Source organism: Gastrolobium bilobum, unplaced genomic scaffold (assembly GCF_033153095.1).
Source record: "Gastrolobium bilobum isolate Gb01-03AN ecotype WA unplaced genomic scaffold, APGP_CSIRO_Gbil_v1 utg29265, whole genome shotgun sequence".
NCBI classification, from domain to species: domain Eukaryota; kingdom Viridiplantae; phylum Streptophyta; class Magnoliopsida; order Fabales; family Fabaceae; genus Gastrolobium; species Gastrolobium bilobum.
This window is the reverse complement of record NW_026895141.1, coordinates 31,516-103,604: the sequence shown is the minus strand read 5'-3', so window position 1 is coordinate 103,604 and position 72,089 is coordinate 31,516. Positions and strand designations below refer to the sequence as shown.

The 72,089-nt window shown below is 34.3% G+C and overlaps 3 protein-coding genes across 3 annotated transcripts; all 3 read left to right on the top strand.

Moving 5' to 3' along the window:
- Window positions 1-37,092: 37,092 nt before the first annotated feature.
- LOC133294125 (uncharacterized) lies at window positions 37,093-39,643 on the top strand. Its single transcript, XM_061492804.1, has 4 exons — window positions 37,093-37,220; window positions 37,326-37,782; window positions 37,843-38,820; window positions 38,891-39,643. Exons 1-4 carry the CDS (start codon window positions 37,093-37,095, stop codon window positions 39,641-39,643), a joined length of 2,316 nt encoding a protein of 771 aa, XP_061348788.1.
- Window positions 39,644-42,987, top strand: LOC133294051 (uncharacterized). The gene is made up of 6 exons (XM_061492731.1): window positions 39,644-39,754; window positions 39,844-41,344; window positions 41,439-41,734; window positions 41,821-41,947; window positions 42,545-42,666; window positions 42,721-42,987. The coding sequence occupies exons 1-6, from the start codon at window positions 39,644-39,646 to the stop codon at window positions 42,985-42,987; spliced, it is 2,424 nt and encodes an 807-aa protein (XP_061348715.1).
- A 3,296-nt stretch (window positions 42,988-46,283) lies between these two features.
- On the top strand, window positions 46,284-49,911 carry LOC133293892 (naringenin,2-oxoglutarate 3-dioxygenase-like). Its single transcript, XM_061492543.1, has 3 exons — window positions 46,284-46,646; window positions 47,206-47,634; window positions 49,609-49,911. Exons 1-3 carry the CDS (start codon window positions 46,284-46,286, stop codon window positions 49,909-49,911), a joined length of 1,095 nt encoding a protein of 364 aa, XP_061348527.1.
- Window positions 49,912-72,089: the final 22,178 nt, after the last annotated feature.

Here is a 72,089-nt window from a genome sequence, read left to right as displayed (position 1 = left end):
TAATCTTTAGGTACCATATTGTTCTAGATTAGTCATCTATTATTATATCATAGTGAATTTTATTTGTTATGCACATGTATCTCATATATTAAGTGAGAATATTTGTCGCACACATAGTAGAACTCACAAGGGCAAAACAATTATATCTCTCCTCTCATTTATTATTGGAGAATTTTCTCCACTTTTGTATACTCTCTTCTGTCGTTGAAGGGCCCTATTGCATATTTATTCACCTTATTAATATTGAGTTTAAATGTAACTTCAAGAGTCACCATGCCCAATACTTTTCCTTGATTCCCAGTCTTCACTTGAGACCCACCTACAATCACTCTCATGTTGAGTTTAGATACATACATGTGCCACATTAAGTCATTGTTATATTGACATACTACATTCCTAGAGCCTAAAGGTAGACAAATCCATTTGCACCACCCAAACAATTCACATATAAAAAATAATATTTTGACAATATACCATTAAATAATAATGTTACAAATTACACTAAAAGAAAAATTAAATCCATAAAATTATCTTATTAGAATAAAAAATAACAAAAAAAATAAAATAATAAGGAACATATATTATGAAAAGAAGCAAATTAAATACCTGGCACTAATTTGGCTCACGCGATTTGAGAAATTAAATCATTTCTAGAAGTAGTGTTATGTTCCTTGAACAGAGATGTCCAATCAATGACTGGTGAGTTGATTTTGGATCATAATGCCCTCTTTCAGGCATTTATAAAGGAGATACTGAAGAGATCAACATATCATTGTGCACTATAGTAGACGACATAGCCAAGGTGTGGGGTGTGTGTACAGTGACAATTAAGAGAGAAAATGTTTAGAGTGTATGTTGGCTTAACTATTTATTTATAGATGGATTACTTGCCAAGAGTGGACTTCTGAACCTCCTAAGAATATTGAGAGTCCAGTTCTTGATCCGTTATTGTTGTATTAGGATTAATACAATTAAGGAATATTTTCCTAATTTTTCTCTTTAGCTGTTAGCCCTTCTTAGGCTTTCTAGAATGTGGGCCTTTATGTTAGGTCTATAACAGTTGCCCCTAGCCCGATAGTTTGGATGTCCGGGCTGTCGGGGTGTAATATTTGTTTTTCTCCATGTTGATGAACTTGTCCTTTTTTTCCCGACAATTTTCCTCTAAGTGGAAACCCTTCTTGCCCGACTTAATTGGGTTAGCGACGGTAGTTATTGTCTTCGACTATGTTCAAGATCAAACTCGTCCACATTCACTAATGGGATCCAATAGTTAATTATTAATCAAATTTGATTAAAAAGATAAAATCAAATCTCAAACCATGTCAACATATCCTGGCTGACTTACCAATTCAACTAAGTGTTCTGGTTGGCAGATAATGGTCTCGGAAGAGATGCGGCAATAAGAGCTATTCGTATAAGTGGTATAGTCTTAATTTTATACGGGGCCTAAATGCCACATAATAGATGTAGATCTCCAAAAAAAAGACGTGTAAAACTAAAAATAAATGCCTATTATGGCTTACATAACCTATGCTCAACTGTAGAGCAACCCATCAATTTCCTTGCTCATTTCTCCTCTTGGTGGTTGTAGAATATCCATTACATTTAAAATATCTCTACTCCGTCTGTCCATCCTTCGATATATCACGAGGAATGCCATCATTTACTGGTTCACGTTGTCCGCACACCAAGATCATCTAATGAGTTCCACTTCAAACAATGTCCACCTGAGACTTCCAAGAGTTATACCTCTTAGGATCCAATCCCCAAAGGAAAGCCCAGGACAATTTCACGGTCACGACTTCTAAGTACAGGAACTTCGGCCAACTCAAGGTATATATATATATATATATATTGGCACTTAGGCCATCACAGGATCATTATCCATTTATTCATTCATGATGTAGACGGGAAATCAGTCCATTACATATATTCCATTTATCCTTTATGGATATCCACTATCATTTAAGTCTGTCCAATTAGTCACTTAAGTGGGAGTAGGCCCCACAAGTGCCACCTCACTTAAACTTACTTAAATTCACCATTAATCTTCCATTAGTTCATGAACTATTCATTAAATTCAAAATTTAATATTCACCAAAATCCATTAATTTTCTTTGGACAATCCGGAGTTTTTCGGTCATTCGGTGAAATCACAATTTTAACCCGACATATGCACTGTTGACACGTTTCCCAAAAAATCCTAATTTTCATCAAATTTCATAATTCTTAGTCCTATATACCTTTTTCAACTCATTTTCAAAAATCTAGAGCTCAAATTTCATTTGGCACGCTTTTCAGTGCAACTGTATCGCTATATTTTTACCTGGTAAAAATGTTATTCATCAAATTTACAAAAACTTGCCTAACCACTCAATTTTTCGTCCTGAATTCATTTTCAGGGTTAGTTTTTCCATTTGAGACCTTCTACTCAAATTTCATGTTCTAGGGTTACGTGTTTGGCAATTTACCGTTTTACCCTTTTTACGTATTTTAACCCATAACTCAGAATTTTCACTAATTTTACCATTTAATCCTTATTTAAATTATAATTACATGTTTTAAAATGACGAGGTGTTATAATACATTTTCTATTTAACAAATAAATATTAGAAAAATTGTTTTTCATTTTAAATAACATAAAATTATGTCATTTTAAGAGAGAAAGACACAAAATAATTTTTTTTATTTAAAATTTAAATTAAAAAAATCACCCACTTTCTCTCTCCCATGATTTTTATTTTTTGTGTCTATCTCTCTCTTAAAATGACATAGCTTATATCATTTAAAATAACAAACACCAAATCCATAAATATTTAATATAAGTTTAAATAACGTGGTCAACGCCGTATTGAAGGGAGAGACATTTGTTTAGTATTAACGAAAACTTGACGGCAATTTTTTTTTTTTTTTTGGAAATATTTCAATCGGTTCTTTACTTTGCAACTAATCTGATTAGGGGCGGGTATAAGATTAAGGCTTTAAACCCCTCTCAAAGGTAGTACTGAGGAGATTTGAACACATGCTCTCACCCTCACCTGTTTAGCTCCAATGCGCCAACTGAGCTACCACCATTTGATTAAATAGATAGAAAATTAAAGCGAAATAAGAAACGAACTTGAGGGAAAACAACGAACCAATAATGGAAATAATAATTTAGTGATTTAAAATGAGAGATCAACAGGTGGCAACTGAGGCCGCTGCTTATTAAAATATAATTAAATGATTGATTAAAATAAAGATTAATAATTCTTACAGATATTTTATGGTATTGGAAAAATATTAAAAGGGGCAGATATATTTACTATCAAAAAAAAATTTATCACTCTTACAATCAATTTAATTATTATTAATTTTCGTCAATTTAAATATTATAATTTATTGAGAATTAATAATTAATTAATAAATATAACACAATAAATATTATTAATTTTCAATAAATTATAACTATTAGAGTAACGAAAATCAACGGTAATTAAGTTAGTTGTAAGAATGATAAATTTTTTTGGTGGTAAGTGGATCCGTTCCCAATATTAATATTAAATTCATATTTTATTATTACAATAAACTTCTAGTAAAATCACCTTTACCGTACCATTTGTTCTGCCCTAATACATGGATGAATCTAGAACTCTTTTAAGTTAGTAGGGATGAGTTACTGACGAGGGACTTAAGTAATTAATGAGATAATTGATTCAAATTTTAGTGTCATTATTATATATAAAAGTAAAAATAAAAACTCGAATAGGATGTGGAGTTTCCTTGTATGTGTTGGTTTTTCTGGTTTAGGAGACATGCTAGTATCTATTTTATATTGGCCCCAATAATTACATACACAATCACAAAATAAAAGAAGAGAAGGAAAGAAAGAATAAAGACAATAATTTAATTAGCTTGATATTAATGTTTCACTATATTAGCTTCACCCCTTGTTCGCTTCTGCGTCCGTCCGACCAACAAAAATTATCATCTAAATGGGAAATATGAACCACACCCAACACTCTAGTTATTAGAGCTTATACGTTGAGAGAAAATTTGTTGAAAAAACTTTGATTTTGAGCGGGACAGAAGGTTGCTACTTGCTAGCACTCTCATGGCGTCATGCAGTGCTCATTGCTACATGCATTAGTTAGTGAATCGGTTTAATATACCGATCGATCTCTAGAGTTGTGCAATCGTTCAGAATACCATTTTAAAAAGAGAAAAAAAAAAAAAGGAGTAAAGTATTATCCAATATATAGAAAAGTTTGTGAGACACTCACGGGAGAAAAAAATATTGTTTTCCCCTTTGTTGGAAATTTCCATCATAAACTTAAAAATAAATATTTACTAAAGAATTTTTTTCTATATTTATGTCCAGCCCCAACAAATAAGATTTATTTAAAAAGTCAAAATCCATTTTTCATTAGTTAATTCTCATTAGGTAATGAAAAGGTATGCGTGAATCAAATTTATTGTTGGGAAGACTAAATACACATTTGACCAGCTTTTTCTTTAAGCTTATCTTCTTTTTTAAAGGGACAAATCAGGCCAAGCATTTTTTTACGGAAAAATATAAATAAAAAAAAGAAGTAAACTCTTAACCAAAAAAATAAGTAATTTGTTTTTAGAAGCTCATGGCGCTTCCGGATTTCACTTTAAAATAAAAAATAAAAAATAAAAAATCCATCTTTTCAGAAAATTTAATATTTTAATTCTATTTATACTCTTAATTTAAATTTAAATTTTAACTCTTGATTACTTTCAAATCTCTATCTCGACACTTCTCTTGTCTCCTCCTTTCCCAGCAATAAAAAGCTCGAGTTTCGTCCATCATAAGTAGATTTCACACCTTACTCAAACTTAATTTCGAAACTAAGGTAGGAAGTTTAAGTGCAAAACCTGGCTGTGTATCTTTTTTATCTCACATCTCTTAAAATTGTTGGCAAAAATATTAAAATAATAAGAAACATCATTGATATGAATTACAATCAGATTATTAAATTTTAGTACGTTGATCAACGAGATATCTCATATTAAAAAAGAGATTAACGTTTCTCTTGCAAAAGATAAATATCTCTTGCACATATATAAAAGTGGATAGGATCCCATGAGGAGAAGAGAGAGTATTAAAAAAAGTGGGCTCCATCCACTCCGATATGCCCAGAAATACTAAATCCATCATATTTGGGAGCTCTTATTTTGAGCTTATCTTTTTTTTTTTTTTTATAAACGGAAGCTTAACAAAACATAATTTTACAAATGCTTATATCATAAAAAAAAGTTTTTTTTTATAATAAAGAAAAAAGAAAAAGATAAAAGCTCCTAGGCGAAGCTTTTTTTAAAATATATATCAATTTTTTTTTGGATTTTTATATTTACCCTTATTCTAAATTTTTATTTATAAATTTTATCATTTACCCTAATATCAAATCATTTCATCTTTCCTCTTCAAAATCCTACGAACAACTTTATATAATTATCAAACAAATTTTAACTTTATTTTTTAAGTTTTTTTATTAAATTTAGCTTAAAAAAAGCTTTTCAATTAAAAAAATGTGTCAAACAGGCTCTAAAAAATATTTAATCGCAAATAATTTTAGTCTTTATTGATTAGGCGTTTAATTTTAATTTTAACTTTTAAATAATTTTTCAGCTGTAAAAAACTAAAGGAAACATATTCTAGGAGTGCTAAAGAATTAGGTTACCTACAACAACAACAAAAAAATAGGAAAGAAAAAGTAGTTAGGTGTTTAACGAAGAGTTTGTAAGTATCATTTTCATAAACATATTACTTGCAAAACGTCACTTCAAGCAAAAAGTCAATGATTTAAAATAGGCAGCTTCGAGGTTTGTTTTAGTGGTCCCGTTACACATGATCCTATTCCAAAACTAATAAAGGATAGTACTTGGACATTCAATTTTTAAGTGATGAAAATTTTGAAATATGCACTCTACTGGGTCAAGCTCGAGTCCTTCAGTTAGCTCTCATGGATGACAAATATGCAGAAAATATGGTTCGGGCATTCTATTGCACAGTGACCTTTGTGAATGATACCTTGAAGGCTGACCTTAAGGGAACATCTATTTCTGTACACCTAGTGAATGGCCTAGTTTGTTTGGCCATGTTTATGCAGGACACAAGTATACCGATGATTTTCCTGAATATGACAAGTATGCATTTATGCAGTCCATTGTGGAACCAGGGATCATTGTTGCTCAGTTTAAGTTCAGCGTCTCTCTCTTGACTATAGATAATTGGATCCTTCATTATGTAGTCACTCACATGCTATCTCCACGGGCTTCAAATTATTCTAGGGTGCTTGACAATGATTTATTTTTTATGTGGATTATCTGCCATGTCATTGACTTTGACTGGCCTTACTATATTTTCTCTCTGATGCTTAAATCCAAGACCTCTGGTGCTCTTCCATATGCCACTTTTGTTAGCAACATTTTGTGATTTCAGCAGGTTGATATTTTTGATGAAGTTATGTCAGATAACTGTTTTGGGGATCATCTGCTAGCACAAATGCAAATCAAGAAGATCAATGGTGTATGGCGTAAACTGACTACTCTTCCTGGAGCCGGAGCAGCTCCTGCTGATGACATTCAAGAGGACCATCCTCCCCATGAGACCCCAGCTGCTGATCTATCTGCTGACTCTTCTTCCTCCACAGATCACACTCTGGCTTCCATTTTGACTTCTCTTAATCAATTAAACACTACTGTGGAATCAGGATTTGCTTCTGTGAATTCTCAATTCTCTACAGTTCACTCCAGGCATGCAAATATAGAGTTATTATGCAGCGCATTGAGGATTATCTTCACATTCCTCCTCTTCCAGCCCTACCACCACCTCCACCTAGCTCTGATGACATCTAGTTCATGATCTATATTTTATGCTTTTAGACTTCTCTTATGCTTATATTTTGGATATGTTAGTTTGGATATTTTGCATCTCTAGGACTTTGACTTTATTATGGACTATGGTTGATTAGGTTGGATTATTATGCACTATTATTTCTCTCTATAGATTGTCATAAATTATTATGCTTTAACCTTTACTTATGACTTCTTGGATGGATCTCTTTTTTATGTTGCCAAAGGGAAAGAAGATCTGTAAATTAAGAAAACCGAAGGCACATATAAAGGTAAAGAGGGGGAGAATGAACTTGAAAAATAAAAGGGAGTTACATGAAACCTATATCTTCATGTTTTACATTACTCATAGATTAAGGGGGAGTTTCAACACTATACTTGTCTAAAATAAATGTGATACTAATCATTTTCTCAATTTGAGTTTGTCGTCATCAAAAAGGGGGAGATTGTGAAATCAATGCATTCAATGTAAAGAATATGAAGGTACAAGAATTTTGATGATAACAAACAAGCATGGAAAGAAAGCTTCAAAGTACAACAATCAAAAAGAAGTTTAAAGAAGATCAAGACTCAAGCTTCAAGAGAAGACTCTAAGTCCAAGCAACCTCAAAGTAATATATCTTAGGACTTAGGACTATTTGAAAGGAAAATTGATTTCTTACGTGAACAAAGCTCAAAGCATTTTTCAAATACATGCATTAAATCATCGTTTGAGATTTAAGTTCATTCCTAGCATGAAAATCTATTTTTAAATGTTTATCAAATGATTAAAAGTATTTGAAACTGATTTAAATCAAGAGAAAACCATTTTGGGAAGAAATCCAACCTTCTAACAGGTCGGTAATCAATTACCCAAGCAATGATAACCGATTACCCTTCATGGTAATCGATTACCCACCTTATGGTAATCCATTACCCACTGTGCAGAAGACAAAAATAACGGCTATAAAATAGCTAGTTTGCAAAAATGAGTGGATAAACACCTATGGAGGCCCTCTATAAATAGGAATCTCTATTCCATTGATTGGACACTTTCTCTTGATCATTATTCTTCATTTAAATCATATTACTTGTTTTATTCTTGTCTTCTTGATCATACTTTCTCTTTGAGCTTTATTCTTGTGAGAGTGTCAACACCCATAGTTCTTCAACTTGTATAATCTGTACTTTGAGAGTACTTAGCCATTGTTAAACACCTCTATTAGATTTCTTGAATAGTTAGGGGAGTGAACCCTTTACACTTGAGAGGCCACCAAATTCCTAAGAAAATTTGGAGTGAAAAATTGTAAGGCATCAAGAGCCTGAAGTCTTGAAAGGTTGTAGTGGTTTGTCAAGCACCCTCAAGCTTGATAGCTAGTGAAAAATTTTGATCGAGCGACTTCAGTCTGGATATAACACCTCGTATTTTTATAAATGTATTATTGTATATGAAATGGGATTAAAAGGGGTAGGATTAGTGAAAATCCTGAGATTAGGGTCAAATTGCATAAGAAGGGTAAAATGGTAAATTACCAAACACGTAAACCGAGACATGAAAAATTGAGTAGGAGACCTCAAATGGTAAAAATAATTCCCGAAATGGATTTAGAACGAAAAATCAAGTGGATAGGCAAGTTTCAGAAATTTTGGTGAATAGTGATTTTTCCGGTATAAAATACTGCGGTGTAATTATATCGATAAACGTGAAAATATTATCAGCATTTTAGAGAAATAAAAATATGACGTAAACGAGAAAAATACGTAGGTTATGAATTTGTGGGTTAAAATGGTTGATTTAAGAAGGTTAAATGATTTGTGGGACCCACTTTAAGTGGTTTAAGTGACTTAAAGTCACAAAAATAGATTTCCTCCCATTTCTCTCTCCTTTCTTTCTTCTTCCTCCGTCGACCAAGCCATTAGAGTAGGGCATTAGAGCTTTTGATTTTCCAACTTATTTTCTAGTCACTTTTGAGACAAACTCCCAACTACAAAGTTGTTCCCCTTGAGATTGTGAGTGACTTTCATGTAGAATGTACCTTGTGGGGATCATTGTGTGAAAAGTTATGCCCCATTTTCAGCCACGAAAATATATGAATTTTGGGGAATTTTTGGGAGTTTTTGGGTTGAACCATTGGTTGGAGATCATTCCCTTGGACCATTGGAAGCTATTGGTGGTAAGTTTTCCCATTCTCATTGAGTTTTTCATAAGATCATAAAATTGGTGAGGGTTTTGATTATGTGTTTTGAGTTGTGATAGTTAGGATCATTAAATTGTATGTCTCCTTTGGAATTAAATGCTTAGAATGATATGATGATGATTGATGCAATAAAAATTATTGTGATTTGGAAAATTGTAACTTAGTGAAAATTGAGTGGAATTTCAATACTTTGTGAGATGACATGATGATAGGATTGTGAAATTGAGTTATGGAGTAATTGTGTGAGTGAATTATAAGATTGTATGATGTGTAGAAGTGTTGGATTGAATTGAAAACCTTGGAGTGTTATTCCATGGGTGATTCGACCAATAAGGGAAGAATAAGGAAAAATGATATGGAAATTGTGGTATGATCAATGGTTGATGCCTCGGTGCATGAATGTTTAAAGGGTGAGATAGTTCAAGGATTGAAGTGATTGAGATAGTTGAAGAAATGAAAATTAGCCTTTAGGCTTAAGTGGTTATGTTGGTAAGTATTATTGTGAAGTTAATTGATTTTATGCAATTGGTTGTTGATCATTGTTGTTTGATCAATATAGGTTACCTCGCACGGACGCAATAGAAGCAGATTAAGCTTGGAGCTTACGTTAAGGAACATTGGCTTCGGAGTGGAGGTAAACCTTTGGAACTTGGGTTTTAATCCCTTGTGTGCTCCACCACACCTAGTGGAAGGTTGTGGTTGGATTTTGTGCCTTTGGACATTGTGTGAATATGTATGTTCATGCATTATTGCTTGATTGTGTGACATGCTTGGAGCATGTTGTGTGTGAATTGTTTGATCTCTGGCCAGTAGATGTGTGTGGTTTGGACTTCCGCTGGAGATATCCTTTGGGGATTCCAGTCGGGTTTTGCCATGGGGCCGACTCTGGGAACGGCACTAGGATGATCCAAACGTGGGACTTCCACTGGATAGGGCTCATGAGGAGTTCCAGTTGGGTTTTGCCATGGGGTCGTCTCATCCATGGGAGAGGCACTATGAAGCTTCCCGGTAGTTATATGATGGGGTTCTTGAACGAAATCCTGATGTGGATGTTCTTGGATTTGTGCCTAGTTGTTGTGATTTTGTATGTTATGCATTTTACATGATGTTATTTGTTGCACATTGAGTGAGCCATGGGGTGGAGTGATCCTCTAGTACCATTGGTTTACTGAGATATATTTGTATATCTCAGCCCGCGTTTGGGGACACCATTTCAGGTTATGTTGAGCATGGAAGAGTTGAGCATGAGGTGCATATGGAGGGCATAGCATGTTGGAGGATTCCATTTGATACACATAGCATAGTGTTTAATATTTTGGACTTAGGTTATGAACTTGTTACATGTTGATATTGCCATGCTTTTGGATGTTCATGACTATATGTTAAGTCCTTTAGAATTGATGTATAGTTATGCCTTTGGTTTATATTGGTATTTTGGTGAGCATGGGACTTGTCTATGGCTACACATTATGTTTAAAGGCATTTAGTGACTTGTGATGTAAAATGAGCCATATGATGTGTAAATGGAAAAACGAATGGGAAATATTGTAATTGATGCATTACATAATGATTATGCATGATGAAAGGGCCTAGAGCCTACATTAGTAATGGTACATGGGTTATAGTAAGTATTAAAGTGATAGGAATAAAATCATGGATCCCTTTTGAAGTGAAAAAGCTGTCAAAACTGATTTTTCACAGTAGGGAATCGATTCCTTGCTGTTGGGAATCGATTCCCTGAAATAGAGCACGTGAATTTCAGCCACTGTGAAGGCTGGGAATCGATTCCTTAAAACAGGGGAGTAAAAATTAAGCTTTTGTGTGTTACTGTAGCTGCTCGGAATCGATTCCCACAGTGCAAAAATTGAAAAAAATGTCATTTTATCACTTAGAGTTAATGGTATTGCTTGGAGGGTTTATAATTAATAACTTTTATGCTTCCGCAAGTTTTGCATTTACAATTACGGTGTTGTTTTTAATTGATTACGGAAATGGTTATTGTTTAAAGAAAAGAATGTAATAAAATAAAAAGTTTACTCGTAATTTAATTAACTCAATTATTGTGATTGTAACTGCGCTTAATACCATATGCAATGATAATATTTCTGATACGTAACGGGCTGTTACACTGAACGTAGGTCACGATAGTGGTGACCGAACCAGGATACATCTAGTTTGCAATTTCTCTAACCTTAAACTCCTTACCTTAGTATTGAAATTGTATTTTTAGATTGTGTCAATTTATTTGCTTGCTTACTTTATAGATATTCTGTAAGGACCTGCACCGTTAAATTAGGAATTTAATTAATTAATTTTGATATTAATGAGATAATTCTATAATTGACCCTAATAATTATGAGAAGACTTAAATAATTATGTTAAGTGATTAATAATATTGAAAGTCGCTTTTCTGACGAAAAGTGCGAATACTGATTCTGCTTCATGTATAAATGCGTACCGATGAAGTATCCCAGAATATTATAATAAGTGTGAGAATATTCCTAGAATAACGTATAGGACTTGTATGTCAAGTTTCAAGTCAAAATAATGAGAACGGGTGCTAGAACTGATACAGGCTATGTAAAAGCGCGTACCAAAAAGGTGCTGCGAAAAATAAAATAAAAATATGACTGATCAACCCTTGGTTCATAAGGTTTTTAAGCATGAATTAATATCAATTTGTGTGATTAAATGGATGGAAAAGAGATTAATGTCCTGGAAATCTCTCAAATACAAGTTCTGAAGCTTATGTTGAAAATTTACATTGTTTTTGTAGGGAAATGAAGCTCAAGAAGCAAAAGAGAGAAGGAGGAAGATTCTGAAGAATGGGAAAATTCTAAGTGTTGAGCGCTAAAACGCCCAAAGTCAAGAGTTTTAGCGCCCAGCTGCAAAATGAAGTCAAAAAGTGCTGGTGCTGAGCGCTAAAACGGCCAAGTCAAGCGTTTTAGCACTCTGATGTGCAAAAAGGTTCTGGTCGTGAGCGCTAAAACGCCCAAATCGAATGTTTTAGCGCTCAAGATAGTTAGAAGTGGTTGCTCATCCGTCCAAGTTGAGCGCTAAAACGTCCAAGAATGAGAGTTTTAGCGCCCATGTCAGTTTTTCAGTTGTAATTTGTAAACTATAAAAGGACAAGGGGCCTTCATACTCTGAGATACTATCCAATCCTATCATATCTCATTCTGACTTTTTCCATCACACTAGGAGAAGGGAGATCAGATCAGGTCTTTCATAGATCTGATCTGACTCCTCATTTTCTCTGAATTTCCAAATTCTTAGGATTAGTTCTTGTAATAGTTAGTATTTCCTATGTAATTGCACTTGGAGATTGAAGACTCAACTATCATGTCAATGGAGTTTGATCTTTTTCTCTTGTTTGTATTTCAATCATGTCTTAGTAGAGTCCTTGTAGTATGAGTTCAATGGAACTCAATGATGTTCTTATGTATGTTTGATTAATATTATGAAGTATCTTTCATGTGTTGATGTGAGATTGTCTTATTCAATTCTTTCTACTAAGGGAGTAGTGTAAAACAGGAATGTTTACATTACTCCTATATCTGGCAATTTCATCATCAGGATTCTAGTATTCAAGGGATTGATGTTAGAATTCTGATGTAATCTTAAGACCTTAGTGTTTAATGCATGTATTAAGAAAGGAATCACCAAGGGATTGGGGTTTCTGATTAATGTATCTATCAGGGTAGTAAGGGATTACATCTCGATGATAAGTAAAAGGTTGATTAACATCACATGGAAGAGAATTCATCATATGATCGATTTTTACATGAGTTTATTGTTGAGGAAAATTGTTTTATGACTACTTGTTTTACTAAATCCTAATTCATATTTTATTTATTTATCAAGCTTTAATTCAATTAAGTGTAGTTTCTGGTGACAAGAAACCAATGCAATCAATGATCTTTTGGTTGATTCAACTTAAGTATATATGGTTAGTCGGTGCTTGACACAAATCCTCGTGGGAACGATCTTTACTCATCATTTTATTACTTGTACGACTAGTACACTTGCTAGATCTGCAACAAGTTTTTGACAAATCTTAGAAAAATGAGTAGGTTCAGAATCTCAAGTTTGAGATTAAAACAATAACCGTAGCTATTTGTACTAATACAGTATGATTTAATTAATGGGACTATAAATAGCCTTGGGCACTTAACCCTAGGTTGATACCCTTCCTTCTCTACGTGAGTTTCAGAATTTGAGCAGCCACCTTGCCACCTTGTCTCCACCTTCCCTCTCCATTGAAGTCTCTTGAGACCACCATTCTTCTTGAGTTCTTCACAAAGACTCCTTATGTGAGTGTGCCTAAGCCTTTGAGGGGTGAAAGGTGCTCTATTTCTGAGATGGTTTCTGAGTTTGAGAGGCTTAAGGGGGCTGTGTTCTGACTTTGGTTGAGTGAAATCATTGTTATGGTATTTTAGGCTTCAAGAAGCCATTTTTAGTGATAAAGGGAAAAACTTGAAGTGCATTTTCATATTTGGGGAGTGGCTGAACCATAGTGCTGTGTAAAGGACTCCCATTCTGTCTCATTTTCTGAGTTTGGAGCATTGAGGTATACCATGATCACCTCTTTGTCATTTTCATGATTTAAGCTTGTTTAATCCTTTCAAAAGTAAAACTTGGATCATTTGAGTTAAGGACTGTGTTTTTGAGTCTTAAACATGTTAATGAACATCTGTTTACGGAGTCATTGGACTCCAAATCGCTTTAGGGCCCTTAAAATTGGACTTATGCAGAAGAATGCTCGAGTTTCTACATTCTGTCTAATAAGTATTCGAATACTTTTCATGTAGTATTCGAATACTTTTCATGTAGTATTTGAATACTTATCCCTTGGTAGTCGAATACTCCTTGAAGGAGTATTGAGATATTTTTCTAGGAAGAAAAGTATTCGGTTACCTATGAAGAAGTATTCGAATACTGGACAATATTCAGATACTGTGGGATTGGTATTCGAATACCTTGCGGTATTCGAATACTGAGTGAAAAGTATTCAGATACCTTGTCGTATTCGAATACTTAAGTGAAAGTAGTTGAATACTTTCTGGAGACTCTTCGGGGAGTATTCGAATACCTCCTGCATAAACATCATGAAATGACTTAAAATGAGTTAGAAAACCTTAATCACTTAATGGAATCTTGAGCAATGATTATTGATGATTAATTATTGTATAAACAGATTGTGATTGTGTTGTTTGTGGGCATTGAGCTAGTGTGAGCTTGGCTTGGATAGTTAGCTTGCGAGGTAAGCTTTCGTGTCCTCGGTTTAGCCATTGTTGTTTCCACCATGCCCAATGGGGAATGGTTTTATGTATAATGTGTTTCATGTTTTGATGATTGAAATGTTTTTGAGCTGTTAAGTGCAAGGGTCTTATAATATGCATGTGTTGTTCCATCTAGACGGTAAGCATGAGTATGTGGCATCGTAAAATACGATGATTCTGTGGGTGGGTGCAAGTGGCGTCTTATACTAAATGTGGGTAATAAACGTATATAAATTCTGCATTTCTCTGGCCAGTAGAATATCTTGACACACATGACATGATTATCTGTTGCATTGCACTGATTTTGGAACTGATATTGTATATTGCTTTTAGAACTTATATTGCACATGTTAGTGAGCTTGGGGTGAAGAAATCCTTGAGGACCCCTTGTCTTACTGAGATTTCTTTTTAGAGATCTCACCCCACGTTTGGGGCACATATTTCAGGTTCAGGTAACTCGGGGGTTAAGACCTCGGTCGGCAAGAGGCTGGAGCTTAGTTGACTGATGCATGATGATGATTATACTGTTATGATTGGATGCTATTTTACCTACGTTATCCTATTATTGATTTGAGACTTTGTTGGGCCTTGTTTCCTTATTGGGTGAGCATGGGGGTTGTCCATGCCACGTCGATTGGCTATGTCTTATTTGGATTCGAGTTATTTTAATGTATCAGGGTTATTGTCCGAACTACGTGTTGTAGATCCGTGACTTAGATAGTCACATATTTATATATTGAGGTTATTCAGTGTATTTAGCTTTGTTGCAATTTACATACAGGCAATATTTTCTGAAAAAGGATTAAGTAATCAACTTGGTAATATTAATGACGTCATAATTGAAAAGAAAAAGTTATTCCGCAATTTAATTAAGCGTGGCTTAATACGATGACATGTTAACAAACTGGGTATACACGCGACGTTACATTTTGTGGTATCAAAGCACTTTCTAGGGAAAAGCCTGTATGTGTTGCAATAACTTAGGATGTTTTGAAGTGTGTCCTGTCTTGTGTGTTTCCTCTATCGGGTTTTACTATGATGATGCATGTGTGACCACATTGTGTGGGCCTGATCAACTCATTCTTTGTGTAACTTGTGAAGACTCATGCTAATGCCTAGGAGAAACCGAGAGATGAACGAGGATCAGCCTGATCCTGTCCTGACTGCATTAGCTGAGATGCAGGTGGCTAGACTAGCCGATCAGGAGGCCGCTAGATTGGCCAACCAGGCGATCATGGACGTCGTTCGAGAGGTGAACCAGAAGGCCACAGAAGATGTTCTTGAGGCAAACAGGATGGCGAACATGACCATGATGAGGGTCATGTTGGAGGAGATGAGGGTTGGCCGCAATGAGGGTCAGTTTCCTCCACCACCGCCACCACCGCCTCCACCGCCTCCACCGAGTCTTCAGGACGACAGCTAGAGTCACGTTGAGGGTGCCACTCATTTTACTAGGGTGATGGAACCCTACTTGTCTCCTGTTAAGGATCGTGACGTGATAGACTGCCGGCGTAATGCTTTTCGCTAGCATAAACCACCCTCTTTTGATGGATTTTATGATCCTATTGCTGCTGTGAGATGGCTACAAGCGCTAGATAAGATTTTCCGAGTCATGCCGTGCACCGACCCGCAAAAGTTAATGTTTGCGACGTATATGCTGGAGGGCGATGCACATGAGTGGTGGATGAACACCTTTCACGCTTTTGAGATGCTGGGTCATGTTATGACATGGCCATTCTTTGAGGATTGTTTCCTTGGGAGGTATTTCCCGTATGATGCTCAGGAGAGGAAGCAGGGAGAGTTTGACAGACTTGTGCAGGGCTCGTTGTCTGTTGACGAGTACTTGGCTAAGTTCAATGAACTGGTCAAGTTTGAACATTTCAGGATCGATATGCCTACTCCGACGTTCTTGGCTACTAAGTTCCGTAGGGGACTTAATGAGGAGATAGCTGATCGCATTGCTGGAGCAGCATCGAGAGAATTTGGGACACTGGTGCAGCAGTGTCGGGACATCGAGGATGTCTGCATTGTGAGTAAGGCCAAGAGGGACAAGATTGTTGATGTTAAGGGAACTGGTAGTTCCACTTCCTGGAAGGACAAGAAGTTTGCTGGTAAGGGAAAGGGAAAGTAGTTGGCTGCTAGGCTGGCGCCTAGTCAGTTCAAGAGGACTACGACTCAAGGGAGTTCAGTCAGACCTCCTACTCCCAGATGCTCGGGTTGTGGGAAGTTTCATGTGGGGCCGTGTGCTACCGGTCAGTTGATCTGCTTTCAGTGTGGCCAGGCGGGTCACTATTCCAGGGATTGTCCGTCATCTATCGCGAGAGCTACAGTGGTGTAGGCAGTTCCACTTCAGATGGTTCACCTACCACTTACAGTAGCACCTGCAGTGCCACCTGCTACCGGTCGTGTGTACATTGTGGATAGACAGCAGTTGGACCGAGCTCCAAACCTTGTCAGAGGTACCGTTTCCATTGGTGGATCTTCTGTTGATGTCTTGTTTGACTCTGGGGCTACGCATTCTTTCATTGAAACCCCGATTGATGTGGGGCTTGAGTTGCCCATTGCTGTGCTTTCTCCACCGTTGCGGGTGACCACCACCACCGGAGAAAAGTGTGTTACCTCCACTGTTCATCGAGATGTCGTGTTTTAATGGGATGGCCGTGATTTTTCGGTAGATCTGATTAGATTATCGATGGCTAACTTAGAGATCATCCTTGGCATGGATTGGTTGTCCAAGAATTGTGTGATGATTGACTGTTGTGCCAAGCGAGTGGTGATGTCTCCGGGTGATTCCACGGCCAGTTCCTCTCCTTTTATTTCATTGCTGCAGGCTAGGAGAGCCTTGAGAGCTGGGGCATTTGGATATGTCATGTTAGGAGGTTTGGTGAGTGGGACACATGAGGATATCGCTGGCATTCCTGTGGTGAAGGAATTCCTCGAGGTGTTTCCTGAGGAGATTCCTGAGTTTCCGCCACAGCGGGAGATAGAGTTCTCCATAGATTTGTTGCCTGGTGTGGGCCTATTTCATTAGCTCAATATCGGATGTCGCCATCAGAGTCGGCAGAGCTGAAGAAGCACATTGAGGATCTTTTGAGGAAAAATTTCATTCAACCGAGTGTGTCTCCATGGGGAGCACCGGTCATCTTTGTGAAAAAGAAAGATGGGACTATGCGATTGTGCACCAATTACAGGCAGCTGAACAATGTGACAATCAAGAACAAGTATCCCCTTCCTCGTATTGATGATCTATTGGATCAACTTAAGGGAGCTTGTGTGTACTCGAAGATTGATCTCCAGTCCGGATACCATCAGATTAGGGTGAAGCCGGAGGATGTCCCGAAGACCGCGTTTCATTCGAGATACGATCATTATAAGTAATTGGTGATCCCGTTTGGACTCACCAATGCACCCGCAGTGTCATGGATTACATGAACAGGATTTTCCAGCCGTATCTGGATCAGTTTGTGATCGTCTTCATTGACGATATCTTGATATACTCCAAGACGGAGGAAGAGCATGCAAAGCACTTGAGGATTGTGTTACAAGTGCTGAAGGAGAAAAAGCTTTATACTAAGCCTTCGAAGTGTGAGTTTTGGCTCAAGTCTATGAAGTTCCTTGGGCATGTGATTTCTGCTGAAGGAGTTGCAGTGGATCCGAATAAGATTGAGGCCGTGTTAGATTGGGAGAGGCCCAAGACGGTTACTGAAGTGAGGAGCTTCTTGGGTTTGGATGGTTACTACCGGAGGTTCATCAAGGGATTCTCCATGTTGGTTCTACCATTGACTCGCCTTACTCGGAAAGAGACTCCATTTGTGTAGACTCACGAGTGTGAGGAATGCTTTCAGGAGCTGAAGGAGAGACTGACAACTGCACCTGTGTTGGTCCTTTCTGATCCTGTTGAGGAGGTTGAGCTGTACACGGACGCCTCAGGAAAGGGGTTGGGCTGTGTGTTGATGCAGTTGGGCAAGGTGATTGCCTATGCTTCGAGGCAGTTGAAATCTCATGAGGAGAACTACCCGACTCATGACTTGGAGTTGGCGGCCATTGTTTTTTCTTTCAAGATTTGGAGGCATCATCTTTATGGTATGAAGTTTGCTGTGTCAGTGATCACAAGAGTTTGAAGTATCTGTTTGATCAGAAGGAGCTGAACATGAGACAGAGGAGATGATGGAGTATCTGAAGGACTACGACTTTGAGTTGAAGTACCATCTTGGCAAGGCCAATGTGGTAGCTGATGCTTTGAGTCAGAAATCCGTGAGTGTATCCAGTTTGACCATTGGGTGACTATGATATTATTGATTAATTTCGAGACCTGACGGTGACCTCTTTGTTTGGGGGTGCACTTCTCGAAATGGAAACTGTGCAAGTTGAGAATGAGCTCATGGAAAAGATTAAAGAGGCGCAAGTGCAGAGAGAGTGCCTAGATTATGTGAAGAACAAGGACGGTGTGTCTTGGAATGAGGATGGTCTGTTGACTTTCCAGAAGAGGATTGTGGTTCCTTGAGGTCCTTTGACTGAGGAGGTGATGACAGAGGCTCATAAGGGCCAGTTTACTGTCCACCCAGATGCTACAAAGATGTATCAGGACTTGAAGAGAAATTACTGGTGGCCGAGCATGAAGAAGGACATAGCGGTGTATGTGTCCAAGTGCTTAATTTTCCAGAAGGTGAAGATTGAACACCAGAAGCCATCTGGTATACTTCAATTTCTTGAGATTCTAGAATGGAAATGGGAGAGTATTTCCATGGACTTCGTGGTGGGATTGCCGAAGACTCAGGCTGGTTGTGACTCTATCTGGGTCATTGTGGACAGATTGACCAAGTCTGCCCACTTTCTTCCGGTGAAGGTGAGCTTCACTACTGAGCAGTTGGCCATACTGTATATTCGCGAGATTGTGAGGCTTCACGGGGTGCCCGAGAGTATCATCAATGATAAGGACCCGAAGTTCACATCTCGGTTCTGGGAGGCGCTGCAGGGAGCTTTTGGTACTCAGTTGAGATTGAGTACAGCCTATCACCCTCCGACTGACGGACAAACTGAGCGGACCATCCAGACATTGGAGGACATGTTGAGGGCTTGCATATTGAAGCATGGTTCAGCATGGGATAGGTACCTGCCATTGGTGAAATTTTCGTACAACAACAGTTTTCATGCTAGCCTGGGTATGGCACCCTACGAAGCGTTGTATGGTAGGAGGTGTCAGACTCCTACTTGTTGGTCTGAGGTTGGAGATAAGAAGTTGTTTGGTTTGGACTTTGTCCAAGATACCACCCAGCAGATCCAGTTGATCAGAGAGAAGCTAAAGCAAGCGCAGAATCTCCAGAAGAGTTATTACGATGTCAAGCATCGACCACTGGAGTTCAGTGAGGGTGAGCACGTGTTTGTGAGATTATCACCTGACACCGGTGTTGGTCGGGCCCTCGGAGTGAGGAAGCTGAGCCCGCGATTCATTGGGCCTTACCAAATTCTTGGTAGAGTAGGACCTGTTGCCTACCGGCTTACCTTGCCTCTGAACTTAGCCAACATCCACGACGTGTTTCACGTGTCTCAGCTTCGGAAGTACATAGTAGATCCTTCGCACGTGGTGCAACCGGATGATGTGGAAGTTCGGGAGAACTTGAAAACTCCTGTCGGACCATATAAAATTCTCGATCGTGGCGAGAAGAAGCTTCGGAGTAAGATCATTCCGATGGTCAAAGTGCAATGGACAGGAAGAACTCCTGAGGAGTGTACTTGGGAGCGAGAGGACGAGCTTCTTCGGTAGTACCCTGAGTTTCGAGACAGGTATGTTTCTAATTTTGCGAATAAAATTCTTAAAAGGTGGGGTGAATGTAAGGACCTGCACCGTTAAATTAGGAATTTAATTAATTAATTTTGAGATTAATGAAATAATTCCATAATTGACTCTAATAATTATGAGAAGGCTTAAATACATATGTTAAATGATCAATAATATTGAAAATCGCTTTTCTGACGAAAAGTGCGGATACCGGTTCTGCTCCATGGTATAAATGCGTACCAATGAAGTATACCAGAAAATTATAATAAGTGTGGGAATATTCCTAGAATAACTTATAGGACTTGTATGTCAAGTTTCAAGTCAAAATAATGAGAAAGAGTGCCAGAACTGATATTGGCTATGTAAAAGCGCGTACCGAAAAGGTGATGCGAAAAATATAATAAAAATATGACAAATCTTAGAAAAATGAGTAGGTTCAGAATCTCAAGTTCGAGATTAAAACAATAAGCGTATCTATTTGCACTAATACAGTGTGATTTAATTAATGGGACTATAAATAGCCTTGGGCACTTAACCTTGGGCAGATACCCTTCCTTCTATACGTGAGTTTCAGAATTTGAGCAGCCACCTTGTCACCTCTTCTCCACCTTCCCTCTCCATTGAAGTCTCTTGAGACCACCATTCCTCTTGAGTTCTTTACAAAGACTCCTTGTGTGAGTGTGCCTAAGCCTTTGGGGGGTGAAAGGTGCTCCATTTGTGAGCAGGTTTCTGAGTTTGAGAGGCTTAAGGGGGCTGTGTTCTGACTTCGGTTGAGTGAAACCATTGTCATGGTAGTTTAGGCTTCAAGAAGCCATTTTTAGTGATAAAGGGAAAAACTTGAAGTGCATTTTCGTATTTGGGGAATGGCTGAACCATAGTGCTGTGTAAAGGACTCCCATTTTGTCTCATTTTCTGAGCTTGGAGCATTGAGGTATACCATGATCACCTCTTTGTCATTTTCATGATTTAAGCTTGTTTAATCCTTTAAAAAGTAAAACTTGGATCATTTGAGTTAAGGACTGTGTTTTTGAGTCTTAAACATGTTAACGAACATCTGTTTACGGAGTCATTGGACTCCAAATCGCTTTAGGGCCCTTAAAATTGGACTTATGCAGAAGAATGCTCGAGTTTCTACATTCTGTCTAATAAGTATTCGAATACTTTTCATGTAGTATTCGAATACTTTTCATGTAGTATTCGAATACTTATCCCTTGGTAGTCGAATACTCCTTGAAGGAGTATTGAGATATTTTTCTAGGAAGAAAAGTATTCGGTTACCTATGAAGAAGTATTCGAATACTGGACAATATTCAGATACTGTGGGATTGGTATTCGAATACCTTGCGGTATTCGAATACTGAGTGAAAAGTATTCAGATACCTTGTCGTATTCGAATACTTAAGTGAAAGTAGTTGAATACTTTCTGGAGACTTGGAGTATTTGAATACTCATCGAGGAGTATTCGAATACCTCTTGTAGAAACAACACGAAATGACTTAAAATGAGTTAGAAAGCCTTAATCACTTAATGGAATCTTGAGCAGTGATTATTGATGATTAATTATTGTATAAACAAATTGTGATTAAGCTGTTTGTGGGCATTGAGCTAGTGTGATTGGCTTGGATAGTTAGCTTGCGAGGTAAGCTTTCGTGTCCTCGGTTTAGCCATTGTTGGTTCCACCATGCCCCATGGGGGAATGGTTTTATGTATGATGTGTTTCATGTTTTGATGATTGAAATGTTTTTGAGCTGTTAAGTGCAAGGGTCTTATAATATGCGGATGCTGTTTTACCTTCGTTATCCTGTTATTGAAGGAGGCACTTTGCCAAAAGATTTTGTAAAACTCAATTTACCCTCTCTTGAGTATTGAAGCCACTTGTCCAACACAAAAGACCATTCATTAGCTTAATTACATAAGTATTAATCGAGTAATCAATAAGAATTAATTGTTTTGTTAGTTCAAACGAAACTCTACTCTATGTATAAAGTTCTATACTTGTGGGCTTAGGGATTACTTACGGTCCATCAAACTTTGCAAAGGCATTGTGCTTGATCATTTGATATAAAATGCAATTGTATTAGTTTGTCCTATAGTCATTAAAAATTACATAGTTTGACTCGGCTTCTTTTAGTATTTCTCAAAGGTGGACTTTCATTTATCATAATATAATTATTCATTTTGTTTAAATGCTTGTTTCTGAAATATTTATAGCAGTAAATCCAATGATCTTACAAAGACAGGTTTGTTAGACAGTAAATATAAGAAGAAGAAGAAATATGTTGGCAAGCGGGGTGGGTCGCCCTCCAGGCCTAGCCCATTTTCTCACTCTAACTGTCAATGTTTTATATCAGCATGATTTGTTAGACAATAAATATAAAGAAAAAGTGTTGGCAGTGGAGTGAGCCAACCCTCCGGACCGAGCCCATTTTATCATCTCTAACTATTAGCATTTTATATCAGCATGTAATATGTTTTTATATTTATTAATAAAAAGAGTTCTTATAGTTGCGTCTATATTACTATGTATCTATTCTTTCAATAGTTGTCTCTAAATCGACTTTATGAAGTGTGTGTATTTGTGAAATATATATTAGATGAAGAGTTGACAAATATTCGAGTTATTATGTTTAATATTCTAACAAACACTTAGCCACACAAAGAATGGTTTGTTAAACGAGGCAGGATATACTTAACACCAAAAAAGTTTACCACATTTACAACCAATCTAATTATTGTTGATTTTCGTCAATCTAACTATTACAATTTATTGGAAATTATTGGGTCACATTTATTAATTAATTATTAATTTCTAATAAATTATAACCATTAGATTGACGGAAATCAATTGTGATTAAATTGGTTGTAAATGTTGTAATTTTGTTTTTTGTGGTAAGTATATCCTGAGCCTTGTTAAATAGTAAATATAAGAAGAAAAAAATATATTAGCGAACGAGGTTGGCCAAGACCAATTTGCCACCTCTAAATGTCAACACTTAGCCAATTTGCCACCTCTAACTATCAATATTTTAGAATAATTTATAAAAATACGTTGATTTTCGCCTCAAAACAATGTTATTATGGACTTAATGCAGATAAGTTATCTACAGTCATTGCAAAAAAAAAATGAACCATTAAAACTAATAAGTTATGCTTCATTTATATTTTTAATTCACATATAATTTAAAAAAAGTTAAATATAATTATAAGTGTAATTTTCTTTGTTTTTAAGTATATATATTCAATTCTTTGGTTATACTTATTTATAATTTTTATATTTTTATGTTGGTTATACAAATATATTTAATTAGTTTATGTTAAGTTTAAAAATACTTGAATGGAAAAATTTTCTCTTTATTATTTTTTTCTTTAATTTTTATTTTCTTTTCTTTTAAAGTATAAATATGTAATTTCTTATTTTTTTTGCATTAAATTTCAAATTTAAATTACTTTTTATCAACTATACATATATTTTTTATAGTTTTATGCAAAATTTAAATTTATTATATATATCTTTTTCCCAAAATAGAAACATTAAATGTTAAACTCGTTTTCCAGCCTTCAAGTTCAAATTTCAAATGTTCAAATTTTAAATATTAAATATTTTTCCTCCCAATAGATATAATAATAAATATTATTAATAGGCTTAACAATTTGTCATGTAGAAAGTGGTGGGACACATTAAAATAGTCTGTAAAATACTTAGTGACAAACATCGTTTTACAATACAAAAGTTAGATGATCACTGGTCACTGAATGGTCATTAATTTTTATAATAATTAAATTTTTAAAATGTGTCTTTTATAGAACGATAAGTGTCAGTTTTCTTATTTAAAGTTTTGTGTGTTAATTATTCATATTTTTTGAAAAATTAACTCTTTTATCTTTTAATTTTTATTTGTTATATTTTTTTATATTGGTTATATATATGTATTTATAAAATTAATGTTAATTTTTTTTAACTTGAATTTTTTATTTAGTTTCTTTTAAAGTATAAATATGTCATTTCTTTTTTTATTTAAATTTCAAACTTAATTATTTTTTAACAACTATACATATATTTTTAAATATATATTTCGTTTAATCTGTAACTTTACATCAAATTTAAATTAATGATATATGTTTACAAAAAAAGGTAATTATATATATATATATATATATATATATATATATATATATATATATATATATATTTTTTTCCATTGCATAAACATTAAACGCTGAACTCTTTTTTCTCCGTCGAGTTCAAAATTCAATTTCAAATTTTAAATATTAAATATTTTCTCACCTAATGACAAAATAATAAATATTATTGATAGGCTTAAACATTTATTATGCAAAAATTAATGAGAAATATTAAAATAATCTGTAAAATGCGTAATGACAAACATCTTTTCACTATGTAGGAGAAAGATGCTCACTCGTCACTGAATGATCATTTATTTATGGGATAGATTATTCTACCTACTTTTTTTCTGCCTACCTTTGCCTACCACTCTAAAAGATCATTAGATCAGAATCTTAATTAACATTTATCTTTCTCTCTCCTCTTTAGATTCTAATTTAACGGTATTATGTTAATTTTAAAAAAAAAATACTTTAAGGGAATTTTTTTTCTTTTTGTATTTTTTTTAAGTTAATTTTTCATTTAGTTTCCTTTAAAGCATAAATATGTCATTTATAATTTTTTTCATTTAAATTACAAATTTAAATTATTTTTTTGTATCAAATATACACATATTTTTATAATATTAAATATTTTTTCGTTTAATCTATAATTTCATATTAAATTTAAATTTATAATATATATATCTTTTTTCTCACTTCAGAACATTAAATCCTGACCTTTTTCTCCACCCCATCAAATTTAAAATTCAAATTAAAAAAATTTTAATTTTAAATATTAAATAGTTTCCCACCCAATATATATAATAACAAATATTATTAATAGACTTAATAATTTGTCATGGAGACTATAGTGGGATACATTAAAATAGTCTATAAAATACTTGATGACAAACATCATTTTACGATGCAGGAGTTAAATGATCATTGATCACTGACTCGTCATCCATTTTTATAATGATTAATTTTGTATAATTTTTTTTATACAAACTTTTCTTATTTTAATTTAAAATATAAAATCTTTTGTATTAATGAAACATATCTCTCGAAAGATTAAATTTTTTATCTTTGAATTTATATTTTTTATAATTTTTATATTACTTATGCATATACCAAATGTTTTTCCTCTTTTTGATTTTGTTTATTTTAAAGTATAATTATGTTATTTCTTATTTTTTTTCATTTAAATTATATTTTATCAACTGTGCATATATTTTAATAATTTCAATTTTTTCATTTAATTTATAATTTTATATTAAATTTAAATTTATCATATATATCTTTTTTCCATTGTAGAAACATTAAATGCTGAACTCTTTTCCTACCCCCATTAAGTTCAAAATTCAAATTTAAAAAGTTTGAATTTTAAATAATAAATATTTCCCCACCAATAGGAATAATAATAAATATTATTAATAAGTTTAACATGTTACTATGCAGAAAGTAGTGAGATACATTACAACAGTCTATAAAATAATTAATGCCAAACATCTTTTTACGATGCAAGAGTTAGATGGTCACTCGTTAGTAAATGGTCATTTAATTTTATAATATTTAATTTTTTATAATTTAATTTTTACAGAATGATAAATGTCATTTTTCTTATTTAAATTCTTTGTCTTAAATATACATATATTTTGAAATATTAATTTTTTTATCTTTTAATTTATAATTTTTATATTTTTTTATAGAGTTTGGTTTTTGTCATTTTAAATGACATTAGTTATGTCATTTTAAGAGAGAGATAGACACAAGAAAATATTTTTTATTTAAAATTTACATTAAAAAAAACCCAATTTCTCTCCCATGTTTTCCATTTCTTGTATTTATCTTTCTCTTAAAATGACATAACTTTATGTCATTTAAAATGACAAACACTTTTTCCTTTTTTATATTGGTTATACATATATATTTCAAACATTTATATTAAATCTATCATTTTCCCTTTTAATTTATTTTCTCTTAAAGTATAAATATGTCATTTCTCATTTTTTTCATTTAAATTAAAATTTTAAATTTTTTTTATCAACTTTGCATATATTTTTATAATTTTAAATATATTTTTCGTTTAATCTATCATTTTATATTAAATTTTAATTTATTATATAAATCTTTTTTTCAAGTCCAGAAATATTAAATGTTGAACTCTTTTTCCACCTTTCAAGTTCAAAATTCAAATTTAAAAAGTTTAAATTTTGAATATTAAATATTTTCCCACCTAATAGACTTAATAATAAATATTATTAAAAGGCTATCTATAAAAATAAAAACTAATAATATGCTTAGCAATTTTCCATGTAGAAAGTAGTAAAAAACGTTAAAATATTCTGTAAAATACTTAATGACAAACATCTTTTTACGATGCAAGAGTTGGATGGTCACTGGTTATTGAATGGTCATTCATTTTTACAGTGATTAAACTTTTATAATTTTTTTTTATGGAATGATAGATGTCATTTTTTTATTTAAATTTAAAATTTAAATATTTTGCATTAATTTTACATATTTTTAAAATGTTATATTTTTTCTCTTTTAATTTATAATTTTATATTTTTTATAGTGGTTATTACATGTTCATCTAATAGAAAAATAACTTGAGAAGATTATGAAGATAAATAGATAGAGAAGAGAAGAAACATGTGCACGGAAGCTAATTACCAAATGAAAAGACCCAGTAACGCATCTCCTATTAATATACAAAATAATATCATTTTTTAATAATTAAACCCAATAATGAGATATTTAAATAATTTATGTTAACCTTTTTAAAAAAAATGCTTTTACATAAAATATTGGTTTCTTTCCACTAAATAACGTTTCACTATCTTTAAATTTTAACTCTTCCAATTCTCAATACTTTGAACTATTATTGAATTTATAACTATACTTTTCTTAAACCTAATGCATCATTTTATGGATAAGAAGAAAAATGCTTTTAATTTATAATTTTTTTAAAAAATTGGTTATACATATATATTTAAAATGTTTATGGTAAACATTTTTAAAAAAAATACTTGTACGAATTTTTTTCTTTTATTTTATTTTATTTTTGAATTGAATATTTTGGAATTGTTTTTTTTAAATAAAAAAACTTGTTGGCTTCTGGAATGTTCACTTTTTTATAGGACGTTAGTTTCAAGGCTAATTATAATAAATTTATCGGAAGATAAAAAGTTTCATATGCCTATATTATATTTTGGAATTAAAGAGCCACCAATTTCTCTTCTGGTTCATATTCCCAATATGAGCATGTAAAGAAAAATTTTCCAATGCCTATTTACATTGAATTACGATAGGCACAGAAAAATTTAAAAAAAGTAGAAGGAAAATTAATCTATAATAAATAAATCAAAAAATTCCTAAAAGAAAAATTGCTTTGAATTAAGAAATTAAGGTTATTACGGATCAAACATTGTCAAAAAAGAAAAAGAAAGAAATAGATTCAGCTATAGTTCTTCATTTATAAATAGTTGAAATAAACTTTTACTGAAGCTAGTGGCATGCTCCCACAATCTGAATCCATTGATTCAGAACATCATTCAGTAATACTCAATATTTAAATACTAACATATGCTATATAGCTGGAAACTTGAAAACGAAAAAGTTCTTGAAAAGTGTCCCCATATGTTCGCTTGCATCCACATTGATAATATGTAAAATTTATTAAACCTAGATAATGTATATGATTATAAAATACCCAAATAATATGAAATCAAAATATGAGATTATGCGTACCTTTTTAGGTTATCACAAAGCAGGAGGAAATTGGAACTATATGCTAGGATCTTCCTCTCTATGACCTATTTCGAAAGTGGCAGCCTCAGCGATGGGAGCATAACGGCTCATGGGGCTTAACCCCAATATAAATAGGCTTGAGAGGGACCTAGCCAAATACCCTGAAAAGAGTTTGTGTCCACTGGGTCCACCTATCACAGTAAACCAGGGTCACATAAAGCCTACACTACTGCCCAACTAGGCCCAATACAAACAGATGCCAAAAGCTCAACTCAACATGATCATAGTGGGCTTATCAAAATAATATAATTCAAATATTCATTAACCCGATTAATTTTAAAACAGAAAACTAATTAATTAATATTTCCCACATAAAGGAAAATTTCTAACATTCTCCTACTTAGACTATATTAATTAATTTAATATTATTTTGAAAATCATTTTATTTTGTAAACGACTCTATCAGGTTAATAACTAAAAAAATAATTTTACCTGGCCACGATTTTGAAAAACAATATTCGAATTCCAATACCAGCATCTCAACACAATTCAATCCAACATAACCCCATCATAGGAACATGGCGATCAATATACCGAAAATATCATAGCATATGACCTTCCATACTCACATACAATGAGTATTACATCTTCATGAATCAAAGCCTAGTAGTGTAGTAAGAATTGGTGCCAAAATGTGATCAATAATGTAACACACTAATTATTATCGGTCCTCAATGTAATTTCTCAATAACATGAAATTACATTACTGCAATTTCCAAGCAACATGAAATTACACTCTATAATGCAATTTCTCAACAACATGAAATTGCATTACTGCAATTTCTAAACAACACAAAATTGCCTTTTCAATCCAATTTCTTGACAACATGAAATTGAATTAACGCAATTTCCAAACGACATGAAATTGCTTAGTTTAAATAAACCAACATGTCACAAAATAACATGATATCTCAAAAATTTGTGACATCCAATTATTTAAGCTCACAACATGCTTAAAGATACTATTCATGCATATATTTCTCAGTTGACAAGAGAAATAACAATAATGATGATCATTAATTATTAAAATTCAAACAAATGTCACAAAATTCATCATCAGTTTGCATAACCAAAAAAGCAAACTGAATATAACTCCCACTGATTAAGGGAATCAAAAGAATTTAAAACACTCAAAAGAAAGCCTCGAGTACAACTCCCACTAATTAAAGGAATCAAAAGAATTTAAAGTACTCATATATACAACAGAGGCTACTTTAAGGTATTTCCTATAAAATTTTTCAGACAAAAAACTTTTATTTCAATCAATAAATCATCATCTTACTGAAAAATAAAATGTCATCTACATAAAGTACTAAGAATATACATATACTCCCATTTACTTTCATGTAGATGCACTTGTCAAGTACATTTAAATTCATTCAGTGGAATTAACAAAATTCAATCTTAAGGCAAAACAAATGCATCCAAATAAAATATAGGGCAAAATACAACTTCAATTAAGGCAAGTTATTACAATGAGACCAACAAAATAGTACATTTCCCTTCTGGCAGAATACACATACCATGGTTTAAACCAAGGTTAAAGCCTCAGATGAATCAATCAATGAGCATACACTAGCTTTAGAGATCTATCCCCTTTGGGCAGACAGATCACATAGACCAACGCAACCCCAATAATTTTATTACAAACAAGCTTCTAATTAAAACACACAATAACTCCCTTTGGGCAGGAAATTGCATGAAATAACTAGAAGCTTTCATCAAATTTACAAAGAAATTTACATGACTAATAAATCAATCCCACTTTTGTGGTAATCATCACCTACAATAATTCGTAGAAATTCTTACAAATCTTGCCCCATAATCATGATGCATTCCACAAGAAGGTGTAACACCTTCACTGATAATGAGTTCAAAAACCAATAGCATTCTTAAAAAGGTTTTACACTTAAACAGTTCAAGCGGAAGCATACTACTCAGTAAATAAAAATATTCTATAAATTATACATCTTCATATCTTATAATTTGACGTAGTCAATAACTCAACAATGACATGGTTATTGTTAATGGCAAAAATTAATTGATTGACATACATAATAGATTAAATTTCGGCAACAAGAAAATAATTTATATATCATAAACCCCCATTTGGGCAGGGAATATGATATACAAATATTTTCCATCACATGAAGATTTGAACAACAAGGAGAATTATATACAGTTATAAAAATTCATCCCCTTTGGGCAGACAAATTTTTAAATTATACATATTTCTCCATAATACAACATGTAATTTAAAAATAATTCATCCCTTTTGGACAGATAAATACTTTTAAATCACGTAATCTCATCAATAATTTCTTCATGCAATTTCCTAAATTATTATATGTAACAACCCCCTTTGGGCAGGTAATTAACATATAATAATTCAAAATAATATATCAATAATAATGCCCAACAACATGAAACACTTAACAACGTGTGTTTCCAACAACATGAAACCCTTAACAACATATGTTTCCAACAACATGAAACACTTCACAACATGTGTTTCTAGAAATCATATTGCATTGTAAATCCCACAAATTTTGCCATAAAAATTCAGTAGTTAACATTAAAGTCATTACTAACTATGCTTAAGTAAGAGAAAATTATATATAATTGTCTAAAATTTATCTCCTTTGGGCAGATAAATTTATAAATTATATATCTCCATAATATCAACATAAAAGTATTATATGTAATTTTCAAAAATTTATACCACAAGAATTTTTGTTATATTTGCATGATGAATTACAACTAATGTCATACCCTTTATGTGATCCAAAGACTCTTAATATATAATTGAAATAATTAAGGGTGATGAGGCTAATCCCTACTTAAATGAAATTACATGGATCACTTGACATTAATTTCCAAACCCAAATTAGTGCTTCAAACCATAGGCAATAATACCAAAATACTCAAATTATTCATCTCAATATTGTATGTATAAGGAAACATTAATTAATACATACAATCAAATCATTATAATACATGACATGAAAGTTTGCCTAATTTAATTCACACGGTGCATAAATATTAACCTTGAGTTATGGGTTCAGAACCTATCATACCCATTACCTTCCTTTTGCCACATGCAATTAATGGCAAATTATACAATAGCTTTACTCCCTCTTATTCAATAAAATGATTCAGTAGCACCGCCAAATGGAGTGAATATTAATTTTTATAAGTTCAGCTACAATCAAAAATCTCAATGCAAAATATGATTAAATGCATTTATTTATTGTCAATCACAAGTCACAATGCAATACACAACAATCAATGAGAATAAAAACATGGCAACATCGTTTTTGTAGTGCCAAAAACCAATGATGGTGAACTAGTCATAAATGTTCCAATTAAAATATTGAAGAACCTTATAGACAAATGAAATATGAAACCAATTTCACTAAATCCAAAATGTGAAATGTGAAAAATCACTAAAATGTCCCAAAAACAAAAGTTTATTAATTATGAGACATACCCATGTGAACCTAAAACTATGCAATAGTCCAAATGATTTTCACTTATTTCACTAAAATCAAAATCAAATGTTCAATAATTTACAGGCTCAAATCAGATGTGAAATCTATAGTATGAAAAATAACATGTTAGCCAAAATGAATATTGAAACTTTAATGATTAAAGCCCAATAGCAATGCCAGTAGCCCACTTAATGTAATATAAAAATAGAATATCTCAAGGGCATGACTTTAATACTTTAAGCTCCCATATACAAAGCATTAACAATTAATGCGTAAGCGGCATAACTATACAAAGACAATAATAGTGTAACTGTAATACACTCACTAAAGTCATGGAAATCAAAAATTCAGTAAAAACATTAAACATGAAAAATTTCATGACTTAAACAGTACCTAAATAGTACTAATATCCAAAAAAAAAAAAAATTTAAGATATAGAGATCCAATCAAAAGTTTCAAGCCACATTGAAAAGAGAGGCCCAATCCAATGAAAAACAATAATCCACTCATTTAACAAAACCAAGTGTTTCACTAAAACCCAGATGTGAAACTGTAACTGAAAGTGTAAATGGATTTCAAGAATCTCTAAACAGTAATATTGTCATCAAGTTCACTACTCGACATTATAATTTTTTAATAATTTAGATTCTCAAAATTCGGACACACACATATAATTTTACATAGTTAAATACATAACGAAACATAATAATTCCATAAAAATATATATTGAGTCCAAAAAATTTACAAAAAATATATAAAAATTTAAAATATTATAAGAATAATTATGTTAAAATTTGGTGAATTTTTGATTAAAGAAAACAGTACACTCTCCCTTATTATAAAAAAAATGAAATAATTTCATAATATATATATATGTGTGTGTGTGTTATGTAGCGAGAAAAATTATAACAAATATACCAAAAATTCACAAATATTCCAAGGATCAGACTATTAAAATTTTGTGAATTTTGGCTTAAAAATGAGTGCACACATTTCCTCACTCTACTCACGCCACAAGTGAGATTTGTATAACAGACCCAAATGAGTCTTCTTTTTCTTTTAGCGGTCGACCCGTTTCTAACTCAAGGAAAGGTCTAACCCACACAACTTATGAAGAACACAAATGCTTCAACAGTCAAGCTCTTAAATAATTAAATATCGTTATACAAAAAAAAAATTAATAATTAAATATCAAATATAGTCACCAATATTTAAATAGTATTGTAACTGCTGATGTGTTTCAAAATTAAAAATTAATGCATTCAAGACCAACATATGCAATGCATTTAAACAATATTTCAAATGCTCTTAAAAGCCATCAACTATTAACCATCAAAGACATGCATTTAACAAGAGCAAACACTGAATCCTCCTAAATTTCGAAAAAGGACACGAAGCATGAAACCATAAAATTACGATTCATTGCCTTTTTCGGTTACACTTAGTTTACGAATTTATTTACTGCGAAAAGAAAACATGTTGCTCTCCATCACTGTTTCGATTACGAGAAAGATAACACAATAAAACAATGAACTATATGTGTTTAAACTTGAAATTCTAAACACAGACCGAAACGAAAATCACAGGCAAAACTATGGTCTAAGTTGAAAACCAATATTGATGCACGAATATCAAAAAATTGATAATATATATTTCAAACCAATTTGGAAATTGTAACTGTGCTTCCAATTGCAAATTCTATTAAAAAATCTAGCACGACAATCGATCGAGAAAATACAATGATAAGCATTAACAAATTTCAAATGCCAAAAGAGTAATATTTATACATGTATAGACGATAATCAACGAATAGGTAGTTGAAATGAATTTGATGGTTAATATTTAAGCATAAAAACTGAGGAACAATTCCAATTCAAGAAATATAAACCAAAATGAACGCGTAATAAAGAACACAATTAAAAATTGGTTTTCCAAGACTAATATCTAAAACACGGTTATTGAGACAAAACTTGCAGGCGCGCAAAAACAAAATTACTAAGTGAAATGGACAATGAATACAACAACAAGGTTATGGTTATCAAATCACAACAATCGAGAAGAATTTTGGTGTAAATTTTTGTGAACCGTAAAATTTGAGAATAGAAATTCTCTTCCAATATTCCAATGGTAGCATCTTGACATTTAGAACAAAATCCCTAAAATTCTCAATTCAATAGAAAAAAATGGATTCTATAATCATATACATATGACTCTCATACCAAATGAAAAATTTATTAAACCTAGATCATGTATATGATTATAAAATATTCAAATAATATGAAATCAAAATATGAGATTATGAGTACCTTATTGGGTTATCACAAAGCCGGAGGAAAGGGAAACTATATGCCAGGATCTTTCTCTCTATGACCTATTTCGAAAGTGGCAGCCTCAGCGATGAGAGCATGACTATTCATGGGGCTTAACCCCAATATAAATAGGTTAGAGAGGGGACCTAGCCAAATATCCTGAAAAGAGTTTGTGTCCACCCATCACGAAAAACTAGGATAACACTAAAGCCTACACTGCTGCCTAACTAGGCCTAATACAAACAGATGCCAAAAGCCCAACTCAACATGATCACAACAGGTTTATCAAAATAATATAATTGAAATATTCATTAACCTGATTAATTTTAAAACAGAAAACTAATTAATTAATATTGCTCACATAAAGAAAATTTTCTAACATAATATGCATAAAATATCTCATAATTGAAGAGAATTTCTTTTATATTAGTAAAAAGTTTAACTATATTATACAATAATACATTGGCATCATCTGATGAGCCCATAATTGAAGAAAATTTGTTGTCATCTAAGCCCATATTGATGGCAAAATACCATATGTTCCCTCATCTGATAAGCAACTTTTGCATTAAAAGCACTTGTTTATATCTTTGTGACAAAAACACAGTAGGGAATAGATGATGATGTAATCATTTTAGAAATATAGAAAAAGGGGAACGGATTGGGAACATTAAATACACCTGCTCCACTAACTCAATCTCTGTACACTTTGCAGTTAACGTTGAAAATAAGCTTCCATAAAGTATAAGCGGTACAACAATCAAGCAGGAAGAAACATGTACAACAGGGAATAAAGAGTTCCTATTGGCTAAGAGGAAAGCAAGGCATGAGGGAATGCAGAAGAAAAGGAAAATCTCAACAATAAGTGTCCCATCCAGCAACTTGCTTCCTTTAGAGCACTGTTCGCACCGCCCCTTTCTTGCAGTCAAGAAAACAACTCAATGTAAATTACAAGTTTTTCCACCCACTCTTCTGCCTATAAATAGGACGTTCCAACATGAAGAAATCATCGAATTCCTTAAGAAGAGATCACTTAATTTTCTTTATAGTTTTTCTTTGTAGTTTTTCTTTGTATAGTTTTAACATTAGTTAAATGACAACAACTTCTTCCCTATTCTGTATCACCCACTTGAGACTCCTCACGAACGAGCAGTAACCATACTTCTCCATTTTCATTTTGTTGTAACCTAACTTCTTTCTGATTAATATACGTGTTATTTCTCTTCTCTTCCACTCGTTATCTCTAAACTGAATCTCGGGTCTCTGGGATTTCAGTTTGGAAGAATTATGTTTAAAGTATTAGCCATGGGCTAAGTTATTTGTGGAATGAAAAAACTGTGAAGTTCTTAAAGAACTATTTTAAAAACTCTTGTACTGAAGCTTTTGTATTTCTCTGATTAAGTGTGCTATATTCATTGCGTGTCAATGGAAATTGAACGCATACTGAGAAAGAAACTTTCATAAGGAAGAGATTTCAGACAGCTTAATCAGAAAGGGAAGGTAGTGTTGTGAAAACAACACTGCTGGTTGCCTTAGGAATAAGGAAGCACCTCGTTCACTGAAGGTCCTGTACTTAGTAACTGTTGGAGTCATAAGAATATGGAAACTTGTGAGCCATTTAGTACATAAGCTGAGGAATCAGAGTTGGCAGTGAAAAGACCTGATCAAATTCAGAAGGGTTAAGTCCTGAGTGGAGAATATAGCTATTTAAGAATGGAACAGAAGATCCGTTCCTTGTGTTAAAAACTGTTTTATCTCTCCCTATTGTTGTCCCTTAACTATTGTTATTGTTATTTTCTTTATTCAATCTTGTATCAACAAATCTCCAATGAATACTGTCGTTCCTTCTCTCATTAAGAAGGATTTCATACATAACGACGCGAGGAGCTGTTTGCTGTCAGATTGAACTTACTATTCTTGAGGAACATTGTCAAGATAGTAGGGAACATTTGACCAAACAGATCAATTACTAACTTTTCTTTTTATTTTCATTCTTTTTAAAATAGTTTAAGGCATTACTTAGAGTACTATCCTCGTGGGAACGATAATCTGGGCACTAATAGTCCTATTTATTACTTGATGCGTGCACTTGCGCACTTGGGTGGAAGTCAAGAGAACAAATGTGTTTTCTTTTGATGCACTGAAGCAAGGGAACGTCCTTTATAAGAATATTTTAAGTACCCAACGAGTTCACACCCTAACATCAATCCTAAAAAAATATGAATTTCGACATGTTGGGACACGTTTTAATATTAAATAATATTTCTAATTTATATAGAGTATATTTCATTTAATATTCAATAATTTAACAAAAAAATGAAACTAAATTGATAATACCTATCATTACATTATAAAGGTGGAAGCTTTAATAAAAAATAGGAACTGGGTTGAGAGAGAGAGATAATATCACAGAGAGAGAGAGAGATCAAATCAGATTAGAGAGAGATCACAGAGAAGGAGACACAACAAGAGCGTAGCAGGAATGACAACGATGGTGCTGAGATGATCTCTTATCTACTTAAGGGGAAAAAAGGGTAAAAAAAACTGATATGATTAGGTGGAAGCTTTATTAATATATTTTAATTTTAAAAAAATAATTCTTTAAAAAAAATATAATATTTCTACGAAAATGTCATTTGACCGTGTCGGAACGTGTTGAAACGTGTCGAACATAGTCAAATTCGCGTGTCAAAATGGTCAACGTGTCGAGAATGTTGACCGCGTGTCAGACACCGTGTCGGAACATGTCGGAGCGTGTCGGCATGTCGAACACGACACTCCCTGTTTTTTGAAGTGTCCGTGCTTCCTTGCTTTTTCTAAATCATCATTTGAAACTACGTTGTTGGTTGCACTGGTCTAGCATCTGGCATACTTCGAACATCCTTTGAAGAAATAGATGATGATTTTATGAGGGTCAAAATAGTATTATGGTTGTCAAACCACCTTTACCGTACTATTTGTTCTGCCCTAATACATGGATGAATCTAGAACTCAAATACTATAAGTTATTAGGGATGAGTTACTGACGAGGGACTTAAGTAATTAATGAGATAATTGATTCAAATACTATTAGTGTCATTAATTATATATGAAAATAAAAATAAATATAAAAACTCGAATAGGATGTGGAGTTTCTGAGACATGCTAGTATCTATTTTATATTGGCTCCAATAATTACATACACAATCACAAAATAAAAGAAGAAAAGAAAAGAAAGAATAAAGACAATAATTTAATTAGTTTGAAGCCAAGAGATAGAGAGAAAGGAGATCTGAGATGGAATCGGAGGAGGATGGCATACGTGGAGCGCATGAGCGAACGGTGGAGGAGGAAGACTCGATCCTGAGAAGTATGAAGAAGCCTAAAGGTGAGACTATGGCTGATGAGAACATGGATGATGAAATGTTAGAAAAGTAGGAAGCTGGTGAAAGTGAAGGCTCCAAATCTTCCGTTCCGGAGAAGGTGGTGTTCATGCAAGAGATTCCTGGGAAGAAGTTTGTCTCTTACAGAGACAAGTTAATCAGGTTAAATGGTGGAGGTAATATATCAGAGAGTGAGGAAGACGATTGGAAAGAGATCCAACGTAGGGAAGAAGAGGAAGATGGAGGTGAGAAGGATCCGATCCAAGGTGCTGAGGATGATCCACTATGTCCATCACTCCAATTTTCTAAAAGCCAACGTAAGGAAGACTGTCGTCAATGGAGGAAGGCCCTAATTATCAAGTTATTGGGGAAAAGGATTGGGGCTCGGTTCCTAATGGCTAGGCTACAGAGGTTATGGAATCTGGTATCAACTTATGAGTTGATTGATCTGGATAATGGCCATCTAATTCTAAGATTCCAGGATGAGGGAGATTATCTGCATGTGCTGCAGGAAGGACCTTGGATCGTGGCTGATCACTATGTTGTGGTCCAGAGATGGCGTCCATTTTTTGACCCTTATGATGAGGGGTTTAAGAAACTGGCGGTATGAATTAGGGTACCTGGGCTCCCTATTGAGTTCTATACTGCTCACTACCTATGGAAGATTGGTAACCTGTTTGGAAGGACTCTTATAGTTGATAAAAATTTCCTTCGCAGAACTGAGCTAGGTGATGATGTCATTACAGAGAGAGCAAAATTTGCTCGAATCTGTGTGGAGGTGGATCTGAGAAGAAGCTTCTTGTCGAAGTTCAAAATTAGGGAGAAAGTATATCAAGTGGGTTATGAAGGCTTGCATTTAATATTCTTTAGGTGTGGCATATATGGGCACAGGAAAGACCAGTGTGTGGACAACCAGCTTAGGGATCAGGGTAAGCAAATGGGGGCTGATTCAGGAAGCCAGAGACCTATGGAAGGTAAAGCAGTTGAAATTGCTAGGGAGAAAGGCAAGAAGGAGGAAGCTTTCGGTAGCTGGATGGTTATTCAGAGAATAAAGATAGGGGGTAAAGCCAAAGCTGTGCCAATGAAAAAGGTGGTTGGTGTGGAAGAGTGTGCTGGAGTTGACAAGGTGAAACAAGTTACTGGAAAAGTGGATACCACTATGGAAGAGGCTAGTACTAGTGTCCCGAATGTTACTATGGCAGATATCAAGGAAGAGGCTAACATGGCCAAGAAACCTATTGATGAGTCTAGTAGGGAGGCTGAGATTAAAGAGGGAAATATAGCTGTTAAAGGAGGCATTCCTGAAATCTCTAGTCCTTGCCATTCTCTAAAGGTTAATAGGTTGGATTCTGGCAGACAGAAGAAAGGTGTCCTTAAGGAGAGCAGGGGTAAAAATATAAGTAGTGGAGTGAAAAATAGTAAAGGTGTGCCTTATGGTCATAAAAAGGGTGAAATGGAGAATCTACCTCCTAATGCGTTGGTGGGTGGTCCTGACTCAGGGAGCAAACAGAGAAGCAAAATTAAAGACTTGTCAGTGGGAAGTGGCAGTCCAGTGGATGAATCTAATCAAGTCAAGATCAAGGGGAAAGGAGTGGTGCTGACTGCTGTGTCAAATGAGGTCATTATGGGCCTGAAGGAACAGGTGCGTGAGCTAAATTCTAACACCCTTAGGGGTGCTAGGAGTCTGAATTACCATTAAATGGTTGTTGTAGTTCCCCTCTGTAAATAAAGTTATGTTTATTTGCTCTTGGAATTGTAAAGGGGTGGGGGAAAAGGAATTCCCTGCCTTAGTCAGAGACATGAGGTATAGGTTTAATTTTAGTATTTTGGCTTTGTTGGAAACTAAAATTAGTGGTAATAGAGGGGACATGTTAATAAAGAAGCTTGGGTTCTCTAGAAATTTCAAAAAATATGTTGTTGGGTTCTCTATGGGTATATGGTTACTCTGGGATGAGAAGAAGGTGAAGGTGGAAATTATTGATGCTCATCATCAATTTATTCACACTAAGGTGATTTACTTGGAAAAGATGAAGTCCGAGTATATCACTTTTGTGTATGGTAGTCCAAGAAGATTGGAGAGACAATCTTTGTGGTTAAGCCTGGAAAGTATTGCTCAGGAGATAGTTGGCCCTTGGTTAGTTTTAGGAGACTTCAATTCAATATTGAATGCTTCTGAAAAGATTGGGGGTAAAGAGGTCAATGAGAGTAGCCTCATTGATATGCAGAGATGCTTAACTAGCTGTGACATTGGGTTTAAAGGTCCAGGTTTTACATGGAAGAGGGGTAAACTCCAGGAAAGACTTGATAGGGCTTGTTCGAATGAGGCTTGGAATCTAAGCTGGCCTAATAGCATCCTATCTCATCTGCCCTATTTTAATTATGACCATAGGCTTATCCTATTAATTCAGGATCAGGTCAACAGGTTGGATGATAAGGATAAACCATTCAGATTTTTAGCTTCCTGAATGACAGTGGAAGGCTTTGAAGATGTGGTGAAGGACAATTGGAGCAACCAGCCTGATTGGAATCATGCTAGGAGTAAATTTGAAAGAAAGGCTAGGAAGTGGCATCTTAATGTTTATAGGCAGAATATCAAAAAGAAAAATAAAATTTATGCCAGACTCAGTGGCATTGACAGTTATCAATTTGGATGGTATGACCATAGTATGGAGATTCTCCAAAAAAAGGTTATGGAGAACTTCAAGAGATTCTGGTGAGGGAAGAATTAGCCTGGTTTCAAAGATCCAGGTGTAATTGGCTTAAGTATGGTGACAAGAATACTAGGTACTTTCATTCATCTACAGTGGCTAGGAGGAGACACAACAGAATTATTGCTCTTAGGAATGATGAGGGAGCCTGGGTAGCTGAGAAGGATGATCTAATCAATATGGCAGTAAAGTACTTTGAGAATATGTTTTCTGCTAATGAGGAGGAGTTGGAAGCTTATCCTGTGAAAGGCTTCTTTCCTGGTCTTAGCACTAAAGAGAAAGAATATATGTCCAGAGTTCCTACTGATGAAGAGATCCGGAGGACTATTTTCCAAATGGGAAAGTTTAAAGCTCCAGGGCTTGATGGGCTTCAGGCAGTCTTTTTCCACTCTCACTGGAGTATAATGGGAAATTCTATTTGTAGCATGATCTCTAAGATTTTCCTGGACCCGAAGAAAGTGGAGGAGGTTAATAAAACTCTAGTGTGCCTTATCCCTAAGAAGAAGAGTCCAGAGTCTATGAAGGACTTTAGACCTATAAGTCTTTGTAATGTAGTTTACAAAACTATTACAAAGATTATAACTGAAAGGCTTAATGGTTTTATGACTCGGTTGGTGGCTCCCACTCAATGTAGTTTTATAAAAGGGAGACAAAGTGTGGATAATATCATCATAGCTCAAGAAGTGGTCCTTTTTATGAGAAAGAAAAAAGGAAATAAGGGGTGGATGATGATGAAAGTGGATTTGGAGAAGGCCTATGATAGGCTTAGCTGGATTTTTATCAAGGAGACCTTGGTAGATATAGGTTTCAGCAACAGTCTTATTGATCTTATTTGCAACTATGTGTCTACTAGCAAATTGAACCTGTTGTGGAATGGTAGCTTAACTAGGGAATTTGAACCAAAAAGGGGTATTAGGCAGGGAGATCCAATATCTCCTTACCTATTTGTGGTATGTATTGAGAGACTAGCCCATTTAATTCAGCTAGCTGTGGACTCTAAGGCATGGAAGCCTGTTTTCCTGAATAAGAGGGCTCCTCCTTTGTCCCATTTGTTTTTTGCAGATGACATCATATTATGTGCAGAGGCTTCGGTGGAACAGGCTTTTATAATCAATCAGGTGCTGAAAATTTTCTCTGCTGCATCAAGGCAGAAAATCAGTGAAAATAAATCAAGAGTCATGTTTTCAAGAAATGTGGGTGTGACTAGAGCTAAGGAGATTGGTGAAAAGCTTGGAGTGGGGATTACTAATGACTTGGGCAAGTACCTGGGGGTTAATCTGAGTCATAAAAGGGCCTCTAGGATCTCTCTCATCAATGTAATGGAAATGGTGTACAGCAGGTTGTCATCTTGGAACCACTCTCCTCTCTCTTTGGCTGGTAGAATTACATTGGAAAAATCTGTCTTGGAGGCCCTCCCTGCTTATACAATGCAATCCACCATCATCCTTGTGAATGTGTGTAATGAAGTGGAAAAGGTGACTAGAAAGTTTATTTGGGGATCAAATTCTGAAAAAAAGAAGATGCATTTGGTTAGTTGGAGCAATGTGTGTAGGTCCAAGGAGGAAGGAGGAAGAAGGGCTAGGATTAAGAGATCAAAAAACTGTGAATAAAGTTTTCTCCATGAAAATTGGTTATGGAATGATGGCTAACAAAGATGCTTTATGGGCTAGAATCCTTCGTAGCAAATATATGGTGAGCAGTGATCTTGTGCCTGTTCTGAAGGAAAACAGGAATGGGTCCAGCACTTGGAAGGGAATTCACAAAAATTGGAGCTGTGTACAGAATGGGTTAGAGTATGTATTGGCAATGGGTGCAGTGCAAGGTTTTGGTGGGACAGTTGGGTTTCAGGTGTGGGAAGGCTGATTGATGGGGTGGTAAGTCCAGTTCCATAAGGTGACAAATAATGATTGGTGGTTGACTGTGTTAATAAAGAGGAAAACTGGCAATGTTCTAAATTTGAGCAATTTCTTGAAGAAGAGATCATCAGAATTATTAAAGATGTTCATCCTCCGACTATTGCTAATGGTCCTGACCTGGTTATGTGGAGCCACTCATCAACTGGTATGTTTACAGTCAAATCAGCTTATGATTTTTTATCCCCCCCTCTGATTAGAAATGTCTGTAATAAGTGGTATTTAGCTTGTGATTGGGAGGGACCCCAAAGGATCAAAGCCTTTCTCTGGTTATTGATTGGTGGGAAGTTACTCACTAATGATAGAAGAAACAGAATGAATCTTTGTGATGATGCCAAATGCAGTAGATGCAATGATCCTATGGAGGATTGTAATCATATATTCAGACAATGTGAGTGGGCCCAACAAATTTGGAGGATGTGCTGTAAAGGGAAAAATGTTAGATTCTCAAATACTGGTGGTTTTAAAGAATGGTTAGAAGAGAACCTAAGCAGGAGGAAAGCTAATTTAAAGTGGAGAAGATTTTTTGGGGTCATGTGCTGGTTAATTTGGCAGGAAAAGAACAGTTTTATTTTCAATGATTCTAGGAAACAGCCCATTGATATGGTTTATCAATCTTCGAAATTTGTTCTGGATGTTTTGGTGGCTGATGAATTGCTTTCGAAGGCTGGTCTCCTTCCTGAAAGGAGAAAATAGGTAAGTTTTTGGAAACCTCCTTCTCCTAACTGGATCAAAATCAATTCAGATGGAGCTTGCTGTAAGAAAAGAGGCTCATCTAGTTGTGGGGGTGTGGTTAGAGACTATGCTGGTCAATGGATTGCTGGGTTCTCAAAAAAGATTGGGTATGAGAATGTGTTGTTGGCTGAGGTTTGGGGTATGGTTATTGGATTGGAATGAGCTGGGTTTAGGGGTTACCATCAGGTGATTTTGGAGACAGATTCCATGGAAGCTTTGAGGATTGCCCAGGATGGTTGCCCTGAGTCCCATCCTTGTCATACCTTGATAGTCAGAATGAAGGAGGCTCTTGGGAGGACTTGGAAGGTGGAGTTATCCCATACTCTCAGAGAAGGAAATAAAGTTGCCGATTGTATGGCTGGGCATGCTTCTGCATTGGATTGGGAAATTGTTTGGCATAGTTTTCCTCCTGTTGGGTTTAGTAAGTTATTGTTGAACCCAGCCTGTGAGTAGTTTATTTGTCTTGTTATTTCTTACTTATACAAAAAAAATAATTTAATTAGTTTGATAGTAATGTTTCACTATATTCGCTTCACCCCTTGTTAACTTTTGCTTCCCACCAACAAAAATCATCATCTAAAAATATGAACCACACCCAAACACTCTAGTTATTAGAGTTTAAACTTTTAGAGAAAATTTGTTGAAAAAACTTTGATTTTGAGCAGGACAGAAGGTTGCTACTTGCTAGCACTCTCATGACGTCATGCATTGCTCATTGCTAGAGGCATTAGTTAGTGAATCGGTTTAATATACCGGTCTCTAGAGTTGTGCAACGGTTCAGAATGCCATTTTAAAAAGAGGAAAAAAAAATTAGGGGTAAAGTATTATCCAATATATAATAGAAAAGTTTGTGAGACACTCACGGGAGAAAAAAATATTATTTTCCCCTTTGTTGGAAATTTCTTTCATAAACTTAAACATAAATATATACTAAAGAATTTTTTTCTATATTTATGTCCGGCCCCAACAATAAGATTTATTTAAAACGTCAAAATCCATTCTTCATTAGTCAATTCTCATTATGTAATGAAAAGTTATGCGTGTGAATCAAATTTATTGTGGGGAAGAATAAATACACATTTGGCCACCTTTTTCTTTAAGCTAATCTTCTTTTGTAAAGGGACAAATCAGGCCAAACATTTTTTTACGGAAAAATATAAAAAAGAAGAAGTAAACTTTTAACCAAAAAAAAAAAAAGTAATTTGTTTTTAGAAGCTCATTGCGCTTCCGGTTTTCACTTTATAAATAAAAAAAAAAATCCACCTTTTCAGAACATTTAATATTTTTATTCTATTTATATTCTTAATTTAAATTTTAACTCTTGATTACTTTCAAATCTCTATCTCGACACTTCTCTTGTCCTCCTCCTTTCCCAGCAATAAAAAGCTCGAGCTTCGTCCATCATAAGTAGATTTCACACCTTACTCAAACTTAATTTCGTAACTAAGGTAGAGATTTTAAGTGCAAAACCTTGTTGTCTATCTTTTTTATCTCATATCTCTTAAAATTGTTGGCAAAAATATAAAAATAATAAGAAACGTTATTGATATGAATTACAATCAGATTATTAAAATTTAGTATGTTGATCAACAAGATATCTTATATTAAAAAAGAGATTAATGATTCTCTTGCAAAAGATAAATATCTCTTGCAAATATATGAAAATGGATAGGACCCCCCCGAGAAGAAGAGAGAATATAAAAAAGTGGGCTCCACCTACTCCGATATGTGTAGAAATACTAAACCCATCATATTTGTGAGCTCTTATTTTAGCTTATCTTTTTCTTATAAATAGAAGTTTAACCAAACATAATTTTACAAAAACTCTTATAATAAAAAAAAGTTTTTTTTTATAATAAAGAAAAAATAAAAAGTTAAAAGCTCTTAGACGAAGCTTTTCTTAAGATGTATATCAATTTATTTTTTTTGGGTTTTTATATTTACCCTTATTCTAAATTTTTATTTATAAATTTTATCATTTACCCTAACAACAAATCATTTCATCTTTCCTCTTCAACATCCTAAGAACAACTTTATAAAATTATCAAACAAATTTTAACTTTGTTTTTTAACTTTAGCTTCAAAAAAGCTTTTAGCTTAAAAAAATGTGTCAAACAGGCTCTAAAAACATTTAATTTTAATATAGTAAAATCTTTATGAAACTCAATTAGTATATAAACAAACTGATTTTTATTTCGAATATATTGATAAATATGTATTTGCCATTTTTAAAAAATTATCTTTTATTTTCTTAAAAATTATTTTTGTTTATTTGAAAAACAATTAGTAATATAAAGGTTTGTAATTATGTACCCTTTATGATAATTGTAATTAGAATTAAATTTATATAAATTATTTCCCCAAACATCTTATCTATAACTTGAGTTTTAAAATAATTTTAAAGCTAAAAAATTTATATAATCGCAAATAATTTTAGCTTTGTTGATTAAGCGTTTATTTTTAATTTTAATTTTTCAGCTTTAAAAAACTAAACGAAACATATTCTAGGAGTGCTAAAGAATTAGGTTAACTACAAAAAAAAGAAAAAGTAGTTAGGTGTTTAATGAAGAGTTTGTTAACTTGTGCAAAACGTCACATCAAACAAAAAGTCAATAATGATTTAAGTGTAAATATCATTTTTGGTCCTTAACAAAATATACGGTATCGACTTTAGTTCCTTACAAAAAAAATTTGTCTCGAGGTCCCTAACAAATTCAAAGTGGACCCATTTAGTTGAAATCGTGGTCCCTCACAAATTCAAAAAAACCCACATTAGTATCTCAAAAGGACTAAAATAAGTCTACTTTGAATTTAATAAGAACCAATCGATTAATTTTTTTTATAAGGGACTAAAGTGAAAACCGTATTTTTTGTTTAAGAACAAAAAGAATATTTACTTATGATTTAAAATAGGCACCAAAGAGACTAGGTGCATAATACGTACGAAAAGTCAATGAACCAATCAATTAAGATCCATCAAAGCTTGATGAAGCTATTGCAAGTAGGTCAGAAGTATAGTTTAGCATTTTGAAAATAAAAAGGACCACACCGGCCTTTTAGCTTAAGCAAGTGCACTTGAAAATCGATAGACACATTTTGCTACAAATGAATTATTACAAGTTGACATCCGGAAATCATGAAGACAGAAATGGAAACATACCTCAGCGCGCACGGCCGTCCTATTATTTTAACACAACCTCATCAAAGAAATGGAAATATAACCCAGCACGCGTATTATTAAATACAAGAATACAACCATAAATTCCATGTATTAAAAATGGGGTTTGCGTTTGTCATTTAACATGACACAACAAACTTTTCTACAAACACAATTATGGGGCTCATATTTTTTAAAGAAAAAAGAAAAAGAAAAAGAAATTATGGCACGCAAAACGAATCTCTATAACATTATACTACTCAATCACTTTTTCTACAGCATAGCTCTTATAAAACCCATTAAAAATATAATATAAAATCTTTACTTAATATAGAATTAAGTTTCTGCAGTAGTTAATTCATGATATAATATTAATATTTTTTTAATTATAATATAAAATTATTTACAAACTGTTCACTTATCAATTGTTAAGGTAGTTCATGACCCATTCTCTTTTCTGTCCTTCAAACTTAGCGCCCTATTTATACACCTACGTTCAGCATGCAAACGCAAAACAGAGAAGTGAGAACAAAGCCATAGAAAAAAGAAAAAAAAAAACAACATAGAAACTCTATAGCCAAATTATACAACAATGGCATCAGCAAAAACTCTCACTTGCCTGGCTCATGAAAAGACCCTCCAGTCTAGATTCGTTAGGGACGAAGACGAGCGCCCAAAAGTTGCTTACAATGAGTTCAGCAACGAGATCCCAGTCATTTCACTCGCTGGAATCGACGAGGTCGATGGCCGCAGAGCAGAGATTTGCAACAAGATCGTCGAGGCTTGCGAGAATTGGGGTATCTTCCAGGTTGTTGATCATGGTGTGGACGCTAAACTCGTATCTGAAATGACCCGTTTGGGAAAAGAGTTCTTCGCTTTGCCCCCAGAAGAGAAGCTTCGATTTGACATGTCCGGTGGCAAAAAGGGTGGCTTCTTAGTCTCCAGCCATCTCCAAGTAATTACTCTTTTTCCCTACTTCCCTTTCCACACCATTTGATTAATGGTTTTCTTAATTATTTCAAACAATTAGCCCTAATGGAATAATGTGTAACTTGAACACGCACATTTCATACACATATTTTTGCCATAAATTATTATTTTACTTTTAAATTAACGAGTAAAAAACGCATTAAATAGAGGTTAAACCATTTAAGGATACGTTGAGGGAAAATGTTTAAGGATATACTTTGTGGATGTTAAGAACCTTGAGGTCATTTCATACACATATTTTTGCCATAAATTATTATTTTACTTTTAAATTAACGAGTAAAAAACGCATTAAATAGAGGTTAAACCATTTAAGGATACGTTGAGGGAAAATGTTTAAGGATATACTTTGTGGGTGTTAAGAATCTTGAGGTCACCATCACCACCCCAAAGTTAGCTCAAAGAGTAAGCGTGCTCAAGGTCTTATAAAGGCCATATTAATTGCCTATCTAATCAATGTGAGACTATATATCTCAACAGTGGATTAGTGAATTTGTTTTTAATTTTATTTCTTTTGGTACGTACAGGGAGAAACCGTGCAGGATTGGAGAGAGTTTGTGACATATTTTTCTTACCCAATTAGAAACAGAGATTATACAAGGTGGCCAGAAAAGCCTGAAGGGTGGATAGAGGTGACAAAGCAATACAGTGAGAAGTTGATGAGTTTGGCATGCAGGTTGTTGGAGGTGTTGTCAGAGGCAATGGGTTTAGAGAAAGAGGCTCTTACGAAAGCTTGCGTTGATATGGACCAGAAGGTTTTGGTTAATTTCTACCCAAAATGCCCTCAACCAGATCTCACACTTGGGCTTAGGCGACACACTGATCCCGGCACCATCACATTGCTCCTTCAAGATCAAGTGGGTGGACTTCAAGCTACAAAAGACAATGGTAAGACGTGGATAACGGTTCAGCCAGTCGAGGGTGCTTTTGTCGTCAATCTTGGAGATCATGGTCACGTAAGTATACAGCTTTTTTTTTCTTTGCATCTTTCGAGAAATTTTGTGTCAGGTAAATTATGTTCATTTTTTTTATAAAAGTTATTTTTGGTAGTACATTAGGATTTTTGGTGTGACGACAACATATCTTTTGGCTCAAAAGGAAACGAAAATTTTATAGAACGACACTAAAATCTGCAATATTATGTGGAATTGAATATCGATCAACATATATATAACACAAGCATAAAAATGAGAATAACAAAAACAAAGATGTTAAGGTGGATGTGTGATCATACAAAAATAGATAAAATAGAAAATGAAGATATTTGACCAAAGATAAAAATAGTACCAATAGTTAAAAAAATGAAAGAATATTTCGAAAACAACATTAATACTATATTTTTTAATTGCAATATTTTAATTTCTTTTGTCGATTAAAAATTTGTTATCCAGAGTTTAACACAAAAAGAGAAAGATATTGACAAAAACTTACTTGGGAAGATAATATAATAAGATTTAATAGAATAAAATATAAATTGACATACAATGTGTTTCAATACAAAGTGGAGGAAAATTATTAGTATTACGGAGGGTTCAAATTGTTTTTCGTTCTATGTTCCAAATTATCTCCTCTTAGTTTAAAAGTTATTCTAAAACTCTTATAAATAAATTGTTTGGTAAATTAATAGGTATAAACTCTAATTTTAATTAAAATAAAAATAAAAATATGTAATTTCATATTATTAAGTACATATATCTTTTAAAAAGTAAAAGATAAATTTCTTAAAAAAATATAAATACTTATTTATCAATATATTAAATCATATATATATACTAATATATTAATTTTTTAGATTATATATTAATATATTAAAAATAAAAAAAAATTATATACTAACATTTCGTTCCGTTTTTACATCATGATCTGTTTTTTTAACCGGGGAAGGGAGAAATGATGTGAGAGAATTATCTGATGGATGGATTTTAGGGTAAGCATTAAAATTGAAAATAACATAAAAATTAAAATAAGGATATTAATGAAATAAAAATGTTAAGTTGATGTTTTTCTAAAAATGCCAAAAACCATAAGCTGGAAGCTTCTCATAAAAGTCATTTTTTATTTAAAAATATGAAGGTATTTCTTTGAAAAGCTTACGTATAAAAAGTGTTTGGCCTAATTCCTCATATAAAAGAATAGAAGTTAAATAAAATTTAGTTCAAAACAGTTCTAAATGATATTCATATCTCATAAAATGCATTTTTCTTTTCGTATTTGGTTTTTTCTAGTTTTATTTCCATCAAATAACGTTGTTTGAATAATGTCACGCAGTAAAACAGGTAGACGCTAGTAACTTTGCAGTTATGCTGTCGAATTTGAAAGCTTTAATGTAAAAGCTATTACCAATATTTCATAACCAATCATAATCGAAGTGAGAAAAAAATAAGATTGAAAAATAAATAAATAATTGATAAAACATAATATTTTTTATTTTTTCATGAATTATTTCCAGAAAATACATCTATATTATTTAGTATTTTTATTATAATAAACAATAGCGAGATGGTCAGTAATTGACCATCAAAGTTACTTTTTTATAAACATAGCGAAATTTTAATTATTATGTATACTTTCACTCATCCAATTATTTACTTATAATTGCGCAGCTAATTAAAAAGGTAATTTAAAAAAATGATTTGATTTTAGTAAAAAAGAAGAAGAACTGCTTGAATTCTCTTTTTATCAACATAATTATTCCTTTTTTAGTATGATGTCTTACGTGAGTCCTCACATGGTTCAATTAAAAATTTCTGTAAAAATAATGACTCAATTCTTAGAAAACGATTTAGGCAATTGTTTTATTAAGAAGTTTTGAGAAAGACTTGGTGATTGTTTAACCAAGACTTTAGTTTTGGCCGAAAACTTTGTTATTCTATAATATTTTAAATTTTCTTATCATAATTTGTTTAAATTTATGTGGGTAAAACATGCAGTATGTGAGTAATGGAAGGTTCAAGAGTGCTGATCACCGAGCTGTGGTGAACTCGAACTATAGCCGTTTGTCCATAGCAACGTTCCAAAACCCAGCACCAGATGCAACAGTGTACCCTTTGAAGGTTAGAGAGGGAGAGAAACCTGTGATGGAGGAACCAATCACTTTCACAGAAATGTACAGGAGAACTATGATTAAGGGCCTTGAGATTGGTAGGATTAAGAAGCTCGCCAAGGAAAAGCAATTGGAGGACATGGAGAAAGCAAAACTTAAGGCCACGCCTTTGGATCAGATTCTTGCTTAGAACTTCACAGTTTATTGCCCCCTCAACTTTGTGTTTTTGTGCATTTTTTAAATGTTCTTTATAAATCTTTAGCTTTTGTGCTTGTCTTTAATTGTTGAATTGTGGAAACTATAATAACTCTCGTTATCAAGTTATGTTAATCAAGGAAATTAAACAAGTGTTTGAGAGATCGAGTAGTGTTCAAGAAAATTCTGACAAGTAATCATGTAACAGACATGATAACAATTATAAGGATACAATTAATGACAGGCAAGTCGATAAGGACTCCAATGAAATTATTTGTAAAGTTTGTGAGTTAAAGTATAAATATGTGAAAGTTTAGGAACTATTTTGCAAATAGGCAAAAACTTGACCTAAACTTGATTTTGACGGTTTAATTAAATAGTTTGACAAATTTTATAAATTCAAAATAATCTTAAATTGATCTAATTATGAGCAGAGAAAATAAAATAAAAAGTCAAAATCTTGAAAAATACCAACCAAGGATATTCATTATAAATCAAGAAAGTCAAACAAGATGGAAAAATAAATAACTTAGTTGCTTTCTTTATATGCAAGTCGGTTGCTCTCTTTTTCTTAGTCTCCATGCATTCTTCTTCTTCTTCTTCTCTTCATGTTGGCCGAACCTTCATGGTTAAGAAAGTGCAAGCTTGAGCTTCTTGATTTAGACACTTTTAAGCTTATGTTTCTACACAAAACTTGAAGCTTATGCTCTTGTGATCATAATCATACCTTTAGTTCTTCAAGAGAGGTTGTATTAAGTGAGTTTTCCTCTCTCCTTTGCTACGACCTAGCTGCTATTTTGGGGGGAAATAATGATGATGATTTTGATGATTTCAAGTGTGGAGAACAATCTCTAGTTATCTTAGAAGCTATTCAAGGTAATATACTTGAAATTTGATGGCTAAATTGTGATATATGAATTTAGGTTTTCTATGGTTTTAGGTTGATTATGATGAAGTATAATCATGATGTTTTGATATGGTTTAGGATTGGATAATGGTTGGTTGCTGGTTTGAAGTTGAAATATGCTTGAAGAAGCTTTAAAAATGCATGTTGGATTGATGAAAAAGCCTAGGAGGAATTCGGCCAATACATGTATAATGATGTCGACTAGGTGTTTGATCAAAAGTCTATATGAAAACATGATTAATGGATGATGTATTGATGAAAGGTTTGATTGAAAACTAGTTAAAGTTTGAAGAAAATTCATGGAACCTATATATGTACAATTCAGCCAACATGTATTAAGTGGCATTGGAATTGTGGTTCATGATGTTTAAATATTGTGTAAGTTTCTAGTGTATGAACAAGTCAAGTGGAGTATGAATTAGTCATGTTAATGTATGTAAAATCCATGAAATTTTACATGTTCCAATTCAGCCAAGCAAGAAAAATTATGATGTGGGTTGATATAATTTGATATGAATGATGATTAGTGGTCATGATCTTATGAATGGTGAAATAGGCTATGAAGTTTATATGGAAAAGGTTAGAGAATCAGATAACCAAATATGTTTTTTTAGGTTAATACATGAAAATTATGTTGGAAGTTGATTTAAGGTAATTCCAATAGTGGTTGTTAACCATTGCATGTTGTATAGTCAATTTGAGTAATTAATAGTTACAAGATGACTTTTGAAGTCATGGAACCCTATAGTTCATGGTTTGGCCATGTTAGGGTTACTTATAATTGAAATGAGTTTAATGATAAATGGTGCTTAGAAGTTAGTTTTGAAACTATTCTAAGTATTATTGACACAAGTAAGCATGGTTTATGGAAATTTTACGATGACTTCATAGTATGTATGATTCGGCTATATTAAGGAAAATGACTTATAAGGTTGTTTAAATTCAAGTGAATATTTGGGATTATATTTCAAGTATGTTTAAGGTATTAAAACCTAATTGGGTTCAATATTCAAGTTGTCATGTTGATAAGAAAGTAAATTGGAAACATGAGAAAATTTAGCGAGGCTTGTTTTATGGCATAAATTGTCAAGGAGAGTTATTAAAGTAACCATTTTAAGTCACCATGTATGATTGTTGAAATTAACATGAAAAGCATTAGTTTCTTGAATTGCAAGTATCATGTGTTTGGTGATTGATGGCGCTTTTATTCATGATAATAATGTGGAGTCAAAAGAAATAATCTTCAAAGATCAAGCTATTTGCAAGGAAAGCTTTACGGGTAAGCTTTTGGTTTATGAGTATTTTCCTATCTTGTTGTTCCACCACGGTCCAGTGGGACTTTGGTTTTATGTTTGTATGACTGGTGTATGTCAGACACTAGTGTAGTTACATTCATGTATGATTTTATAATTGTGTGACTATATGATATGTGTTTCTGATGTTATGATTGTGAATAAGATATGTATATCAAGTGATAAGTGAAATGATGTGATGATTCGGTATTGATGAATTATGTAACGGTGGATAATTATGGATTATATTATGTGACAAAATATATGTGTGTGTGTGGAAGGTTATACTTACAACCTATTTTCGTTTACAATCTCTTACAACTATATCTTAACCGTTGATTTCTACCAATCAACGGTTATCATTTATTGTGAATTAATAATTAATTAATGAATTTGATTTGCGAAAATAATAATCGTTGATTGGTGAAAATCAACTGTAACACCCCGTAGTACTCCGGTTGTTAACATACATGATATTTAGCGTACACAGCGGAAGACTTTATTTTATTAAACATAAAATCGTCTCTTAAAAATATGAATTAACTTTTTCCAATACGTTTTCTAAAAATATTTCCAAAATCGTTCACATGGGATATTGCGTAAGTGTAACAACCCGTTTTTACACCGGTATTGTTAACATTGATTATGATATTAAGCGCAGTTACAATCACAACAGTTCATTTAAAAATGCGAGTAAACTTTTTCCTTTTCATTATGTAAGCATTTAAAATCAATAATAAACGTAATAAGTAAAAGTTGTAATCATAACTGAAATCTAAACGCAGAATAATTAAAACAATTGCCTAACTATCATATATTGCTTATCTTAAGTCACTAAGGGGTTCCCATAAACTCACTTAGCATAATTCTCACTTTTACGGTTTTACGTATCTGAACATGATTAAGTCTTTTGGACCCTACCAAAAATTCGCATGCTACGAACCTCTCATATTTTAGTATGTTATTCTAGACTTAATTATCTTTCCAACAAGCTATCACACGCTCTATAAAGTTCTTGTTTTCTTTGGTTATTACCGTTTGAAGTTGGACAAGCAAAGCTACCAGCCAACCTCAAACAGGGCTCCAAACAGCCTCTATTCTTTCAGCGATTCTAGACAAACTACTTCACCAATTATTCTCAAATTTTTATACAGTAAACTAGAAACCTCAAGCTTCAATTTTAAATATCATTGGCCTAATTTGACGAAGAAATGAGGGAGAAATAATTTTCCAAAAACAAGTCACCCGACAGCCCCTGCAGCAGGGCGTCCTGAACAGTCTGTACTCAAATGCCTTTATAGGTCTACTCACAACTCCAATAGCTACCAAATTTTGATACAACATATTTGACATCTGAATATTCAAAATGGTGTATGGCACGTCCCTATTGTACCTCTTTCGAGGGAGATATGCTCTCCCAAAGTTCACCCAAAATCTGCCATTTTATAGAAAATTCGACGACATCTCCTTTGTTTATTCAACATATCCCACTTTATTAAAAATGTGTTATTATCCTCAAATAGTACCTAATAAACAAGGGTGGCACTCAAGGACCAGCAATGCCTTGGTGATCTTACAATCCATCACAATTTATACAATTACCTCACTTTAAAATTCATTACTTACTTTGTAAAACTTAAATCATTTCAATCACATTGCTCCATTTGCATGCATTCTTTAAACATACATATATTCATAACCTAAAATAGGCCTATTTCCCTTTCATCATACATCATGCTTCAAGATTACACAAGGTCCAATAATTACAATTTACAATTCTTCAATGGAAAGCATAATACAACAAATCCTCCAAGATGCAATAAAATAAACTCAAACAACATTATAAATATACAACTAGACTTAGGCAAAATGTGGCATGAACGAATATGACAGTATGCATAAACCTAAATCCATATAAAATGTTCATGCCCTAAGTCTAGCCTATGCTAAATGGCCTCAAAATGCAAAACGAGCTAAAATCTTCAAGTAATCATCACGTGGGCCTCTTGCCCACGGCTCCAGCCCCACTACTACTACCTGAAATAAATGCCCCAACACGGGGTGAGATATACGAATATATCTCAGTAACCCAGAGGTTCTGGAGATTACTCCGTCCAATGGCTCATTTAGATGTAAATCAACAATGTATTATAACAACCAAAACGAGATAAAGCAAGGGATTTAGTGAAGTAGGGATGCATAGGGAGTAAAAATACGATGAAGCTGGAATGCCGAAGCCAAAACCACGCAACATCTGGCCTATTGGCCTCGACATATAGCCTATGGGTTCTCATCCAAGGAAGTGTTTCCAGAACATCAACCAAGGCACCCACCACCAATACACCCGTGACATTGCTAGAGTGCTCCTCAATGGATAACAACTCCATGACCCCAAGTCAACTGGAACACTGATTGTTGTATGTTTGTGTTAAGTGTTGTATAGTTGTATGTAGACTCTTATTGATTATTGCATATGTGATTCCTTAGTGTGAGTCTGATCAACCCGTTCCTTTGTGTTATATGTGTGGTCATCATATGAAGCCAGCGTGGCAACCTTGGAGCACCTAATGCAAGTCCTTAGCCTGATGTTGTGGCTGCAGTCTTAATTGCTCCACAGACAGAGACGGTTGTAAGTAAATTATACGTAATTGAGGACTTAATGAGAACAATTTGAATGTTATGTCTAACCTTTTTATGTAGAGTGATATTATAGGTGGATTTTGTGGTATTGCAGTTAGAAAAGATAAAGGAGATGGGATAATATCATGAAGATAATGTCAGTAAACTTTCCCTATATGTGTGGAGTTAGTTAAAACAATTATGTACAGGTGAACTTAGTGATTTGACTTCATTATGGTGAGTGACTTGGAACCTGATGAATGATTGAAAAATGTGAACATGTATGCTTAGATATGAGCTTGAATATTTTGATGTTTGATTAGGAAGTTATAAGTCTTTGATTTGAGGGCGTACATTAGAATAAATTGAGATGGTTAATGTAGAGGGATGAATTGAATCTTGGAAATTTGAACTTGAGAGATGTGACCACTTGGAATGACTGTGTCAGTGATGTGTTAATTTGAGATATATTAGAATATGGTATTTAAATCTGTAAGTAGGTAGTATTGATTAAATATAGGTGAGATGAATTAATTATGTATTATGTGTATAAGGAAGAAGTTGAGAGAATTGCCATTGATGGCATAAGATAAATGTACAATGAAGGTACCATGGTAGTTAATGGATGTCAATTCTAAATGGCAGACTTGCCATAGGTAAATGGATAGGATATTTGAATTGTATAATCTTACGTAAAATGGTAATGAGAATTGTATAAGATATTATGATCCAGTGAGGTACGTATATACTACTAATAATAGTGTGCTTGTGAAATTATCTGATGTTTGAAATGGATTATGGAAATTATAGTATAATGTGATATAGTATATATACATATGGATATCATCTCCTGTAGTGGGGACAAGACTTTCCCTGGAGCAATACCCTGTGTGGATTTTCAGGTGGTGTTGACCAAAGAGTAGGGTAATATTAAAGGCTACTCTTGGAAGTACCCATTGAATATTATGTCTATGAACATAAGAGGCTTACATGCCGTTGGAAAATCCAAATTCATTTTGAAACATCATCTTCCTCCTTTGATCAGCCCAAAAATGCAGCCTCTCTCCTCCACCATTGAAGAAAAGAGTTAAAATTGGAGAAATTCATAACTCAAGCTACACTCAACGAAATTGAACGGTTCCAAAGCCAAAGTTGCTTGGTTTTCTCCCTAGAATAAAACCCTGCCTCATTTTCGGTGTAGGAGCATTGTGGAGTGAGATATTCCTCCAAGAAAGTTGTGAATTTTTTAGGAAAGTGAAGACATTGATGGTTGTTTGCTTGATTGGTTGCTTGGAGGACATTCATTGGAGGCTTAAGCATTGATTTGAGGTAAGTTTTGCCACCTATTATGGATTAATTGTTGAGATCAAATTTTGAAAACTTAGAGCATGTGTTGTGTGATTGATGTGGTTGGGGACCTCAAATTAAAATGGTGTATTAGATAAATGTGTCTTAGAATGATATTTTATGATGATTGATCTCATAAAATTTATTGAGAAAAAATATTATAACTTAGGAAAATTTGTGATTGATGAGCATGACTTTGTGAAAATAGATTGTTGTGTGATTGGATAATTGAGTTGTGCAGTAGTTGTGGTAGTTAATTATAGGTTGTATGGTGTGTTTGAAGTGTGAAATTGAATTGAGAGTCCCTTGGTATAAAGGCATGTACAATTCGGTCATATGATGGAAAATGAGGAAGGATGATTCAAAAATTGTGTAATTGATGTTGTGAGGATTTGAGCCAGGTTTAAATAGGTTGTGTGATGGCGTGATGCATGTGAACTGGAAGCAAAACCATTGGATGTGTGTAAGTTGTGATTTCGGCCTAGAAGAGGAAGTTTAGGAAAAATGGTGTTGAGTTGTAATTCAATGATGTTGTGAACTTGAAATGGGATTGTCATGGGCTTAGGGAGTGATGTGCTTCTGGCATATGTGATTTTCCAAGACAAAAACAACAAGTTTTAAGTTCTTAAAGAGTAGTTTTAGTAGGTATTTGCTTTATATTTTAGTTTTTCTATTTCAGTTTATATTCTCACATATTTGCTGTTTTTATATAGGAAAGAAGGACAAAGACCAGAAAAAGTCACAGATGATGCATTGTTAAAATATTCCCAGGCCAAAGTCCAGAGACGTCGCGCGGGTCCACGCGGGTGTGGCTTGATCTTGAGCCAAATGATCCAAGTCATTTTCCAGGAAGTTGGCGCGACCTCGCGCTAGAGTGGAGTGGGTACGCGCCAGTTTGCGATTTGAGAAGTCTGTCAAGGGCAAATTTGAAAGAAGGGGTCTTGTTGTTTAAAAAGAAAAGAGACATAGAGAGACGGAGGGAGGCTAGGGTTCAGAGAGTTCGAGAGAGAGAAAATTCATCTTCATCTATTTTTCCATTTCTTTTACAGTTTTATGACAGATTTTTGTATAGCAATCATGACTATGGTTGGCTAATACCCTTTTTATTGTAGTTAGGGTCCCAAACCCTATGTGAACCTCTTTGATGGCGGATTGATTTATCTTTCTCGGTTATTTTTATTTATTTTATTCCTATTCTATGCGTATTGTCTATTCTTTGTGTTAAACTTGATCAATTTAATAATGGAGAATAGTTTGAGGGTTAGAACCCTAGATAGGAATATTAGGGCTTTCTAACCTAGAAATGGGATAGGGTAACGATTTGTATGCGTGCTAGGAATAGGCGTATGTGTTATCGCAAACTTTTAATTTATCTTGTTAATGCTTAATTTCGAAAGGAACATGGGGGTTCCAATTGGGGTTAAAGGATTGAGTCTGCAAGGAATTGGGGTTCCAATTGGGGTTAAAGGATTGAGTCTGCAAGGAATTGGGGTTTAGTTAATTCATGTTGTTGGTGATAAATTGTTTGAATATTTATTATAATTGAGTAGTTTAAATCAATCCAAGGTGAAAGACGGGGATCATTCGGTGAGTGCACTCTATCTACAATACCTTCTCATATTTTACAAATTCATTCTTGATACAATTTCTGATCTTATAAAATCAAAATACTTTTCTACATTTAAATCTTATTTTACACAAATTCACAAACTCTTCCCACAATCTTTTGAGCTTTTCTATCTTAAAAGGAAAAAATAATTGATATTCGATCACAATCCCTGTGGATACGATACTCTTACTCATCACTTTATTACTTGTTCGATCGGTACACTTGCCGGTTAGCATCAGGGAGCCATAGGAACGTTGTAATAAAATTAACAACTTGAATTGGTATTTTTGGTTTAATGGCCGAAATAGGTATAGTGTGTGTGGGAGTTCTTTGTGTTGCATTGCAATTTGATGCACAATTGAATTGATGATCCGTTGTGTGATCGTTGTAGGTTTTCTTCCACGGACGTGATCCTTGAGGATTGAGCTTGGTGGATGGCCTTTGGTCCTTGACCAAAAGGATTGTGGCATTTCAGGGTGGACTGAGTTATTGTGTAACTTGCATTGGAGCTACCTAGCTTGGGAGCTTCAATAAGGTAATATCTTGGTATTGGGGTTAATCTCCGTGTGTGCTCCACCATGCCCATTGAGGTAGTGGTTGAAAGTTGTATGTAAATGATGTGATTATAACATGCTCATGCATATGTGTATATATATATATATATATATATTGGGTACATAGGATGTACCGTATCTCTGGCCAGTAGATAGTTTGCCTTATGGAGTTACGAACTTCCACTGGATAGGTCTCTGTGAGGGAGTTTCAGTTGACCTGGGGGTCATAGAGCTATTATCTGTTGAGGAGCACTCTAGGATTGTCTAGGGTGAATTGGATGGAGGGTTCCTTGGATGATGTTATGGGAACACATTCTTGGATGAGATCCCATAGGCTATATGCCAAGGCCAATAGGCCGGATGTTGCGTGGTTTTGGCTATGACCATTCCAGCTTCATCGTATGTTTTTCCCCTATGCATCCCTACTTCACTAAATCTCTTGCTATATCCCGTTTTGGTTATTATGATTCATTATTGCACATTTACATCTGAGTGATCTCCAGAACCTCTGGATTAGTGAGATATATTCGTATATCTCACCTCGCGTCTGGGGCATTATTTCAGGTGGTTGTAGCGGGTCTAGAGCCAGGGGCAAGAGGCCCACTTGATGATCTTATGGAGTTGGGAGCTTTTGTATTTTGAGGCCACATTTGGCATAGGCTAGACTTAGAGCATGAATATTGTATAGTACATTATGGTTATGTATTATATCATATTTGTTCATGCTTTATTTTGGCTAAGTCTAGTTGATTATGTATCTTTTGTATTTTGATGACTTACTTGTATTATGTTTACCATTTGGAGAATTGTAAATTGTTATTTATGGACCTAGTGTAATATTGGGAAGCATGTATGTGATGAAAGGACAATAAGTCTATTTTAAGCTATGATTTATATGTAAATTGTTAAGAATGCATGCAATAGGATAATGTGATTGAAATGATTCTAAGTTTTGACAAAGTAAGGAATGGATTGTAAATGGATGAAACTAATGCAAATTGTTATGGTTTGTAAGAGCATCAAGATTGTTGGTCCTTGAGTGCCACCCTTGCCTATTAGGTACCCTTGAGGCATAAAAACACACTTTTGATAAAGTGGGATAGGTTGAATAAACAAATGAGGTGCTGCCAAAATTTATTCTAAAATGGTAGTTTTTAAGATGACTTTGGGATAACATATCTCCCTGCATAGAGGTCCAATAGGAACGTTCTATACATCATTTTGAAGCTTGAGATGTCAAATATGTTGTGTCAAAATTCGATAGCATTTGAAGCTGTGTAGCGACCTGTAGACGCATTTAAGTGGAGACTGCCCAGATGGCCCTGCACATAGGGGCTGTCGGGTTCGTATTTTGTAAAACAAATTTCTCCCTCAATTATTGCTCAAATTAGGTTAAGGTGTCTAGTTTACTATATAAAAATTTGAGAGCAATTGATTGAGTGGTTTGTTCAGAATCATAGAAATGGTAAGATATGTTTGGTGCCCTATTTTGGATTGGCTAGCAGTTTTGTTTCTCCAACTTCAAACGGTGATTACCGGAGCAAATAAGAACTTTATGGGGCGTGTGATACCTTTTTGGAAAGATAATTGAGTCTATAATAATATACTAAAATATGATAGACTTGTAACCACTATATTTTTTACAGTGTCCAAAAGACTGAACCCTGTTCAGTTGTGTAAAAACCGTAAAAGTGAGAATTATGCTAAGTGGATTTATGAAAACCTCTTAGTGACTTAAGATAAGGATTGTATGATAGTTAGACATTTATTTTAATTATTCCGTATTTAGAAATCAGTTATGATCACAGCTTATGTCATTACGTTTTATTATTTTTTTTAAAATGCTTACGTAATGAAAAGAAAAAAGTTTACTCGTTTTTTTTAAATGAACTGCTGTGATTGTAACTACGCTTCATATCATAATCAACGTTAACAATACCGGTGTACAACGAGCTGTTACATATATAATTTTAGATATTTAACATACCGATAAGATAATTAGTTGTTAAAATAAGTATGAACTGGTGTACTTATTTTCTGATAAAAGTACAAATGTTCCTTTTTCTAAAGTTATTTTAGATAACTTTATCTAATTTTCACTGAAATGACATTGTTTTGAGGCGAAAATCATAGTGTTTTTATAATTTTAATTTATTTTGAGGTTATAATATATTTTATCATTCTAATATTTTTATTTTTCAACCCCAAAACGACATTGTTTCGGTGAATATTAAATAAAATTATTTAGGGTAATATTAGATACATTTTTCCCCAAAGTAAAATAAAAAACCTTCACAATGAACTACACACGTGCTTTGTACAATTGAATTTCTTTATCAAAGAAACTGCATATTTGTAGTGCCTCACATGATTTCGTAATTATTTCCTATCATTTTATTTCTCCAGCTACTTCAGTAATGTTTTGATTCATGATTTTTCATTTTCAGTCATGTTTGGCTACTAGCTATAGGACACATTTGTGTCAAAAGAAAAAAGAAAAAAACTCTGTGGAGTATACTTTTAGAGCTTCTTGATCTTTTTTAATGTTAATTAGTTTTCATTTTTTTTAATTACTCAAGATTGTAAATTTTTAAATATTAAGAAAAAATATTACAAAACTATAGCATTTCTCCCAAACAAAAAGTAGAGAAATCTCTAAATGGAACGTTATAAGTGGTGGAACGAGTAAGTGGTTAGGAGGGCGAGATCGACCCTTCAATTTTATACAAGCCATTAACTTTGAGCATTATTTTTGGTTTTTTTCGTCATACAAAGGAGTGGCCTCCTTTAAAAATTATATATATATATATATATATATATATATATATATATATATATATCGATTCTTCTGCAATCTCTTTAGTAGTAGTGACACATACTCGAAATATATAGGTTAAAACATTTAATATGGGGAATCATAACTATACACCTGTTATTGCTACATGTACAATAACTTTAGATATAATTTTTCCTATATATATATATGTATATAGATTGAAAAAGATCAATGGTGTCACATGCTTACAAATCAGAGTCGTTTATATTTTTTGATCTAATGGCTCTCAGATGAGGTATCAAATTTGATACTGGTGTCAAAGGATCCTACACACACACACACATATATATAAGGAAGGTTATACTTACTACTATTTTAGCTTTATTACTTTTATTACCTAATTGGTTACCATTACATCAATTTGAAATCAACGGCAAACAATTTTATTTTTATTTCTTAACCGTTGATTTCAAATTAATTTAACAGTAACCAATCAGGTAGTAAGAGTAGTAAACCTAAAATTATAGTAAGTATAACCGCCCCTTATAAATATTTGGGAAAAGTTCAAATACCCTCTTGTGGTTTGTCTTTGAATCACTTCCACTTGTGCTTTTTTTTAACATATACCCCATGTTCTTTTTTCCATCCAAGTCCCTACTTAATAGTGTTAGAATTTCTTACTAATATGACTATTCTACCCTTCTTACAATTGTCCAAGAGGCTTTTAAGTTCATTCCTCTGAATAGGTTTCATTAAAAAATCAATTGCACCTTTTAACAAACACTTGAAGACTATACACATGGAATCATGAGACGACATCACTGCATGCATTTCAACATGCATAGTAAAACAAAACACTAGCATTATCTATGTGGGCGCTGATATTTCTAATAGTTCACTGACTTAAACAATGGTCACAACCTCATTTAATCATGTCATTTGTTAATTTCCATGATAATATTGATACCCAAGGAATGCAATTCCAGATAAATTTCATTATAGAAGTTTATGCACAATGATGCTCAAAATAGTTTACTAGTTGATTAATAATACAATTTTCTAATTTTTCATGTTTGGGATCCTATGCATATGAACTATGAAGATTTATGGTATTTTGTATTGTTACTTTTTATTTCCCCTGTACTTCTGAATTACATGAACAACGTTGTACTGAACTCAACTATGAATGGGATAATGATGAAATTTTAGCCTTTTCTGTTCTAAGCATATGGTTATGATGATTGCAGTTGTGATAAACATAGACTCTAGTGCTGTTCAGGCTTTGAAAGACTTGCATCAAGAGTACAAATTATAGGACATTCAGGTAGAATGAGATTTTGGACTTTTAACCACTATTTGAATTCTTGAAATTATCTCTACTAGTCTACAATGTTTCCACCAACCAACTTGGGTTTTTTCTTCTTAAATATTGCCATATCCAATCAAAGCCCAAAAGTTCTGCTTAGCTTGTCTAAATATGGTTTGTAGAGTTGATAGGAAAAAAGTAGTACTTTGTGAGAGTACATGATGTTGTTCAAGTTTGCTTGTAGCATGTTCAAAGTTTGAAAGGGGGATCTAACAATTCTCAAACACCACTCTCTTTATCAGAAGACAAATCAAGTTTATTTTCCCGATTATTGAAAGTGAAAGGGGAGAACCTTTAAATTACATACTTAGAGTCTGTTAATGGCAGACCTCCACTCTTTTGGAGATATAGATTCTCAACTAGAGCCATTGTTGTCTAAAGAACATTGTATTTTGACACAAAAAACATTGGAGCCATTTGTTTTACTATGCATGTTGAAATGTATAATAACCCTAATTTGGATAATTCAAAATTAGAGAGTTATTATGAGGACCTAAGGGTCATTAATGAGATGAGGAAGAAATTATATGAAATTTGATATCCATATTGCTGGTATTTTAAACAAGTGGATTTCTGCCTGTTAATTTTGACTATTGATGCAACAATAGACAGTAGAATCACCTTAATTAGGTGAGTCTGAGTTAGATAGTTATTCTAATAATATCAATATCATAGATTAGTTTAGAATTCAATCGTGTAAAGATTGACACCCATATTGGGGGTATTCTGATAAAGTGAGTTTTGACCTAATAGTTGGTACTGCTGTGGCAGTAACATGTATCTGACTAACCCTAATCAGGGAATCTGAAATAGAGGATTATTCAACAAACCCTCAAAATCTCTTTAAGTGTTTCGTAGCTTGGATCTCCTCCAAAAGCTCACCTTCTCTCTAAAAGAGAGGTTGACCAGCCTCAAAGAGAGACTCTCCAACCTGTTTGATGTGTGTAGGCTTCCTCTTTTTATAGACTCTGACAAATTGGGCTCCAATTAGCTCTTCAAATCCATTACAAATCATGTTCAAATCTGCTCAATTTTGCTGCAGCCATGATTGAAGATACAACTTTGTTTTGCTGCAGCTACAACTAGCTTGATTTTCTTGAAGATTCTTTTCTTATTTGCTGCAGATATGATTGAAGATACAACTTTATTTTACTGCAGCTACAACTTGCTTGATTTGCTTGAAGATTCTTTCCTTATTTTCTACAGATATGATTGAAGAAACAACTTTGTTATGTTGCAGTTATGATTGAAGATTCTTTCCTTATTTGCTGCAGATATAATCCAGGGACAGAGCATGATGCTGCTGCATATCTTCTCCATATCTTTCCAAATATACTTCAGATTTGATTTGGATTTGTGGACGCTGATTCGTTAGAGATTGGATTAGGATTGTTTGAAGATCCATGAGTGCGAATTCAGATCAGGATCTTTGTTTGGGCGTTCAGAAGCTTCCTCCATTAATTTGGGCTTGGGTCCATAGCTTGCTGGTGATGATGTCAACCACATGCACTGTTGACCTCATCTTCAATGCTACAACACTGCTTTCTGATGCTACAACATTGACTTGCAATAAAATAGCAAATGCAATAAATGGTTTTAACACTCAAATTATCTTCAAATATCCACAATTATCATATTTCTCATTCAAATCATGAAAATATAGAATTCATGCATTAATCATATAAAACCAAGAGAATTATGTATGTTTATGGCACCAAAACATCACAAATAAGCCTAAAAATAACTATCCATTAGAGAGTTATCAGATATAAAAATTAAGAAAGTTATGAAGTCCGGGTACAGTTAAGGATACATGTAAAGACTACAATGTAGTTAAACAGCAGTAAGCGTATCTATGAGTTACTAATTAGATTTTTGAGTTAGAAACATGTTAATTAAACAAACTTAATATTAATTACTTAAAGTTGGTACCTTAGGGGTTTTCGGATAAAAATTTGATAACAGTTCAAAGAAAAATTACATCGGGTGTCACTAAATGACAGAAAGCCACTTAATGACATGACATAAACCCTAAAAACATAAGGGACCCTTCCCCTCATTTTTGATCAGCACCCAAGCAGCCCCTTCTCTCTCTAAGTTTGAGTTTTCAAATTTTCTCCACCTTCTCTCTAAGATTCCACCACCTAAACTTCATCAAAATCCAAAACACTCTTCACCAATCTTGTTCCTTAGCTCTTGAACTTGTGAAAGCTTGTATTTTTTTAACCTTGGAACCTCATTTTTGTGGCTGCACTCTCACCAAATAGCAACTGCAATACCTTCCTTTTATAGCAAAAAATGGTGGTTGAAGCTCCTTGTTGAAGAACACTCCTCCTTTGGTTATTCTTTGAGTTTCTAGTGTAAGTTCCTTGCATTTTCTTCTTGAAAAACCCTACCTTTACTCTTCTAAAGGTATGTTCTTGGTTCTAAATCCTTGAATATCTTATGAAGGTGTGTTCTTGGTGAAAAAGAAGCATTCTTGGTGGGAAAAGGTTTGAGCTTGAGTTAAATGAGTCATCTTTGAGAAGTAAGGCTTGAATCCATGGAAAAGATGACACCAAACTCTTCTTCCTCCCACTTTCCATTTCAGCCATGATGATTATATGGTGTAAATGATGTTGTATTTTTCTAAAAAATAGTCTTGGTGTTAAAATGTGTTGGTGGAAGTTGTTGGGTGCTTATATGTTCTTTTAAGGACGTTCCTTGTAAAAACCCGCACCGCTAAATAATTAATTAAATAAGATTATCGATGCCGAAGCATGAATTTGATAAAGATTATGCATAATTATGATAAGATAAATATTTAGAAAGTCGAATAATGCTTAAAGTTGCTTTTCAGACGAAAAGTGCAGATACCGATTCTGCTTCGCGATATAAATGCATACTAGTGAAGTATCCCAAAAAATTATAATAAGTATATGAATATTCCTAGAATAATATCTAGCTTAAGAGTATCAAGATTGGAGTAAGAATAATGAGCGTTGATGTAGTACCAATTGACTCTTATAAGCTATCACAAACTGTGCAGCCTTATACCTGCACAGCCTTTGGAATCCCTCTCTTTCGGGTGTCGATTCGATTCATTCATGCATGTAACCCCCCGCTGGAAGCCTGTCAGGAGTCGTTCCTTGTCTGTGCCTCTTTGCACCGGTGATCACTCCCCGCCCTCGTCAGCGCTCGGGATGTTACATGCTCACCAACTTCCTCCTAATTCGTCCTCGAACCATACCGTACTGGATGAGAGGCCTTGCTCTGATACCACTTGTAACGCCTGGCAACTTGCAAGGATCAATGACTATCCCCACATACTAACACGAGACTTTTCAGTGTATTTTTCCCTCACTCGCACACTTCCCGAGAAAACTTCCCAGGAGGTCACCCATCCCAGAATTGCTTCAAGTCAAGCACGCTTAACTGTCGAGTTCTTCCGATCCGGGCTACCGAAAAGCAGATGCATCTTGTTAGCATAGGTAGTGCCAATTAATTCTTATAAGCTATCCCAAACTGTGCAGCCTTATACCTGCACAACGTTTGGAATCTCTCTCTTTCGGGTGTCGATTCAATTCATTAATGCATGTAACCCCCCGCTGGAAGCCTGTCAGGAGCCGCTCTTTGTCTGTGCCTCTTTGCACCGACGATCACTCCCCGCCTTCGTTAGCGCTCAGGATGTTACAGTTGATGCCAGAACTAATATAGGCTACATATAAAACACGTACCGGAAAAATGTTGAGAAAATTATAAGAAAATATGATAATGCATAGAAAACTGGCTAGGTTCAGAATATGAAGTTTGAGATTAAAATAATTAGCGGAGCTATTAGAACTAATACTGATGGATTAAGTTAATGCACCTTTAAATAGGAGGGCATATTAACCTAGGTCAGAAATATGCACCCTCCTGTGTGACACTCAGAAGCTACACCTTGCTCCCCACCTTGCCACCACCTTCTTCTCCAAAGAAACCTTCAAGAGACCACCTTTCCTCTTGATTTATTCACAAAAACTCCATTGTTGAGTGCACATAAGCCTAGGGAGGATGAAAGGCAATCCATTTCTGAGTTGTAGCCACTGAGTAGAGTGAGTTGAGGGCTGACTTCTTTGGTTAGTGAAGTGGGAGCCATTTCATTGGCACTTGAAGCTTCAAGAAGCTATTCTTGGAGAAAAAGGACCAAGCTTGAGGATCATTTTCGTATCCTTGTAGTAGCAGAATCATAGAGTTGAGTGGGAAGCTCCAAGATCATTCTTTTCCTCTGTTTTGAGCCTTTGGGATATATTTCTTACCTTTGTTCTTGAGTTTTCTTGTAAAAGATCAAGTCTTGGCATGTAAAATGATAGGACTAAGTAACTAGCATGAACACTGGTCTAATTGTGTCTAAAAATGCATGTTTGAACGTCTGGTAACATAAAAAATGGAGTCTTGGATGGATATCTTCGCGAAATGCAAGAACTTCATTCTGTCGCGAAATATCCAGATATGATATCCAGATATGGATATCCGAATATGGGGTTTGTGATATCCGGATACAATATACGGATATGGATATCCGGATATGTCCCCGTGAAATATTCGGATATTCTGGGAATTTCGTATTGTAAGCTGTGTTGTCCAAACAGAAGCATAGATTGGGGTTCTGGACCCTTGATTGGTCAATATGAATCTCTGTAATAAGTTGACTAAGTTAGAACCACTTAGATTGAAGGCTTTTAGCTTTGAGAGAAGCCTATGGTCATTAAACGAAAAAGAAAACATTGTCTTAATGCAATGAACTTCCAGATTGTGAATATTAATTATATTTCTGGTATAAATAGACTGTGATTGTGCTGTTTGGAGACCGGGGGGCTTGTGTGGACTTCTAGTTGGTAATACTAGCTTGTCAGGTAAGCTTCTGGTCCTCAGATTAATCTGTTGCTTGTTCCACCGACCTCCTTGGGAGAGTGGTTTATGTGCATGGTATGCTTTTATAAAAATAATATATGCCTAAGATATATGGATATACATGTTGATGTAATGTATGGATGTGATGTTGATTACTTATACGATCAGGCTGCGACCCTGGTGTGTAAGGCATAAGACTGCGACCCTTATGTTTAGATAGGTCGCAAACGTGTGTAAATCTTATCTTGTTCCCTAGCCAGTTGAACTGTACTTGCATACATCAAATGAGATATGAGTTATAGTACTGGACTTGTTGAGCATTCATATGTGTAAATAGATATATTGCCATGATTATACTTCTTTAACATGAACATGCATTGTACTTAGTTTTTGTGAACTTATATATATACACGTGTAAGTGAGCTTAGGGCGGAAGAGTCCTTGAGGACCGCTTGTCTTACTGAGATTTCTTTTCAGAGATCTCACCCTGTGTGGGGAACATTTTCAGGTAGAGGTACCTCTGAGGTTGAGATCTCTAGTGGCAGGAGGCCGGAGTTGAGCTAATTCATGCATGCTGTTTTATTGACATATTTGGATTACGTTATGTCTTGTTATTTGATGGTTATTGTATTTGAGACTTGCTTTGATGTTTTATTTGGTGAGCATGGGGGTTGTCCATGTCACATTGGTATAAGTTACATTTATCCCTGACTTGAGTTGTACATTGTATCAGGATATTGTCCGGTCTACGTGTAGTAGCTCCGTGACTTGATACATATTTATGTGATGAGGTTATTCAGTGTAATTATTTATTGCAATTTATATAGAGGCGTTATTTTGAAAAAGAATAAGTAAATCCACTTGGTTAATATAATATGTTTCATAATTGGAAAAAGTTAGCTTCCTCATTTATTGAGCTGCACTTTTATCATCTGTATGTTTAATACACCGGGTGCACACGGGGTGTTACATTTTATGGTATTTGAGCACGTTCTAGGGAAAAACCTGTATGTATTGCAATAACTTAGGATGCTTTGTTGTCTGAATTGTCTTGTGAGTTTTTCTTTGTGTTTTGCTGTGATAATGCATGTGTGACTGCATTGTGTGGGCCTGATCAACTCATCCTTTGTGTAACATGTGCAGAGTTATGGTACCTAATAGGAGAATTCGGGAGACGAACGAGGGTCGGCCTGATCCTATCCTGAATGCATTAGCTGAGATTCAGGCGGCTAGACAAGCCTATCAGGAGGCCATTAGAGTGGCCAATCAGGCTATAATGGACGCCGTGAGAGAAGCGAACAGGAAAGCAACCGAAGACGTGCTTGATGCGAACAGGTTGGCAAACATGACTATGATGAGGGTGTTAGTATTTGGGTGTCCTAGAGACAATCTTACGATTAAATAAGGACATAGATGTAGACCTTTTTAATATTGTCGCAAATAAATAAAAACACTTTTTATCTTGTTTCATAATTCTGTCTCGATATTAATGTTAATATATTATGAATAACTTGATAAACCCCGTGGAATAAAATAGGTATCTCTTGAGTATCTGTGATGAGATCACAATCATGAGGATTCAAGAATACCAGATGTTTATTCCTAATTTTATGTTCCTAGTACTGAGAATGGGGTCAGTAATCTCGGGTAAGACTAGCACGACTTATCTACTTGTATATGGATACAAGGTATAAACCTCATGTGCTACAGATATGGAGATGTCTTAGCTAAAGTCGTGGGTGGACCTATAAGGGTATAGCTCGCACTGAACAGACCCACAAAGAGACTCTATGAGGAACTCTCACAGAGAGTATCATTAGAGTAGTCTCTTTATATTTGGGTATGTCTTTCCTAAGACTAGAAGTTATTACCTAGACTGTGTTCTAGAAGGCATGCTTTGATTGTGCACCTTGTCTGCCTGAAACATGGAGACTCATAGGTATACTGTTGGGCTTGTCCTGAAAGAACACAGGGCTAGGGTGATAAGCTGAAGGAATTCGTCAAATCTCTGTGAGAGATTAGGTTATCTGTAAACCGGAGAAAGCGGGATGACATTTACAGGGACTCGGGAATCTATGCATAGTAAAAGAGATCATGAGAATATCTGCCTTTAGAGTCTGTAAATTGAAGATTCCCTATTTCGAATAAAGCTTACCCTAAACCGCAGGGGTTGATACGCTTCCTTACCCTAGGTTTTATGGGAAGGTAACCGAAACGAAAGGAAATATATACGGCAACCAAATATGTGTAATAGGATGATCAAGTCATTAATCTAACTAGTTTTGGGGCAACAAAGCATTGCTAGTGCTCTGTGTTGTCATTAGATGGGTTGTGGGCTTATTGGGCTCAAGCCCATTTATGTCAGTGGCTATGTTGGACCTAATGGGTCACACACTAACACCTAATTGTCTAGATGCTCTAGCATTAAAGGTATTGGGCCTAACAATTGTTATTAGCCCAAGAGGTAGTTAGGAACTCCACAGATAGGGTGGAGGGCGCATGGATCTAAGTAATGGGCTTGGATAGTCCAAGACATTACTAATTAATTTAATTAGTTAAATTAACTATCAAATGTTTAAATTTTGAATTTGAATTTCGAAATTCGAATTTTGAATTTTGAATTTGAAATTTGAAATTTGAATTTTGAAATTTGAAATTTGAATTTTGAAATTTGAATTTGAATTTAGAATTTGAATTTAAAATTTAAGTGTTTGAAAGTTTGAATTCAAATGTTTGAAATTCGAATTTGAATTGGCTATGAAAAGTTGTTTTATAACAAAAGGATAAGATGAGATCTTGTTGGAACATATCAAGAGGAAATCTTTTGGACATAATCTAAGAAGATTTGGGGCGCTGATTTGGTTGCTGGTTAGTCATCAGAATCAGCTCTAGAAGATACGATCTGTTGGGAGAATATTTGAGTGATTTGATTCAAGTTTGAATGCAACTACTCAAATGTATCTGGTCATTATTTAGGCTATATGGGGCGCACCATATAGCTGATTATATGATGATTTATGATCAGATATTTGATTAGGCTTTGAACCTAATATCATAAAGATATGATAGGATGTTGTTGGCAAGATTTGATAAGATTTGATTTGCAACAAATCCTCTTATTTCTCCTTGTTGGTGCTCCCTTTTGAAGGGATTTTGAGGATTAAAAATCTGATTGCATCATGACTCTCTTGATCACTTTGTGTGCGCCTAATAGTATATATGTTCCTCTTAGGGTTTTGTAAAAAGCGTAAGCCATTCTCTCCTTATTCCTGCGCCACTTTTGTGAGGTTTTCTCTCTGAAAACTTCACTCTTCTAAACACTTTTACATAGTCTCCTTTCATCACACATTGAGCGCATAGCAAGCCTTATTGTGGTGATCAATCGACGGCTTTACTGGAAGGAGTTCCTGTATCTAGACGCGGGTGGTGTGGATAAACGTTAGAGGGTTTGAACCCTTCAGACCTACCTTGATCATCTTGAGTTTTCACGAACAAGGTATGACATACGTCTTAAAGTATGTATCTTGACATGCATGTGTATTCCGCTTGTGGAAAAATAATTTGTTTTTCCCTCTCACATGCTACGGCCTTCAAGGTCAATTCGAACTTTCAGAGGGTCATGTTGGAAGAGATGAGGACGAGGTGTAATGAGGTCCAGTTTCCTCCACCACCACCTCCACCACCACCTCCACCTAGTCACCAGGATGGGAATGGAGGGGGTAGGATACGCATCCCTGAAGACGATGGTCTTAGCCATATGGAGGGTGTGAGTCACCTCACAGGCATGATACAGCCTTATTACGAGCCAGTGGAAGATCATAAGACGAGAGACCGCCGGCTGATTGCTTTCCATAAGCATAAGCCACCTTCAATTGATGGATCCTATGACCCGATTGTTTCTGCGAGATGGCTCTACTCTTTGGACAAGATCTCCAGAGTTATGCAGTGCACTGACCCCCAAAAGCTGTTGTTTGCTACTTACATGTTAGAGGGGGATGCACATGAGTGGTGGGTGAACACCTCTCTGGCGTACGAGATGCATGACCAGATGGTTACTTGGCCATTCTTTGAGGAGCTATTTCTTGGGAGGTATTTCCCATACGATGCCATAGAGCGCAAGCAAGGAGAGTTTGAGTGCCTGGTGTCGGGCTTAATTACTGTTGATGAGTACTAGGCTACGTTTAATGAACTAGCCAAATTTGCACACTTTCATACTGTTAGACCTACACATGAGTTTTTTGCAGCTAAGTTCTATAGGGACTTAATAAGGAGATAGCAGACAAGATAGCTGGAGAGGCATTTAGAGACTTTGGCACAATGATTCAGCAATGTCGTGACATAGAGGATGTATGTGTGGTTAGCAAGGTCAAAAAGGCCAAAGTATCTGAGGAGAAGGGAGTTAGTGGTTCCTACCAGGGGAGGAACAAGAGGTGTGACGACAAGGGCAAAGGAAAACAGCTGCAAGCCAGACAACCGTTTAACAAGTTCAAGAAGACTTCTACACCACAAAGGGATTTTGCTAGACCTCCTTCTACTTCGAGATGTGCGGGATGCAAAACAGAGTATTTGAGGCGTTGTGCTACTGGTGAGTTGCTATGTTACAAGTGTGGGAAGAGTGGCCATATGGCCAAGGATTGCTATGCACCAACTGGTCGGGTTGCAGTCGCCCAAGCTACTCCACTTCAGATGATTTCAGCACCATGTACCGTACCACCAGCCACGGGACGAGTGTACACCCTTGACCGACAGCAGTCGGAAAGATCTTCGAACCTTGTGAAAGGTACCGTTTCCATTAGTGGCTATAATGTTGATGTGTTATTTGATTCCG

Excerpts from the sequence above, each read along its gene's own strand:
- LOC133294125 (XM_061492804.1), top strand. The coding sequence starts at position 37,093 with ATGGAATCGGAGGAGGATGGCATACGTGGAGCGCATGAGCGAACGGTG. Across the intron at positions 37,221-37,325 it reads GAGAACATGGATGATGAAAT|AGACAAGTTAATCAGGTTAA; the intron begins GTTAGAAAAGTA and ends TGTCTCTTACAG. Across the intron at positions 38,821-38,890 it reads TTATGGGCCTGAAGGAACAG|TTCCCCTCTGTAAATAAAGT; the intron begins GTGCGTGAGCTA and ends TGGTTGTTGTAG.
- LOC133294051 (XM_061492731.1), top strand. The coding sequence starts at position 39,644 with ATGACAGTGGAAGGCTTTGAAGATGTGGTGAAGGACAATTGGAGCAAC. Across the intron at positions 41,345-41,438 it reads CATCATCCTTGTGAATGTGT|GTCCAAGGAGGAAGGAGGAA; the intron begins GTAATGAAGTGG and ends CAATGTGTGTAG. Across the intron at positions 41,948-42,544 it reads GTGGAGCCACTCATCAACTG|ATGGAGCTTGCTGTAAGAAA; the intron begins GTATGTTTACAG and ends AAATCAATTCAG.
- LOC133293892 (XM_061492543.1), top strand. The coding sequence starts at position 46,284 with ATGGCATCAGCAAAAACTCTCACTTGCCTGGCTCATGAAAAGACCCTC. Across the intron at positions 46,647-47,205 it reads TAGTCTCCAGCCATCTCCAA|GGAGAAACCGTGCAGGATTG; the intron begins GTAATTACTCTT and ends TGGTACGTACAG. Across the intron at positions 47,635-49,608 it reads ATCTTGGAGATCATGGTCAC|TATGTGAGTAATGGAAGGTT; the intron begins GTAAGTATACAG and ends TAAAACATGCAG.